At 46.8% G+C, this 72089-nt stretch overlaps 1 protein-coding gene and 1 pseudogene across 2 annotated transcripts; both read left to right on the top strand.

The window, feature by feature from the left end:
* The first annotated feature begins 18194 nt into the window (after positions 1-18194).
* Positions 18195-35251, top strand: LOC311231812 (intraflagellar transport protein 74 homolog; annotated as a pseudogene). Its single transcript has 3 exons — positions 18195-18651; positions 32585-33386; positions 34999-35251. The product of its transcript is annotated as an intraflagellar transport protein 74 homolog (transcript).
* Positions 35252-36914: 1663 nt separating this feature from the next.
* On the top strand, positions 36915-39437 carry LOC311231811 (coiled-coil domain-containing protein 39-like; the record flags this gene model as incomplete). Its single annotated transcript, XM_084318435.1, has 1 exon — positions 36915-39437. One exon carries the CDS (start codon positions 36915-36917, stop codon positions 39435-39437), a length of 2523 nt encoding a protein of 840 aa, XP_084174561.1.
* Positions 39438-72089: the final 32652 nt, after the last annotated feature.

The raw sequence follows: 72089 nt of genomic DNA, 5'->3' as shown, positions 1-72089 counted from the left end.
TTTTGAAGCCTGTTTACGGTGTGTTTTAACTGGGTTTTCGGCTGAAAGGCATATGAAATCTGGCACATCTTTGAACGCCGTTATAATAGAGTGCTGAGAATGAACGCACTTTTGAACGCCGTTATACAGCGCTGAGAATGAACACGTTCTCAATTACGTTCATTTAGCGGATATACAGTACGTTCAGTTCACGTTCGCCCAAAATACGAACGCGTTCATGATCGATCGTTCATTGAACGTGTTCAGGTACATCACTGCTTATGCACAATAGAGAAGCGGGCTGAAAAATCGCGTATCCGTGCCTTGCTCCGCGCCAACGGCAAGCACACTCACACACACGCTCCGATGGCGGTGAAAGGAACATCTGATTAACCCAAGACTGGTAACATAGAGTCCTTACCTCACATCAGATGTTCTGCAAAAAGATGAATCCAATTCCTGATCGTCATTCTAAATATTGATCGCGTTTATTGATCCAACGTTATAGTCCAAAACACATAATCCACGCTCCTCCCAGCCTCCCCAGTCAATGTGGTAATACGATACTGCTTGCCCGAGAAGGGAAACCCGGACCGGAGTTTTTTTTCTGATGCACATTCCCAGCCAATCCAATCCAATGATGTGCAATACCATGCAGGAGACGATAGGCGGCGGTATTTGCCCTTTTGCTAGCTCAGACCCATTCCCAACGATAACATCAGGTTGGATGGATGAAAATGAATGGATATCACTAATAAAAGAAATAACGATTAAAACCCGACTATACTCGTGATTGGCACTCAAGCGATGGCAAGTTAACCCGACTATACTCGTGGTTGGCACCGAATGGGTTAATGGTTCGGTACTTTATCGATACTCTTATCGTTTCTTTTTGATTATTTTGCAAGAAAAAAAGACAATTAATTAGGAACAGAATCGACATTGCTTTATTATTTATAACCTTATAAATAAATATTATAAATAAATATGATTTATTCAGCAACAGCAGCAGCAATGTTCTTTTATATAACGTTATAAATAAATATTATAGCTAGGGTGAAGGGACTTTGGGCTTGGCTGGGACCGGTGGTGGTAGAGGGAGGAGGGGTGGGCTGGGACATGGTGGCTGCAGCCTCAGCCTGACGATCTATAAAAAGTTGTCATCTTTCAAATATATTTGTAGCTAAACAAATCAAATCAAAATCAAATCAAATTTATTTATAAGGCCCGACAACACACGTTAATGTCCCCATGGGCCGTACAGGTCTTCTTTAAACAAGTCAAGAAGAAAACATAACAATAAGTCAAGAACAGAACAGCTAAGCAATTATATTTTATTTATACAATGGCATGCACATTTCTTGATTCTGATTGGCTGAAACAGTTGTAATTTCGTATAACACACTCCACGTGACCCCAGAACCCGCCCACAACCGAATTACTTTTTTTTTTCCGAATGAATCCGCCGTTCGTCTTTTCCGAATGAAAGCAAGATGGCGGACAATAATCTTTATGAATGGATGTATTGATTTCGTCATAACGACTCATTCAAAAAAGATACTCACCTGGAATATGTTAGTTGTTTACACAATGTTGGATTATGTAATTGGTTTGTCATGACCCATTGTAAAACAAAATACACATCGCGGGGGGGGGGGGGGGCTGAGTCCTCTCTGTGTCGGTGTCCGTCGCACAAAAGCTGGCTTGCAGTCTCATTGAATAATATAAGTCTGTAAACTTATACAACAGGAGAAGCCGGAGAAGGAAAAAAGTCATGCTGACATTGACGAAAACGAACTTGTCATTGTACATTTTGATCTATGTACATGTATGATGTTACCCCAAATATGTAAAGCCGCGGGCACCGACACGATTTACACCAATCATGGTTTAAGAAGCACAGTGAAGTTACCGGTTGTTATTTGATTGATTGAAAATGTTATTAACAGATTGCAGAATGGGTACAATACAGTACAGCTCAATACACACAATTGTTAAGGGGATGCAGACCAGAGAAAGACTTTCATCTTGTTTACATCAGGGTCCCCCATTTTCAATGCATCATAACCAGTGGTGCGTTATTGAAATCATCTGGGGTGACACGCACCACGTGCACGCGCGCTCCCGGCGCGTGCGCGCGCTCCCGCGAATGCGCATTTAATGTCCCCTCGCTTGGGCACAGACTAAAGACAGTGCCTAATTGCCTCTACGAATGGAATGTAACACGTCTTCACAACAAGGTTAGGTGTGAATGTGTCTGAGAACGTATTTAACACACCTGACGACCGGAGCTATTGATATGCAAATAGCGAGTGAGGTCCCACACCGTGCTACCCCGTCCCATGAACAACGCATGCCTGATCATAACATATATGACATACATGACATACAGATAGACAGTACTGCTGCCTACATCTATACATTTATGACATACCAGATGTACAAAGACAGTACTTGTGATACAAGAAGAGTCTAAAAAAGAGAGTATACATTTGACGAAGAAACTGTAGATTGGAGGAGGTTGGTAGGAAGGAGACTGGTAGGTGGGGTGTAGGGGGGGGGTATTTAGCACACTCCACGTTAGGGCTGCGCGATTAACCGTAAAAAGACCGCAATCTCGATTCATAGACCTATGCGATCTCATCTCTAAATGACGGCGATTCTGATGTATTTGAATTTGCGTCAAAATGGAGACCAATTGCATTAAAAACACTCGCTCTCTGCCTCACTCACTGCCGCTGCCCCTCCCCACAATGCCCCTCCCCCCTCATGCTACTCAGCTGAGTAAACAGCTGAGCTCATACACAACACGGCACGTGTCGAACGACAGCACATTTTCAAGATAAAGAAAAAATAAAGAAATGAGCGACAATTAAAGAAAATTCCCGGTGGTGAGGGAGCGAGTGATGTAGATGTATCCACTACTGTGCTGCTTATACCGAAAAAAGGAGCACATTCTATAGTATGGAACTTTTTCGGGTTTAAACCTGACGATGATAAACAAGGAGTCATACTCTGCAACTGCAAGCAGTGTTTTGGCATCGTCGCAGCTACACAAGGTAACACAACCAACCTCTACAACCACCTCAAACGTCACCATAAAATAGAATATGATTTAGCAATGAAGGACAAACAAACAAAATCACAAAATCCCAGCCGTCAGACCACCCAAACCTCAATAAGCCAAACGTTGTACAGTGCCCAGATAGCAAAAGATGTTAATTCAATGTTGATTTATGGTCAAAATGCTTCATTTTTGGTTAAGGTCGACGATTGATGGTGGATCACCTATTAACCGATGAACCAATTGACCAATGTTGAAAACATGTCATTGAATCAATATTGTTTTGTGGTTGCATTTTAATGATTGAAATGCAAATATCTAATAAATGTTGAATCAACGTATGCTGTTCAACGTATGTTGTTTGTCGTCATTAAGTTTGTCATGGAGTGGACCGATCCGAATGCCCCCCCCAATTTAAACAGATATGGTACGTCCCAGCCACATATCCTTCCACTATCGAATACAGCACTCTCTCATCGTGAACTGGCAACAGAACAGCAACGTCTGGATCCCCCGGATTTGATTCTACTGAGTGCTTTACAGTAAGTTTTGGCGATATTACTTTTATCTTAACTGTGTTCAGTGAAAAATAACGTTATTGTGTGCTTATGCTATGCTGCAGTTTGGTAGGTAAATATATACGTCAACTAAGATAAATATTCATGAATATTCGTTAGCGTGTACTTAATATAACTCTGGAGAGTGTGCAAGTGGAATCGTACGGTTGTTTAAGACCTATAACCAGTTATTTATTATTTTGATGTAATTATTCTAGCGCCAAACGAACAGAAATTGCGTGCTCCAATTGCGTGCTTTGGTACTGAATGACGTTGTGCGACTCAGCCAATCAAAAGCATGCCTATTGGGTGAACAGGAAGTAGTCAAGGAAGCATGCGGTAGCTGGCCTAGTAAACACGTGGATCCGTAAATGCAACGTTGCCTACCAGACAACGGGACCGCGTGGTTCTTTTTGTATTGCTCCTGGCTGTTCAAACGAATTTTACAGTTCTGCTAGCTACATGCAGCATTTAGCGAGCTGGGTTAGCCGGCTAGTTGGCTTTGAATCCCGGCTGCGGCTAGGTAGCCAGGTAGCTAAATGCCCCGCGACGGTGATGTCACCAAACAAAATGGCGGCGCCCATGTTGATAAATGCTTCACATAACAAATTGTTTTTTCTTAGAAACTGCTTATTTTTATAACGTGATTTTTTCTGTGGCTTATCTAAATACTAATTTGATGCTATGACTATGTTTATATCGCTATATGCTTCATCTCCCCTTTAAGCTTAGGCTGTCACGATCAGAGCTCGTGTCCGCCAGATGAGGAGCAATCAGCGCGGCTGCAAGAGATCACCTCATCAAGCGTTCCCTACTTCAACTGGCAGATCCCGTCATCCGACGTCGCAGTGTTAAACTGCCTACCGAGGTACGACGACGCTACCTGAAGACCAGCTGTAACTACCCCTGTTTATGCTTGCCCTAACCTTCTGTTTCTTGTGCCCCAGGACTTCGCTCCAGGGCCCTTCCACCCTGACGTCTCGAGCCCCAGCGTCCTTCCACCCTGACGTCTCGAGCCCCGCAAAGAGGACTCCTGCTCGCTCTCAAGAGCAAGACCTGTGTCCTCTCTCTCTTGCTGCCGACAGCTGCACTGAAGTGCACCTGCTCTCGTTCTTCTTCCCCCCCAAGAACATTATAACCTCCGTGTTGTTCACATTCCTTTTTCACATTCCTGTTGTACTCTGCTTGGTTGGGAAGAATAATTAAAGAACCCTAAACCGCTCCATTCTCTCCTCCTGTGTTTTGCTATTGTGCTCCGCAAGAACCCCCCATCCTCACAGAACACTGCGACCATGATGTCGGACTCAGCAGCACAGGAGGCCGGTGAATGGAGCACCAGCATCCAGGCCGCCGTCAACGGACACGCCAGTCTGGTAAATCAACACTCACAGATACTGGATGAGACTATTGCCCAACTCAGCGCTCTCACTCTTAGCGCCGCGGAGCGAGACAAACGATTTGAGCGTTTCGAAGCATATTTAACAGCCCAGTCAATTCCGCCTGCTGTCTCTCCACTCGTGGTATCCCCACCTATAGTATCCCAGTCCCGGGAACCTCACGTACCCTCGCCAGAGCGTTACGACGGAAACGTTGCCAAATGTCGTGCCTTCCTCTTCCAATGCTCTTTAGTGTTTGGGCAACAACCTCTAACATTCCAGAGCGACAAATCCAAAATATCCTACCTGTCTGGTTTGCTGACGGGGCCCGCGTTAGAATGGGCGACAGGCCTCCACTTCAGTAATTCCCCCCTCTGCAATTCGTACTCCGGGTACATCGCCGACATGCAAAAGGTCTTCGACCATCCTCCCGGTGGTTCGGATAGAACGGCCGCCTTGTTTACCATCCACCAAGGACACCGTAGTGTGAGCGAGTACGCTATCGAATTCCGTATTCTGGCAGCGGGTTCCCAGTGGAACGATGAACCATTACGCTGAGCCTTTCGCCAGGGCCTCAGCGAAGTTCTAAAGGACGAATTGGCGTCGAAAGAGAAGCCTACTTCCCTTGACAACTTGATTAACTTAGCCAGAGAGCTGGACACGCGTCTCCGGGAACGCCACCGTGAAAAGTCCAGCACCGTCAACAGTGTCCCGCTGCAGAGCCGCAGGGCCGCTGAGCAGGAGCGCCCTGTTAATAGTGTCGCACTGCAGCACCGCAAAACCGACGATTCGGAGCCCATGGACCTCGACCGCTCTCGCCTTCCTCTCCGCGAACGCCGTCACAGACTCAGGTCAGGGGCATGTCTGTACTGCGGGCAACTAGGCCACTCCATCGCCTCGTGTTCGGTTCGCCCAAACGACGGGGCTCGGCTGTGATGCTGGACACATGCACAAGCGTTAAATTTGTTCCCAGTTCCGGTCCGAATATGCAATTCAGTGCCACGCTTTACCACAACGGTCAATCCCTCCCTCTGTCCACGCTGGTCGACTCGGGCGCAGACGAAAACATCATCGACGCTGGGGTAGTGTTACCCATTCCCCGAGATGCCCAAGGCCTAAACGGGAAGTTGCTCTCGCAAATAACACGCCACACCACGCCTCTCCGCCTTCAACTCTCCGGGAATCATAGCGAGGAGATCCGTTTTCACGTCACTGATTCTCCCCATAACCCAATCATTCTAGGCATGCCTTGGCTAAAGCTACACAACCCTGTAATAAATTGGCCAACGGGCTCAGTCACGAGCTGGAGTGCTCACTGTCACGCCTCTTGTCTCCGGTCGGCGCGGTCACCACTGGGGGCCACTGGTTCTCCCGTTCCCAACGAATCTGTTGACCTTTCGACTGTTCCTCCAATTTACCACGACCTAGAGGTTGTGTTTAGCAAACAACAAGCTCTCTCCCTACCTCCTCATCGCCAGTACGACTGTGCTATAGACCTGCTCCCGGGAGCCCCGCTCCCCGCTAGCCGCCTGTTTAACCTCTCACGCCCAGAGAGAGAGTCTATGGAGAAGTACGTCCACGAGTCCCTGGCCTCTGGCATTATTACCCCCTCCTCCTCTCCTGTCGGCGCGGGCTTCTTTTTTGTGTCCAAGAAGGACCACTCCCTTCGCCCCTGTATTGACTACCGGGGTCTCAATAACATCACGGTTAAGAACAAGTACCCCCTGCCTTTGATTAACTCTGCTTTCGAACCCCTGCAAGGCGCCACCATTTTCTCAAAGTTGGATCTCAGAAATGCCTATCATCTGGTCCGCATCCGGGAGGGAGACGAATGGAAGACGGCCTTCAAGACCCCGCTCGGCCACTTTGAGTACAAGGTGATGCCTTTTGGGTTGACCAACGCCCCTGCTGTCTTCCAGGCCCTTGTCAATGACGTTCTCCGTGATGTCCTGAACCGCTCTGTCTTTGTCTACCTGGACGACATCCTGATTTTCTCCCGCTCCATGGAAGAGCACATCCAGCATGTCCGCCGGGTCCTCCAGCGCCTACTAGAGAACAAGCTGTTCGTCAAGGCGGAGAAATGTGAGTTCCACGTCTCCTCCATCGGGTTCCTCGGCTACATCATCGAGGGCGGCAAGATCCGGGCGGACCCCGAGAAGATCAAGGCGGTGACCGACTGGCCCCGTCCCACCAACGTCAAGCAGCTCCAACGCTTCCTGGGGTTTGCTAACTTCTACCGGCGTTTCGTCAGGGACTACAGCCGGGTCGCAGCACCCCTTACTCAACTCACCTCGCCTTCCGTGCCCTTCGTCTGGTCGGACAGAGTGGACTCCGCCTTCGCCGAGCTACGCCAGCGCTTCACCTCCGCGCCCATCCTCGTTCAGCCAGACACGTCCCGCCAGTTCGTGCCTCCAGTACCGGAGTGGGGGCGATCCTTTCCCAACGCTCCGCTCTCGACCAGAGACTGCACCCCTGTGCTTTCTTCTCTTGCCGCCTGACCCCGGCAGAGGTCAATTACGATATCGGGAACCTGGAGCTCCTGGCAGTCAAACTGGCACAAGAACCTCGCCTACGTCCAGACGGCCAAGCACCTGAACTCCCGCCAGGCACGCTGGGCACAGTTCTTCACCAGGTTCAATTTCACCCTGACCTACAGGCCTGGCTCCAAGAACACCAAGCCAGACGCCCTCTCCAGGCAGTTCGTCCCATAGGGAGATCCTTAAACAGAGACATAAAGCCATCCAACCACAACTGCAATCCATGGAGGCACAGAAGGGGATCTCTGGGTACAGTGACACCCAGGAGGAGCTGGAGAGGGTGTCGGCCATCAAGAGTGAGCTGGACGAGATGAAGGGCCGCACACTGGACGACATGTCTGAAATGGTTAAGAAATTGAACTCTATGATAGTAGAGAAGAAGTCTGCACTGGCCCCGATGATCAAGGAGCTGAGGCCTCTGAGACAGGAGTGTCAGGATCTAACTCCTGTCATCTCCTGGGGTACCTTTAGTTCACCAGAGACTTTTCAGTCATCTCACACCGTTATCCAAACTCAAATTTAGGAAAGCTGGATGTGCTACAGTGCAAGGCTCTGAGAATCTGTTGTGGAGCTTTTAAGACCACCCCAATTCCAGCATTATTAGTGGAAATGGGGGAATTGCCCTTAAGCCTGAGGAGAATAGTTAGGGCTACAGTACTGGGCAAAATTAAGTGGGACCAGTCTGTCCTTCCCAGCTAGGTGTTTACTTTCAGGGGCAGGAGATGGGGATAAGTATGAGCCTTTTTTGTCCAGTGTTGATCAGTGGGCCAGGAAGTTGAGGTTCATCAGGTAAGGGTTGCGGAGCACACTAGTTGGTTGTCATTTTGGCTAGTTCCTGATCGAGATATTGAATTTAGGTTCTTGATGGAGAATGACAAGGGCGAGATTGTGGGAGAAATAGAGAAATTCCTTTTAGCCTCAGGGTCTCTGGAGGTTTATACTGATGGCTCTGTGGATCCAGAGAGTGGGAAGGCAGGATTTGGGTGGTGTGTGCCTCAGTTAGGGATCGGTAAGGGACAGAGAATCTCTGACGGCAGCTCTGTATTTGTAACAGAGTTACTGGCCATTCTCTGGGCATTGTGGTAGGTGGAGGAAGTGGGACCAGGCCAGGTGATTATATGTTCTGACTCGGCTGCTGCACTGATCGCTGTGAGTGCAGGTAGGTCTAAAGCTCGCCCTGATCTCATTCAGGAAATAATATTAGTAGGGATGTCCGATATTATCGGCCGATATTGGCATTAAAATATGATATCGGAAAATATCGGTATCGGTTTTAAAAGAAATAAATAAAAACATTTTATTTTTACATTTCTATAACCTTTATTTACCCAGGCAAGCAAGTAAGAACAAATTCTGATTTTATTTATTGTCAAAAGTATGCATAATGTTGTGTTAATTCCACAACAAGAGATTGTTGTAATGTAATGTTAATTACCTGAAATTATGGGGGGGAGACCCTGCATATATCGATATCGGTTGATATCGGTATCGGAAATTAAGAGTTGTACAATATCGGTATATCGGTATCGGTAAAAAAGCCAATATCGAGCATCCCTAAATATTAGTTTTATATAGGATTGAGAAGGCAGGCTGTTCAGTGGAGTTTTGCTGGGTTCCGGGGCATGCTGGGATTGAGGAAAATGAGACAGCTGATTCCCTTGCCAAACAGAGCCTGGGAAGGGAAGAAGAGATAAGCATTTCAATGGGAAGAGTTGAACTCAGAGAGAAGATTAAGAAAGGAGTTGAGGCTGAGTGGGAAAAGGGGACCAAGGGGAGGCACTATTTCTCTCTGCAGCCTCGGGTCAAAATCCGTCCGTGAGGCTCTGAAAGTGCGCACCTCAGCCTACAACGCCGGGCTTGTGACAGGAAACATGAATGAACACGGCGAGATACAACGTCAGGAGAGCAGTAATAGAGGCAAAACGGACATGCTGACTCTAGAGGTATGTGGCAGAGCCTCAGAACGATGACAGATTACAAAGGCACCTCCCTCAAACTGAACAGTGACATCTCCTTAGCAAATTATCTCAATACCTTCTATGCGAGGTTTGAGGCTTTGAATAACAACACCAGCCTACAAACCACTGCAATGGAGGGGGGGGGGGGGCACTGCTGATGGAGAATCAGTGTTCAGAATAACAGAACATGAGGTGAGGAGGACCTTTAAGAAAGTGAATATCTGGCCGACCAACTGGCCACGGTATTCACTGACATATTTAACCTGTCCTTAGAACAGGCTGTCATCTCCACCTGTCTGAAGAAGTTCACCATCATCCTTGTACCCAAAAGATCTACGCCCGCTTGCCTCAACGACTACCGCCCTGTAGCTCTCACCTCCATAGCCATGAAGTGCTTTGAGAAGCTAGTGAAGGGCTACATCTGTTCCTCCCTCCCCATCAACCTGGACCCCCTGCAATTTGCATACCGCCCCAACAGGTCCACGGAGGACACCATAGCCCAGGGCTATTCAACTAAATTGTTCAGGGGGCCACATTGTCAAAAACCCAAGGGGCCAGGGGCCGGTCTGCCACGGCGCCTCCCCGTGCTATGAATATAATTATGTACACTTGACACAACACGCAACCACATTTTCACAACTTTTATTTAACTACATTGCAAAAGTAGTATACTTTTCAAAAAAAGTGCTTCATTTATGTGCCACATCTGCAACATCTCCTGCAAAAAGTGCTTCATTTATGACTGTGCAACAACTGCAACATCTCCTCTTCAACATTTCAATATAAAAATAAAATAAAAAACAAACAAGTGCATGATGTGCATCTGAACATTCTAACATCAACACTTGAACAAAAAAACACATTTATAGTGCAGCTTAGCTTATGAAAAAGTGCTTCATGTCTGTGCAACAACAGCAAATCACAGCATCTTATTAGCACTTATTGTCCACTCTCAAACATCAGGGGGGGTGGGGGGCAGACAGGCGTAGCCTACATACACACATCTAATGAGAGAGATTGCACTTCTTTGACTGGGCAATGGCAGAGAAAGAGGGTTCATAGGAAGTGAGGGCTACCCGCAAACAGTGATGCAAATGCTCATTTGTCAAGGAGGCACGGTTGCTTGTTTTAATGGCATTCATGTGAGAGAAACTGGATTCACAGGTGTATGTTGAAGCAAACATTGTTAGCACAGATATTGCCAGCGTTTTTATTTTGGGGAATGTGTTGACATGAATACACTTTATCCAAAATGTTGTGGTGGATTCATTCTCAAGTGCCTGCTTCAGAGCAGATGATGCTTGCATGTCAATTATTTCAAGTTGCAGGAGACCTTCATCAATGTGAAGTGATGCAAGGAACTCTTGTCCTTTTGTGGAAATAGCAGCTACATTGGCAAATGGGTTGCTCACAAAATGCATCAATTCTCTGGGCATGTCAAATTCATCAAATCGACTTGCAAAGTTTTCCCTCAATTTATCAATGAAATCTGTCATTAATTGAGTGACTTTTGGCTCAATTGTGCGTGTGAACGTTGACATGAATTTTTTTGATTTATGAATTTTTTTTTATCATCTAATCTTTTGCGGGCCGGTCAGAATCATCCGGCCCGCGGGCCGCCAGTTGAATAGCCCTGCCATAGCCCATGTGCTGCACACAGCAGCATCACACCTGGACAAGAGGCAGGGGAACTATATGAGAATGCTGTTCATCAACTACAGCTCAGCATTCAATACCATAGTCCCCTTCAAACTCATAGCATGCAAGCTCAGGGACCTGGGCTTGAACTATGACCTCTGCCAGTGGGTCTTGGACTTCCTGACGGGTAGACCCCAGGTGGTAAGAGCAGGCAACTGCACCTCCTCATCCATCACGCTCAACATAGGGCCCCCCCAGGGCTGTGTTCTGAGTCCCCTCCTCTACTCCCTGTACACACATGACTGTGTGGCACAGCGGAACAACAACACAATCATCAAATTTGCTGATGACACAGTAGTGGTGGGGCTGATCTCTGCCAACGACGAGAGGGCCTACCTGGAAGAGGTAGAGAATCTGTCGCAGTGGTGTCAGGAGAACTGCCTCTCCCTGAACGTCAGCAAAACAAAAGAGATGATTGTGGACTTCAGGAGGTCAGGGGTCAGGGACTACAGCCCCCTCAGCATCGACGGGGCACCGGTTGAGAGAGTGAACAGCTTTAAGTACCTCGGAGCCTACATATCCGAGGACTTGACATGGACCACACACATTGACAGTGTTGTGAAGAAGGCACGACAACGCCTCTACTTCCTCAGGCGCCTAAGGAAGTTCCAAGTCAGTCAGAAGATCCTTAAGAACTTCTACACATGTACAATAGAGAGCATCCTGACTGGCAACATCACCTCCTGGTTTGGGAATAGCACCGCACAAGACCGAAGCAGACTACAAAGAGTGACGCGTTCAGCCGAACGCACAATTGGAGGGGGGCTCCCCACCCTCCAGAACATTTACAACAAGGGCAAGGCTAAGAGAATCATTAAGGACTCCAGTCACCCGAACAACTGCCTCTTTGAACTGCTGCGGTCAGGCAAGCGATACCGGAGTCTCAAGGCGAGCACAGAAAGACTCAGAAGAAGCTTCTATCCCCAGGCCATCAGGCTGCTCAACGAACAATGAACACTACACAACAACCATCAAACGCACATAGCACACACATCCACACGCACACACTCACTTTAAACAAACACACTGTAGCACCCACTCCCCACACTTTATAGCACACACTCACTTTAAACAAACACACTGTAGCACCCACCACTCCCCACACTTTATATTTATTGATAAAGGATTGCACTACAACTCGTACACCTTACTGTAAATTGTACCTAAATTGTACCTCATCCCATTTCTGCTTTGCACTATATAGTATTGTATATTAGTACACTGCATAGTATTGTATATTATATGGTAACTCAGTTACGTCTATTCTGCATCGAACATTGTACATATGTCTATACTGAACACTGTGACCTCATTTTCTACTTCTAATTTACATGCTATACTATGTTATTTGATACTTATCTTGTCTAGCACAGTCTCTGGAGCATAACAGAGATATTTGGCTTAAAAAATCGGTCACCTGGCAAAAAAAATAAATAAAAAAAGCCTGACGATGTGCATTGGGCCGCGGCTCTCTGACGCCTTATTTTCTGGGTCCCGGCCTGTAAAGTTTGGGAACCCCTGGTCTAGAGCAAAGAGCGGATTTCTCGCCTGCGCCGGTCCGCTCACATGCACTGATTGTGGGCGTAGTATAGAACTGAGGAGGGCAGTAATACGCCATGTTGCGTTTTCACTGCCGGAAAAAATAAAGAAGAAGAAGAAGACCTTGGTTGCCGTGGCTACGTGCTGTTTCAGGAAGTGCTGTCTTGTTACAACAGAAGCATGGCTGTGCAATGCTGGACTGATCTGCTAAAATCATCAAGGAAAACAGCTTTGATAAATGACGGGAAAAGGAAGACCCACTATCTCTTTACAGATGGGAAAGAAATGGCAGAAGAATATGACTTGAAAACAGAAGAGGTCATCGTGCGGAAATGGCGTTCAAAAAGCGCTCTCGGAGGTGAGGATGAATGGCAGATCGAGGTTGGAGAACCATTTGCAGCCTCTGTTGCCTCATTGGATTCTGAGCAGATAAAGGAAAATTGTTCGAATTATAGAACTGAGGAGGGCAGTAATACGCCATGTTGCGTTTACACTGCCGGAAAAAATAAAGAAGAAGAAGAAGAAGAAGAAGAAGAAGAAGAAGAAGAAGAAGAAGAAGAAGAAGAAGAAGAAGAAGAAGAAGAAGCTACTAAGACCAGCCACTGTTTGTTTTTATTTATTCTTTCAGTCCAGTTGAACAGGGAGGTCATGGCGAGCCAGCGACCCCCCTCAGGTCTCGGGAGGCCGATGAGCCGCAGAAAACTACCAGCCACTGCTGTCCGGGTCGCGTGAATATTTTAGGTAACCAACTTGCGTCTAGCCACGCCCCCGCGGTAGGGCGGGCCATACTTCAATCGAGTGGGGTGTCTAAAATATGTGTTTTTTTGTGGGGAATTCAAATATGGGATTATTTTTCTAATCGGATAACTCCTACCTACATTGTTTTGGATTTCAAAATGGCCGATTTGACCATTTTTCACCCCTTGGCCATACATGGATGCCAACATGAATCTGAAGGAAATCCTAACATGCAAGGTGTCTAAATGATGTGTTTCTTAATGGGGAATTCAAATATGAGTTCATTTTTGGGATAGGATAACTCTAACCTACATCATTTTGGATTTCAAAATGGCCGATTTTACCATTTTTCACCGCTTGGCCATACATGGATGCCAACATGTATCTGAAGGAAATCCTAACATGCAAGGTGTCTAAATGATGTGTTTCTTAATGGGGAATTCAAATATGAGGTCATTTTTGGGATAGGATAAATATAACCTGCATAATTTTGGATTTCAAAATGGCTGATTTTACCATTTGAACCCATTGGTATTGTATTACAAAATTGCAAAGATAAAAAAGATATGGGAAATCATTTATAATGACAAAGCCATCAAATTTATTAACAAGTGAACTGTATATAACTGGATACAACTCCAAAGATCAATAATAATAATACTAACAATAATAAATTGTATTTGTAATGCACACAAACACCTAAGTGCTAAATCTCGATCTCCTGACTTCTTGAACTTTGCCAGGTTCCAATATCTTGATTGGACTCATTCTTGGATGGCAAGATCTCCTACTGTACTGCTTTAGCCACCAACCTACAAACACAAACTTAAAGTCAATGTCAGCCATAAATAGGTGAGCTCTTTCCAGAACTACTCAGCAGAAACCTCTGTAACCATTTTAACAAACGTCTCAATGTATTGAGAAAATCCATGGGGCTCCATCAATCCTCTATCGTCTTAAAACATTGGAAAGGCAGGGGATGGAAAAGAAGGCAGAGAAAAGGAGAAGGGGCAAAGAAGAAAGCTTTGCAGCAGCAGACAAGGTTGCCAGGAAGGATGTTCAGAGCTTCCTTACAGTCCCTGAAGTTGAGCTCATTCCTGAAACTGACCCTGCAGCTTCAGCAAAGCTACGGAAAAATTATGATGAGATTCCAAACATCGCCCTTGCTAGTGTAAGGTATGGCATAGGTCTAAGGCCAACTGCAGCTATAGCAACTGCAGCTCTGATTGATGCAGGACTCATCTTAGAAGATGACACAAGTAAAGTGATTGATAAGAACAAGGTTAAGAGAGCACAAGAATAGTTGATGCAAGAGCTGGGGGAAGAGTTTGAGGAGAAGTGCAGGGAGGAGGGGGGGATTTCCTGTATCCTCTTTGATGGGCGGATTGACATGACCAATGTGATGATGGAAGCTGAGTGCAGTGACCAATCTTTTCCTGCAAAGATCAAGGAAGAACACTATAGTGTTGCTAGTAGGGCTGTCAGTTTATCGCGTTAATTAGATTAATTAATTACACAGCAAATAATCGCGTTATGAAAATTAACTCAAAATTAATTACATTTTTTTTTTTTTTTTTTTTTTATAATAATATTTTTTTTGTATCTCATTCATTCCATAAGCATGTAGAATACACATTTACAGATTTTTTTTTAATATGGTCCATTTGCATGTTCTTGGTATCTGATTCTAGGGACATCTATGAATCTCAGGGAATGTATATTCCCAATTTCCCAGTGTCAGAAATACTGTGGGCTAGATCCACAAAGAATGGATTGCACGGTGCAAGTTGCACCCTTACTTACAATTCATTATGAATTGAAAATGGGGGACCCTGATGTAAACAAGACGAAAGTCTTACTCTGGTCTGCATTCCCTTAACAATTGTGTGTATTGAGCCGTACTGTATTGTACCCATTCTGCAATCTGTTAATAACATTTTCATTCAATCAATCAATCTGCGCGGTGATTGATTGAATGAACATTTTATTTTGAGTAAATTGTAATGAACCAAATGAGAATATCAATACATTTTTTTTTATCTTTGACTGTGAATAACACCATGCTCAAATTGACCAGACCTGAAAAATCTAAGCAAATTAATAGATGGAAGATGATTAAACGGAAGGTTTTGTAGATACAGTACTGAATTCTGCCATCCGGACACATGCAATTTGAAATATGATTATAGAATATAGAATATGAGGCATAAAATGGTAATGCGATTAAAATGCGATTAATTAGATTAATTAATTACAAATCCTGTAATTAATTAGATACATTTTTTTAATCGCCTGACAGCACTAGTTGCTAGTGAGCCTGGCAGCAACTATCTGTTCCACTTTACACCAGAGAAAGCAACTAAAGAGGAGTCCCATGCAGAGAAGATAGCTAAGGTCCTGTTTGCCTGGCTGAAAGAGAGAGGTTCTGATAAGACCTTGTGGGCCATTGGAGGAGACTTGACCAATAGGACAGCTCCTTGATTCTGTTACAGACTTGGAGATCAATCCTAACTTCACCAGGATCTTTCCTGGCCCTCCGCTGATCAAGCTGCCTGAGAAGATCATTCAAGATCTCTCAACTGATCAACACTATGGCTATAAGCTGGTCTGTGCAATCAGGGATGGAGTGCTTTCTGCAAGGCTGGCTCTGCTGGAGATTGGACCGGTAAACCACAGCCGCTGGCTCACCACAGCAAACAGACTCCTCAGGCTCTGGGTGTCAAAGCATCAACTTAAAAGAAAGAACCTGAATAATCTACAATGCATTGTGGAATTCATCATTGGAGTGTATTATCCATGTTGGTTCAACATGAAGGTCAAGCACTCCTGGATCGAAGGGCCTAGGCACATCCTGTTTCAGCTGGACTGCCTCAAGTCTCAGAGGAAGGAGGTGCTGGATGTTGTGATGCCAACTGTGAGAAGATCTGCTTGGTATGCCCACAGTGAAGCCATCCTCCAAACACTGCTGTGCTCTGAGGATCAAAAAGAGAGAATTGAGGGGGTGGAGAGAATCCTGGCCATCAGGGGAGAGGGGGATCCAGACACTCAGCTGGGAGACTCCTGTGTCAGGATCAGAAGAACACCTCACATCAATAGTGACGCTTCCAGCATTGGTGGCTTAATCAGCTGGTCAGAAGATTTGTCAATCAACACCCCCATGGAGGTTCTCGACTGGCCTTGCCACATACAAAGCATCGAGAGGGTTGTTAAAATGGTGACTGAGGCCTCTGCTAAGTACTTTTCACAAGAAAAAAGGGATGGAGGGATCAGGGCTCAGGAGACCAGCAGGAGGCTGATGTCCAAGAATGAATCCAAGCAGGACTTGTGCAACCTGATCAAATTTAAGAAGATAGAGGATTGATGGAGCCCCATGGATTTTCTCAATACATTGAGACGTTTGTTAAAATGGTTACAGAGGTTTCTGCTGAGTAGTTCTGGAAAGAGCTCACCTATTTATGGCTGACGTTGACTTTAAGTTTGTGTTTGTAGGTTGGTGGCTAAAGCAGTACAGTAGGAGATCTTGCCATCCAAGAATGAGTCCAATCAAGATATTGGAACCTGGCAAAGTTCAAGAAGTCAGGAGATCGAGATTTAGCACTTAGGTGTTTGTGTGCATTACAAATACAATTTATTATTGTTAGTATTATTATTATTATTGATCTTTGGAGTTGTATCCAGTTATATACAGTTCACTTGTTAATAAATTTGATGGCTTTGTCATTATAAATGATTTCCCATATATTTTTTATCTTTGCAATTTTGTAATACAATACCAATGGGTTCAAATGGTAAAATCAGCCATTTTGAAATCCAAAATTATGCAGGTTATATTTATCCTATCCCAAGAATGACCTCATATTTGAATTCCCCATTAAGAAACACATCATTTAGACACCTTGCATGTTAGGATTTCCTTCAGATTCATGTTGGCATCCATGTATGGCCAAGGGGTGAAAAATGGTAAAATCGGCCATTTTGAAATCCAAAATGATGTAGGTTAGAGTTATCCTATCCCAAAAATGAACTCATATTTGAATTCCCCATTAAGAAACACATCATTTAGACACCTTGCATGTTAGGATTTCCTTCAGATTCATGTTGGCATCCATGTATGGCCAAGGGGTGAAAAATTGTCAAATCTGCCATTTTGAAATCCAAAACAATGTAGGTAGGAGTTATCCGATTAGAAAAATAATCCCATATTTGAATTCCCCACAAAAAAACACATATTTTAGACACCCCACTCGATTGATTTTCCAAAAAAAAAAAGTATGGCCCGCCCTACCCCCGCGGCGACGTGGAGCTCTGCCGCGGCAGCATTATGCAGCCGTAATTCCCCCTCTTTTAACATCGACGGTTAGCTCAACTGGTTCGCTGCCTTGCAATGGATCCTGCGGTGCTTTGGTAACAAGTTTGAATCCCTTCAATCTCTTTTTTTTATTAAATTTTTTCGTGCATTCTTTCGCCGGTTAAGTTTAGGCATTGTTTCGGAGTTGGTTAAGGTTAGAAGGGTTAAGTTTAGGCGCTGTTTCGGAGTTGGTTAAGGTTAGAGTTTGTCTTAGAGCATGGCAATATTCTTTCGGAGTTGGTTAAGGTTATGGTTAAGTTTAGGCATTGTTTTGGAGTTGGTTAAGGTTAGGGTTAAGGTTAGGCATTGTTTCGGAGTTGGTTAAGGTTAGAAGGGTTAAGTTTAGGCGCTGTTTCGGAGTTGGTTAAGGTTAGAGTTTGTCGCAGAGAATGGCAATAGAATGCAGCCTATTTCCGCACGGGTCGGGACTGGGATGGTTCCAGGGACGGGGCGTCCAGGTACAAGGGGCGGGCCCGTCGCGTCCACTGGAGGCCTGTCAGCCCAGATCAAAATGACTGACAGGCCTGTCACCCAACAGGGGCTGAGCGGCATGAAAACTGGCATGAAGGGACCACAGAGACAGATCCTGGATAAGTCCTACTACCTAGGATTACTCAGGAGTAAGATCAACGAGCTGAACACAGAGTCCAGTAAACTGCAGAAGGAGATTGACACCTTCAACCAGGAGAACTCTGTCTACCTGTCCTATGAGAAGAGAGCTGAGGGACTGGCTGGTGAGATTAAAGACATGCAGGGTCACCTGGCCGACTACAACATGCTGGTTGACACGTTGAACACAAACACGGAGATGGAGGAACTTACGAACGATGTCAAGATGCTAAAAGCCAGGCGGCTAAGTGGCATTCATGATGAAACATAATACCTATTGTTGTGAAGGGCCAGATTAAACCGAATATATATATTTATTTATATATATATATTTAATTGTATTTGTATATTCTCTAATATTCCCTGATATCCCTTGTATATTCCTTGTACAATATGCATTGAATATCCATTCTAGCCTACTGAACATCCCATAATAGTCTCCATTCTACTATTGGTCGAGACCTTGGTGCCAGGCTGCCATACCCCCCAGACCCAGTTCAAACGTACCGCTCAACATGTACGAACAAGTCCTAGTTCCGCGTAGGAATCTGGCTACCGCACCACGAATGGTACTATTTGTTCATAGTGCGTATATATACTGCGCTACTAAAGTAGGACTTCCTTTTTAGTCCAGTTTCTTACCCTCCAATAGAGTGACAGACGTAAAGCCTCCCCGCGACGCCACGTGTGGGAGTAAGGCCAAGTTCGGCCTACCATCGGTATTGAGACATCGTGTATATTAATATTTGAATAGTCATATTTGGCACTATATCGTCGAGTTGGACGTAGTCTATTAAGCTAATAATAGTCTATTCATATGTAGTGCTTCGTGCGGTGAGAATACTATCGTAGTCAGTACCCCCATCGTTTCGGGTAGAACTGGCTGCTTATCCAGGGTGGCCGACCCCATGTGAGGCTGCACCCGAGGAGCCCCAGAGCCGACGAGCGAGTGGACCTGCATACCGGATTATTCTACCGACGACAGCCCGCCTTCCCAGGCACGGATTATGCTTTGTATACAGTGATTATTCTATGGATAAAGACCAACACTGCCGTGTGTTGGAAACCCCCCCCCCGGAGAGGACGACAGGTGAGGAGACGCTCTACACGACGAGGTCGCTTCACGTCTCTCCATCGTGGACCGGAGGAAGCCGGCCCACAGAGAGTCCAACTGCTTTCATCTGTGGATCGAGGATCGCTGAGGCACCGAGCCGCACAACCGTGGGTTCTCCCAGGATACCCTCGGCCAGACGGATACAGCCAGACTCTACCCCCCCCCCCCTTCTCCAGTTGTCTTACAAGCGACCGGAATTCCCCCCTAGTGTATCCAGTTCTATAATCATTAAAGTATCATTGCTATTATTCCTTAAATATTCCAGGTTGTATATTTACCGCCTGCGCCACCAGAGATTGGACGTTCTCTATTGATATACCAACGAATACTCATTTGCCATAAAAGTGCATCCTATTTCAAATCATAAATGTAATTAAGTGATTGCTCTACATACCTTTTGTTATGTAGTGCTGTCAGGCGATTAAAATGTTTAATCTAATTAATTACAGGTTTTGTAATTAATTAATCTAATTAATCGCATTTTAATCGCATATTTATATTTCATATTCATATAAATATTTAAAATTCAAGGACATTACATTATTGTAGCAGGTGACTGATCAATTAAATACACCAAGAAGAATGCTTTAGAAATCAATTTTATTAAATAAATAAAATAAATAAAATGAAAACATACCTCTCAATAAGGTAACATTTGTTGCTGATACAGCTAACAGTTTACACTAAGCTACAGTATCCTCAAATCAGGGTCTACTGCAGGGTCTACTGCAGGATCTAGTGCAGGGTCTACTACAGGGTCTACTGTATGCATGACATCTATTCCTCAGCTTGTTTACATTGTCTGAGTGTAAGGCTGCCCTCTTCTTTTGGACTATGTGACCTGCAAGTGAAGAATGCTTTAGAAATCAATTCTATTAAATTGAATAAATAAATAAATAAAATGAATGAAAACATACCTCTCAATAAGGTAACATTTGTTGCCGATACAGCCAATAACAGTTTACACTAAGCTACAGTATCCTCAAAAATCAGGGTCTAGTGCAGGGTTTACTACAGGGTCTACTGTATGCATGACATCTATTCCTTGAGCCAATTGCTAAGACAAACAAGCTTCAGCTTGTTTACATTGTCTGTGTGTAAGGCTGCCCTCTTCTTTTGGACTATGTGACCTGCAAGTGAAGAATGCTTTAGAAATCAATTTTATTAAATTGAATAAAATAAAATGAATGAAAACATACCTCTCAATAAGGTAACATTTGTTGCTGATACAGCCAATAACAGTTTACACTAAGCTACAGTATCCTCAAAAATCAAAACAGCCCACAGCAAGCTAGTGTCTGGGGGCATGACTACAGGGTCTAGTACAGTGTCTACTACAGTGTCTGGGGGCATGACTACAGGGTCTAGTACAGTGTCTACTACAGTGTCTGGGGGCATGACTACAGGGTCTAGTACAGTGTCTACTACAGTGTCGGGGGTCTTTATCCATGGAATAATCAAAGTATACAAAGCATAATCCGTGCCTGGGAAGGCGGGCTGTCGTCGGCAGAATAATCCGGTATACAGGTCCACTCGCTCGTCGGCTCTGGGGCTCCTCGGGTGCAGCTTCACGTGGGGTCAACCACCCTGGATAAGCAGCCAGTTCTCTGCCCGAAACGATGGGGTACTGACTACGGTAGTATTCTCACCGCACGAAGCACTATATATTAACAGACTATTATTAGCTTAATAGACTACGTCCAACTCGACGATATAGTGCCAAATATGACTATTCAAATATTAATATACTGACTACAGGGTCTAGTACAGTGTCTACTACAGTGTCTGGGGGCATGACTACAGGGTCTACTACAGTGTCTGGGGGCATGACTACAGGGTCTAGTACAGTGTCTGGGGGCATGACTACAGGGTCTAGTACAGTGTCTGGGGGCATGACTACAGGGTCTAGGGGCATGACTACAGGGTCTAGTACAGTGTCTACTACAGTGTCTGGGGGCATGACTACAGGGTCTAGTACAGTGTCTACTACAGTGTCTGGGGGCATGACTACAGGGTCTAGTACAGTGTCTACTACAGTGTCTGGGGGCATGACTACAGGGTCTAGTACAGTGTCTACTACAGTGTCTGGGGGCATGACTACAGGGTCTAGTACAGTGTCTGGGGGCATGACTACAGGGTCTACTACAGTGTCTGGGGGCATGACTACAGGGTCTAGTACAGTGTCTGGGGGCATGACTACAGGGTCTAGTACAGTGTCTGGGGGCATGACTACAGGGTCTAGTACAGTGTCTGGGGGCATGACTACAGGGTCTAGTACAGTGTCTGGGGGCATGACTACAGGGTCTAGTACAGTGTCTGGGGGCATGACTACAGGGTCTACTACAGTGTCTGGGGGCATGACTACAGTGTCTACTACAGTGTCTGGGGGCATGACTACAGTGTCTACTACAGTGTCTGGGGGCATGACTACAGTGTCTACTACAGTGTCTGGGGGCATGACTACAGGGTCTAGTACAGTGTCTGGGGGCATGGTCTACTACAGTGTCTGGGGGCATGACTACAGGGTCTGGGGGCATGACTACAGGGTCTAGTACAGTGTCTGGGGGCATGGTCTACTACAGTGTCTGGGGGCATGACTACAGGGTCTACTACAGTGTCTGGGGGCATGACTACAGGGTCTAGTACAGTGTCTGGGGGCATGGTCTACTACAGTGTCTGGGGGCATGACTACAGGGTCTGGGGGCATGACTACAGGGTCTAGTACAGTGTCTGGGGGCATGACTACAGGGTCTAGTACAGTGTCTGGGGGCATGGTCTACTACAGTGTCTGGGGGCATGACTACAGGGTCTACTACAGTGTCTGGGGGCATGACTACAGGGTCTACTACAGTGTCTGGGGGCATGACTACAGGGTCTACTACAGTTTCTGGGGGCATGACTACAGGGTCTACTACAGGGTCTGGGGCATGACTGCAGGGTCTAGTGCAGGGTCTAGTGCAGGGTCTACTGTATGCATGACAAATCTATTCCTTGAGCCAATTGCTAAGACAAACAAGCTTGTTTACATTGTCTGAGAGTAAGGCTGCCCTCTTCTTTTGGACTATGTGACCTGCAAGTGAAAATAGCCTCTCACATGGCACAGAGGTAGCAGGAGTAGCCAGATATTTGCGAGCAAGAGGAGACAGCTGTCCATAGGCTTTTGCGTGAGCTGCCCACCACTCCAGTGGACAGTCATTCATTCCGATGCTGGGCTCAGCTTTGTAGAGGTCTAATTGTCCTGACAGTACCCTGACTTCATCTGAATCAGAGTCTGAAGACAGCAGGAGGAGGGTCCTCTTCGCTGGTGGCTCGTCCTCTGTGGCTTGTGGAGCAGCTTTGTCTGCTTCTGGTCCTGGCAGCATCTCTTTAAGCCAGGTCCACACCTAATAAGAGGGACAATTAATTAGTTGCATAGGACTTTTCATGACAGCCTAAGGACTTAACACTGGTCTTCTCATTCACACACACACCTCATCCCTCTCGTCCTTTGGTACGCTCTTCAAGTCCTTGAATCGCGGGTCGAGGGCTGTAGCCAGCTTCAGCCATCTGTTGTTGAGGGTCGCTTTGCGTGCGTCCAGGTCCTTCGTGAAGCTGGCCTTGAACTTTACCATGTAGCCCGGATCCTCCTCGTTGAGGTCCATGATGCGGTTTAGGTGGCAGAGTGCGGGGAGCACCACAGAGCATGAGACGTAGGTTTCCCCTCCAAGGAGCTCAGTCACATACCTGCAGTGAAACAAGAGAGCGAGAGAGAAAGAGGTGAAGGTGTGTGTATGAGAGGGAGATAGGTGTGTGTATGGGGGAGAGAGGGGGGGTGAGGTGTGTGTATGGGAGAGAGATAGGTGTGTGTATGGGGGAGAGAGGGGGGGGGTGAGGTGTGTGTATGGGAGAGAGAGGGGTGAGGTGTGTGTATGGGGGAGAGAGGGGGGGGGTGAGGTGTGTGTATGGGAGAGAGATATGTGTGTGTATGGGGGAGAGAGGGGGGGGTGAGGTGTGTGTATGGGAGAGATAGGTGTGTGTATGGGGGAGAGAGGGGGGGGGTGAGGTGTGTGTATGGGAGAGAGATAGGTGTGTGTATGGGGGAGAGAGGGGGGGTGAGGTGTGTGTATGGGAGAGATAGGTGTGTGTATGGGGGAGAGAGGGGGGGGTGAGGTGTGTGTATGGGAGAGAGATAGGTGTGTGTATGGGGGAGATTGGGGGGTGAGGTGTGTGTATGGGAGAGAGAGAGTGGGGTGTGAGGTGTGTGTATGGGGGAGAGAGAGAGAGGAGGGGGGTGTATGGGGGGAGAGAGAGAGGGAGAGACACTTACCTGCAGGGCTCAAGTACAAGCTCCAGCTTCTTCAGTTTGTCACACTCTGTGGGGGTCAGCATGGACAGCTTGTGGTTCTGTTGGGCCAAAGTGGCAGTCACAGCCTCCTGGTTCCTCAGGTACCGTGAGATCATGGCCAGTGTCGAATTCCACCTTCCAATTCAATAAAATAACTATTAGTCCCACTGGGGGTTGTTAATGCAGCATGATGCAATTGTACAGAATACAAAGAAATAAACACACACACACACTAAATTTACCCTAAGCATACAACAGGTAGTTAAACAGTCTCACCTTGTGGATACATCTTGTATCATGGGCTCTTTTGCTTGTCCGAGGGCAGTCTGCTGCTGCTGCAGTTCTTCTGTACTGGCAGGGCTGTGCTTGAAGTGGCCTACAATCTTGCGGCACTTTGCCAGGGTGGTGTCAAGGCTTCTGTCCTCAAGGGAGACTGTGATGGTTCTTTGCAGCACGTGTGCAGCACATGGCATGTGCTGGAACGGCATATAGCGCGCTGCTGCTATCATATTACGGGCGGAATCAGTCCCAATAGATGTGACTTTATCTTTTATATTCCACTCCTCTATTACGGTGTTGAACTGTTCAGCACACGCATCGGCGAAATGGCGGCCCACAGTTTTGGTCACCGTTAATGCAAATGATTGCAGTTTCCACTCAGTATCGATCAAGTGCACTGTGACACCCAAATAATTATGATTGCCCACCGACGTCCAGTGATCACCCGTTAGGGCCATTGGGCCAGCCCGTGCCAACACTTCTTCCCTCGCCTCCCTCTCTGTGTCATACATGTTGTGGATCCTTTTCATCACTGTAGCTCTCGAGGGTAGCTTGTAATTTGGGTCAGACGACGCTATTCGAAATGACTCCGCTAAACCCTTATCTTCCACTATAGCTATTGGCCTACAATATTTTGCTATCCACTTCGCGACGCTGTTGGTTAGTTTGTCTGTGGTGGATTTACTCAACCGTTTGCCTAACGGTAAGAGTGGTTTGACGAAGCGTGCGAGTTGCTCTGGAGCTAACGTTAGCTACACTGGAGCTGCTCGAACAACTTGCCTGGACATGTTTAGCGTTCATGTGATACGTTAGACTAGAGCAGCTTCGGTGATACGCAAATTCTTTTTGACATAAGCTACATATTACAATGGTCTTGTTTACTGTCCCATCTATATTCTTTTTGAAATTGAACTTGCCGTTCATAGGTCCCAGGAGTATCGCCTCGGGTGATGCTGACATCTTGTTCCAGCTGAGCTAATTCCTTTGTGTGTTTGTTTTGTTTGATAGACGACGCATGTGTGAAGTGACAATCAAGTAGGCTACGGGTCATTCAATGGGCCAAGTTTAATACGCCCAACTCAAGCGTGGATTTCAAAATAAAAGCGCACCGATTTGCCACTTGTCTAAAGTAAATATAGGTCGGCTGTAATTAATTTTGCGTCAATTTTCATAACGCGATAATTTGCTGTGTAATTAATTAATCTAATTAACGCGATAAACTGACAGCCCTAGTATTAATTATTATTAAACGCAGACTTTCGACTTGGTACATTTGTGTTGGATCGTTTCATCTACGTGGGAGTGTTTACCATAATTATTTATGCCTAGTACTGGGTGGCCAGAGTCTAAAGTACAAGAGGTAGTGGTAGTAAGTATCATATCTAACAATACAGTCAGGGAATTGTACCCCTCAGTTACAATTGGTCCTTCGAGCCGGATGGTAATTAGTGTAATATTAATATAGTGTTATTAATATTGAAATGGCCTATGATGAACACTCCACGAAACGATCCTCCTAACCAACACCCGCAGCGCGAACGACGGCTCCCTCAGTACTTAGAGGCTTACGCTGTCAGTCAACAACCTAGTCTTCTACTAACAGTAAACGCGGTAAAACTAGAAAGTAAAAGTATGTCTAACCCCAACGCCCAGACTACCCCGACCATAGAGGCCCCTACGGGTTCTAATGTAACTGACCAAGCTCACGGTGGGGACCAGTGGGAACCAGACATGACTTCACACCCCGCCAGTACTGAAGAAGTAGTCCCCGATGAGTCCCGGGAGGAATACAACGCTACCGAGAGAGAACTCGGCACGGAAGAAGACGGGGAGAGCACCGTGGAGATAGAGCTCCAAGGCTCCGCAAGGAGTACCCCGAGGGAAGGCTCCCCTATACAACCGCCTTCTCCCAGCGAGGCAGAGAGGACCCTACAGCAGGCCTTCCTCATCAGCCTGAACGCCGCTGCTGAACGCGACCGACTGCAGATCCAGCAGCGGAGCGAAGAAGAGCATATACGTCTAGAAATAAGACGCATTCAGATGGAAGAGAATGTGGCCCGAGACCGAGCAGACAGCCAGCGAGCAGCTGCTGGTGCTCTACGGGACGCAGAGCGCGACAGACAGCAAGCGCAACTAATAGAACAGCTGATCAGACGGACAACACCCTCTCCCTCCGCCAGAGGCTCCAGGAACTCGTCTAGACACACCTCCAGGGCGGCATCCCCTAGCCGAGTAAACAACCCTGAACTTGACCAACAGACGAGGTCTATACCCCCCACAGACCACCTCCCCCCACCGGTCCAAGCGAGACCTAGCAACCGGGAAGGAGCAGCATATCCTGTGGAGAGGCTAAACCAGAGACTACAAGCACTGGATAACCTAACTGAAGACGAAGAGGAAGAGGAGGAGAACCGCGCCCGATGACAGCACAGTACTCTACCGGACCAGGAGGTCCGGTACAGCCCAGGCTATACTCCCGCGGAGCTGCGCTACAGACCCCCGACTCTATACACGGGTGAGCACGACGCACGACCCGCACCGAGGAACAGCACCTGGACAAGCGGGCCATGGTACACTGCCGGTACCAGCCCATACCAAGGAGCGGGAGGAGACTCGCCTAGGAGGCCTCTCCCCCAACGCTCGCCGATGTATCCACAGTCAGCGTCATACATTGGCACGCCTATGGTACCCGACTTCACCCAAGAGAACCGGGCCCAGTATACAGAACTCCGCATGTGTCTGGAGACCATGTTGGTGGATGTATTGGATGAACGCCATAAATACGCCATCCTACTGAAGCACTTAAAGGTACCCTGCGCACATAATATAGCGCTCGCCTACGCGACTTCCACCACCCCATACACAGCAGCGCTGGTAGCATTGGACCAGAGGTATGGGCGCATATGGGATTACGTGATCCAGGAGATCCGACACATCGACCGCTTACCCCCAGCAATAGACAATCGAGCACTGGACGACCTGTCCATCAGAGTGCAGTCCCTGGTAGGGATGTTGGGAGCGCAGAGAGAGAAGGGGAGGCATGAACTTTACGCCAACTCAAATGTGGAAAGGATCTTGGAGAAGCTGCCGCCCGCTCGACAGGAGCATTTTAGGCGGCAGAGAGACCACCGAGACCCGAATGGCCCCGAACCGAACCTCCTCGATCTAGCAGACTTCCTGGCGAGAGAAGTCAGCAGCCTACGGCTAGATACATTCGGACGGAGCACCCCTGGCTCCAGAGAAGGAACCAGACGACTAAATGATGGAAGAAGATCGGTGACTGTGATGCACCAATCGGAGTCAGTACCGAGCAGCAGGAGCCACAGTACCCCCTCCAGAACGGAGAAGTGGAAGATAGTGTGCCCCTACTGTGAGAAAGAACACTGGCTAGCGCAATGTGACTCCTTCCCCAAGCTGAACGCGGAGGAAGCAAGTCAATGGATAAAGTCCAACAAGCGCTGTTTTCGCTGTGCGCGCTCACACATGGCAGCCGAATGCCGCTTAAAGAAAAGGTGCACCAAGTGCGATGGAGCCCATCTGGACATACTTCACGACAGTAACAGACGGCGCCCTTCACTCGCACCATCCAGCAGCAAAGCGAGCGCCATGTACATCGATCCCGCCAGCAGCAGTGGAGCCCGAGTACTCCTAAAAGTAGTGCGTGTGACACTAAGCTACCAGAATAAAGTCCTGGACACTTACGCCGTCCTCGATGACGGGTCAGAGAAGACCCTTCTGCTCGCCTCCGCTGCGGCCCAGCTAGGGCTGCGGGGAAGCGAAACCCAAATGACAATTCGGACAATAAGACGAGATTTGAAGACGATAAAGGGCGAGAATGTCTCATTCTCTATCGCAGCAAGCGGCCAGCCTGAGCGACGGTACCAGATTACAGACGCTTTCACCAGCCAAGAAATAGGACTGTCGCGGTACACATACCCCGTCGCCAAGCTGATGGAGAAATATGCACATCTGCGCAAGTTACCGATCCCGCTCATAGACAATGCTATGCCGACCCTGTTGATAGGCTCCGACCATGCAGACCTCATTGTCCCGATAGACCGGGTTCATACCGGACCCCGAGGCTGTCCTGCAGCAGTCGAGACCCGTTTGGGATGGACTCTCCAAGGCCCGCTCGCCAAATCTCTCAACCGAAGTACAGCCACTAGATGTCTCCACTCCCGAGTCACAGAGGGAGAAACCGCACTCCTGCAACACGTAGAGCGGCTATGGACCTTGGAACAAATGCCCTTTAAGAACGGAAAGAAAGACATTCGCTTTAAAGATGACATTTACGCCATTCACCTCCTCGAGACAGGGACCAAGAGAGTCCCGGTCAACGGCGTGTTGAGATACGCCACGCCACTCCTGCGGCGAGAAGGAATGCCTACTTTCCACGCCAAGACAGACGCCACAGAACGGTACCTGCTGAACACGGAGCGGCGCTTAGCCAAGAACCCCGCCCAAGAGAGTGTATACCGCGCTGAGATTGAGAAGCTCATCACAGCGGGACACGTCACAAAGATGGACATTAAAGAGGCTGACCAGACCACTGAATCGTGGTACGTGCCTCACCACAAGGTCCATCACAACGGTAAAGACCGCATAGTATTTAACTGCAGTTACCAGATCGGATCCCAAAATCTGAATAAAGAGTTACTGCCCGGTCCCACACTCGGCCCCTCCCTACTCTGCGTTCTACTCCGCTTCCGCCAGGAAAGGGTGGCCATCAGCGGGGACATTAAAGGAATGTTCCTGCAGGTGAGATTAGTAGAGGAGGACAAGCCCCTGTTACGGTTCCTATGGAGAGAGAAGCCAGGAGATGAGCACCCAGCCATCTACCAATGGGAAGTCCTCCCCTTCGGAACGACGTGCAGCCCCTGCTGTGCTACATTTGCACTACAGAAACATGTAGCAGAGGACCCAGCAGCGGACGAAGAGGTCCGACACAGCGTAAAGAACAGCTTCTACGTAGACAACTGTCTACAAAGCCTTTCAACCCAGGAAGAAGCCGAGGCTCTCCTGATTAAACTCCGCGCCTCATTGATCAAAGGCGGCTTTGATCTCAGGCAGTGGGCCAGCAGCGATCCGCAAGTACTGCGCAGCCTCTCCTCCGAGGACAAGGCAGCCAGCAGCGAGACCTGGATGGCTACAATCCCGGGAGAAGCCCAGGAGATGACCCTGGGATTGGTGTGGCGATTCAAAACAGATTCGCTTCACTACAGACACAAGCCCCTGACTACGGAGCAGGGAAGGCCGGCGGCAGCGCCGACCACCAGACGGAGTGTGTACACAACACTCGCCCGACAATATGACCCGCTAGGATGTATTCTACCGTACACGACCAGGGCAAAAATGATTGTACGAGCATTGTGGGACAAGGACCAGGGCTGGGACGACCCCATTCCCGCACACCTTGTATCCACCTGGAGAGAGTGGGAGATGGAGCTCCACTCACTCCCAGGCGTTAATATGCGCCGAAGCTACTTCCCACCCACGGTGAGGCCAGAGACATGTAAAATGGACTTACACGTCTTCAGTGACGCCTCAGAGGTCGCATACGGATCAGTAACGTACTTGCGGGCCCAAGAAGAGGGGGGAGAGATCTACACAGCATTTGTCCTCGCCCGCTCGAGAATAGCCCCACGCAAGCAACAATCTATCCCACGTCTAGAGCTCTGCGCAGCCCTAGCCGGAGCGCACCTAGCCACGCTCATCCAACGTGAGCTCACCATACCGGTGTCTAGAACAATCCTGTGGTCAGATTCCACGACAGTACTCGCCTGGATCAAATCGGACTCATGCAAGTACAAAGTCTTCGTGGGAGTCAGAGTCACCGAGATTCAAGACTTAACCGAAGAGTTAACCGGAGAAACAGAGTGGCGCTACGTTGATACAAAACAGAACCCAGCTGACGTCATCACCCGGGGAATGCCCCTAGATGACCTCACCCGTCGCAATGTCTACAGTGACGGCCCAGCATTCCTAAAGCTCCCGGAAGGAGAGTGGCCCACGCCTATCCCGAGGGAAGCCAGTCAAGAGGAGGCTGAGAATAAGAAACCTATGTTCTGTGGATTGAGCACTGTTATCTCCGCAGACCCCAACATAGATGATTGCACTACCATAGAGAGTGCACAACAAAGGACATTCCTACTGCACTACCTACAGTCTCTACAGACCCGCCAGAAGTGGGTAAAGGAGAGAGACAATTTGACAGAAGGAACAGTCGTCATGATTATTGATCAATCACTGCCCAGAGCTATGTGGCCGGCCGACCGCGTAAGCAAAGTGATCACCGGTGCCGACGGCAAGGTCCGAGCAGCTGAAGTGCTTGTCCAGGGGCGTACTTACACCCGTCCCGTGGCGAGGCTCATAGAACTGCCCCGACTCCCAGACACAATCGATGATGACCATGACCCTATAACCCTATGACTTTGTGAAGTTGACTGACCCCTACAGCAAACCCTTATGTGTAAATAGACAACGCGATTAATCTGTCTCTGCTTAACTGATTAGGTCTGGGACCAATCAGGGGGTGGCTGTTGTGAAGGGCCAGATTAAACCGAATATATATATTTATTTATATATATATATTTAATTGTATTTGTATATTCTCTAATATTCCCTGATATCCCTTGTATATTCCTTGTACAATATGCATTGAATATCCATTCTAGCCTACTGAACATCCCATAATAGTCTCCATTCTACTATTGGTCGAGACCTTGGTGCCAGGCTGCCATACCCCCCAGACCCAGTTCAAACGTACCGCTCAACATGTACGAACAAGTCCTAGTTCCGCGTAGGAATCTGGCTACCGCACCACGAATGGTACTATTTGTTCATAGTGCGTATATATACTGCGCTACTAAAGTAGGACTTCCTTTTTAGTCCAGTTTCTTACCCTCCAATAGAGTGACAGACGTAAAGCCTCCCCGCGACGCCACGTGTGGGAGTAAGGCCAAGTTCGGCCTACCATCGGTATTGAGACATCGTGTATATTAATATTTGAATAGTCATATTTGGCACTATATCGTCGAGTTGGACGTAGTCTATTAAGCTAATAATAGTCTATTCATATGTAGTGCTTCGTGCGGTGAGAATACTATCGTAGTCAGTACCCCCATCGTTTCGGGTAGAACTGGCTGCTTATCCAGGGTGGCCGACCCCATGTGAGGCTGCACCCGAGGAGCCCCAGAGCCGACGAGCGAGTGGACCTGCATACCGGATTATTCTACCGACGACAGCCCGCCTTCCCAGGCACGGATTATGCTTTGTATACAGTGATTATTCTATGGATAAAGACCAACACTGCCGTGTGTTGGAAACCCCCCCCCCGGAGAGGACGACAGGTGAGGAGACGCTCTACACGACGAGGTCGCTTCACGTCTCTCCATCGTGGACCGGAGGAAGCCGGCCCACAGAGAGTCCAACTGCTTTCATCTGTGGATCGAGGATCGCTGAGGCACCGAGCCGCACAACCGTGGGTTCTCCCAGGATACCCTCGGCCAGACGGATACAGCCAGACTCTACCCCCCCCCCTTCTCCAGTTGTCTTACAAGCGACCGGAATTCCCCCCTAGTGTATCCAGTTCTATAATCATTAAAGTATCATTGCTATTATTCCTTAAATATTCCAGGTTGTATATTTACCGCCTGCGCCTGAGATTGGACGTTCTCTATTGATATACCAACGAATACTCATTTGCCATAAAAGTGCATCCTATTTCAAATCATAAATGTAATTAAGTGATTGCTCTACATACCTTTTGCTATGTATTAATTATTATTAAACGCAGACTTTCGACTTGGTACATTTGTGTTGGAGTGTTTACCATAATTATTTATGCCTAGTACTGGGTGGCCAGAGTCTAAAGTACAAGAGGTAGTGGTAGTAAGTATCATATCTAACAATACAGTCAGGGAATTGTACCCCTCAGTTACACCTATGATATAGATTTGATTTGAGAATAATAGCAGGTCAGGCAGCTGAGTGGCGCAGTGGGCAAGGCGCTCGCCACTAACGCAGGAGATGCTGGGTTCGAGCCCAGCTCTCGGCGTTGCTTCCGGCTTGGCTGGTCGTTCATACTAATACAATAGGCAGTATTAGGGGGTGGGAAAGCCGGTGGGTGGGGATCGGACGTTGTGGACAGCGACTCCTACAGGTCGGTTGGTGCGCCTGTACAGCAGAATCAGGAAGTATCGGGGGCAGCGTGAGCCACGTGTTACTCCTTGCCGCTGAGAGATTGCGCTGTACAGGTGAAAAGATGCGTCAGCTGCCTCCTCGTGTACCGGAGGGGACACGTGATGCAAGGCTTGGTCCTCACTGCAGCCGACCAGTGGGAGGCATAGTCTAGCGACGTTCGAGACAGGGGAGGGAAGAATTGGATACTACGAAATTGGGATAGGAGAAAAATAGAAAAAATGGGGAGAAAAAAGTAGATAAAAAAAATAAAAGATGCTAAAAGCCAAGAACGACAGAGAGGCACAGAGTATAGACACTATCTTCACAGAGAGACGAGAGAAGGAGGAGATGATCAGGGTGGTAGAGCAGGAGATCGAGAGGGAGAAGCAAGCCGCCGATGACATCATCAAGAAGATGTCGCCCGACAAGCAGGACAAGTACGCAGAGATGAAGCTTGTCAACGAGGAGCTGCTGCAGGAGCAGTTTGCCCTCCAGGAGGAGTTAGACGGCCTGTTGACGCGGAAGGAGACGTAGGAAGCGGAGCTGAGTCACTCCCAGGTGAAGCAGGAGGCCGTGAGGTTCTACGAGATGCTGTCGGAGCTGGAGCTGAAACGTGACGCCATGGAGGCTGAAGACAAGAGCCTGGGGTCTCCACAGGAGGAGAAGGAGAAGCTATTCAAACAGGTCAAAGATAACAATCAAGAAATTGCAAGCATGGAAAGACAACTGACGGAGATAAAGGAGAGGAAGAGTCAGATCAACGAGGAGATCAGACGGCTGGACAACGACTTAGAGGAGTCGCAAGGGGAGCGTAACCAGAAGTACAAGGAGCTGAAAAAGAAGGAGGAAGATATCAACAGCTTCCTGGAGGTGTTTGAGGAGACCAGAGCGCAGGAGGAGGAGTAGGCCAAGCTAACCCAGAGCAACATCACCGCCCTGCTGGAGCACTCGAGTAGGAACATGGCCCGTATGAGTCAGATCTCCTCTGTCACGGCCAGTGAGCTTAGGACCATGCAGGAGGACCTGAGCTTCAAGGAGACTGAGATGGTCATCTCTCAGAGCACCGCTAAAGGACTCACACACAGGCCCGGACTGGCCATCGGGAGCACCGGGAGTTTTCCCGGTGGCCTGGCCTGCACAGATAAAAAAAAAAAATTATATAAAAAAAAAAAAGTATATATTTTTTTATTATACTTTTTTCTTTTTTTTGCCAGGCCATTGTTTCTAGTTGTGGCGGCGGCGCGGCGCGATAGTTAGATAACCTAGGTGGGTGGGGAACAACCAGGATTTCACTGTCTGCGACAGAGTTGGAGAACTATCTGACTCTCTCTCTCACACACACAATGGAGCCGTGCTGCCGCTTGTGATTGGTGGAGGCGGGACCAGGCGATACAACTGATTGACAGCGGAGGCGGCGAATGGAATGGCAGATGGCACACCCACTTTTCCGAAAGGAGTTGTTGATTGATTGATTGAAAACTTTATTAACAGATTGCAGAATGGGTACAATACAGTACAGCTCAATACACACAATTGTTAAGGGGATGCAGACCAGAGAAAGACTTTCGTCTTGTTTACATCAGGGTCCCCCATTTTCAATTCATCAGGACATATATGACATACATGACATACAGATAGACAGTACTGCTACATCTATACATTTATGACATACCAGATTTGCAAATACAGTACTGTTTGTGATACAAAAAGAGTACAGAAAAGGGAGTATATACATTTGACGTGAAATCTGTACATTGGAGGAGGTTGGGTGGGGTTGTGTGGTGGGGGTTGGGTAGGGAGGGGTTGGGGGGGGGAAACACTGTACAACTGTTAAATCTGACATTACAAAAAACAATATGTGGTGGTTATGATTGGGGCTGAAGTTGAATAAACAATGTATGAAAGAGAAAGTCAAAATAATTCCAAGATAATTCAAAGATTACACACCTTTGCCACATTGGCTACAAACATAATCACTGCAAAGTTATCAAAAAAATAAGAATCTGATCAGACACAAGGGTTAAGTTGTTGTTCCCTTTCTAATTTCCTCAAAAACATCTAGTCTAGTTAATGTGATCAATATTATTTGACAATTGATGTTTTTTGTTGGAAATTTCAGTCAGTGAGCTCATACTTTGAGCTCATTTTATAGTTAAAATGATTGAGACAATGCAATCTTCTGTCTTCGTTGTGCATGCATGCGTGTGCTCACCACATGCGATACATGTGTCACTATTCTGGCAGTGGCTACTGTTATTATAGTATTGTAATGAAAGGTCTGTTATTTAATGTTTGTGTAAAGGGCTATTTTAACCGTTGATGGGTAGTGCATCAGTAAAGTGAATATGGTATTGTGCTCTTGCTCTGTTTGAATAGGTGGAGAGAGTGGTTAACTGTATTATAATAGTAAATAGAAAAATATGTTGTGCTCTTGCTTTTTTCTTTTTGAAGGTGGAGAGTGTAGCATTGCTAGTGCCACAACAGTTTTATTTGAGGTTCATAACAGTACATTGTACTAAGCAATTGTTGGCTCATTAGTTTGTGATTCACATGCACTAAAATTCACCAGAATGCAGGAAATTAAGTCTTTGTAACAAAACATTTCCGGGTGGGGGACCCCCAGACCCCCCGCTTAAAAGGTGGCCTGATTGGGGCTATATTTCGCGCTATATCTCCCGGTATGAATTATTTCCCCAGTCCGGCCCTGCTCACACATGAGTCTCAGCGGCTGCAGCTGGAGCTCCAGAAGATGGAGCAGCTGGAGAGTAAGATTGTCAGTGACCTGGAGACCCTGAAGGAGCTTGTCAGCACCATGACCACGGAGCTGGACACGTACCGGGACCTGGACGCCCTGAAGACGGCTGCGGATTACAAGAAACAGCGGCTGGAAGAGGACAGAGTGTCTCTAACTCAGCACAGAGACACATTAAAGAGCACAAGAGCCTCATAGACGCCCTGCAGAACCACAAGTACTGAGCTGTGGACCACTTCCTGTCCCTGGGAGCAGACCTCTCCCCCCTTTCCTAGTTTCTCTTCCTGTATGGTCTGATAGAAGTCATGTATGACTGCGTCCTGCTCACAGACACCCCGGAAAAACAATGTCAAACTGAAATATTTTTCGATTGTTCAGTTCATGTACTTAAACTAATCTTCAAACGTGTGTTCCTGTTGGCCTATCACTGTTTGGGGAAATTGAGTGCACTTGGCAACAAGTCAACAACAACAACATGCCGCAAAATCAATGTTCTCCTTAGAGATACTAGAAATTACACTGATTTGCTCTGCATCTGCCTTGTGTTCTGCTTTACAGTTTACACCTGGGTGGAAACACCGTACTGTATGGTCATCAAGTATAAATGATTTGTAAATTATATATTATATAATTAGTTAAAAAATGTGTAATAGAGTTGCGTTGTTAACAAGTTATCTGGTTGTTATAGTACTCTGCCTCCTTGTGTATGAGCTGTAGCCTCTTTGACTTCGTTGGGTATCATGTAAATATGGCTGTATTATCTTCTCTCTTGAAGCGTACTTTGACACTTTGAACTTTTGAATAAAAGGAAACAAAGATTCATCAACACTCCACAGGTCAGCGCTCAGTCATTCCAAATGAATTCATCACAAATGAATCATGCATCACTCATTCAAAGACGAAACGAAGTTCTTCCCATGCAGTATATTTGTCAGTAGATGTGTCCAGGCAGTGGATGAGTCAAACAGACACATTCCTGTTTGAGTCTGTCCATTTCAGTGAGTCCGTGGTTTTAATAAATTTAATAAATGTGAATATGCTGTTATATGTATTACTACCACATATCCATTAAAGGTGCACCAGGTCGTTTTTTTGGGGAGGGGAAATTAACCTCTGAAAAGTCCAAATGCTGTATGATATATCTTTAGTAAAACAATGTTTAAAGAGAGAAACTGGATCCTTGGAGCACTGTTTGAAACTAGAAATTATGTGTTTGGCTGTGGTGCACCTACCCTCCCACCACCGTTACCATACAAAGCACCCTCTAAGTTGGTTCACTTTTTCAAAGGATTATTTTTTGGATTTGTGTCAGCCTCAGGATTCTAAACAATATTCAATTACTGTAGAGGTGATTTTCTCAACAAATGTTCTAGAATGTTCTAATATGATATCATACGGTGACATCACAAATGTTCTAGAATGTACTATTATGACATCATACTGTGACATCACAAATGTTCTAGAATGTTCTATTATGACAGCATACTGTGACATCACAAATGTTCTGATGTAGAATGTTGTATGATGTCATAATAGAACATTCTAGAACATTTGTGATATATAATATATGCAGGAAAGAAGATGTTCATTTCTCTGCTGGCAGCGTTCTCGTCGTGACTTGTTGTTTGGATGCAGCAGCTGGCTTCGAATGTAATTTTGGACAGAGTTGGGGCAGTATATACGCAGGAAAGAGGATAATCAGTTTACTAGGTGATTGTACGAGGCCACTCAGAAGTTGACAAAAAATAAATAGCACTGGCTAACCATAGCATTATTTGGTCAAGTTCCTTTGTAAGGAGTTAGTTTACATACGGTGTTCGTTTTTATTGTTGTATTACGCGGTTATTAGCGTCTTGAGAAAATGCATAACGCAATTTTGGCTGAGATAGCCTCATCAGGCTTTGCCATCCCTCCTGCCAATGCTGAAAACAAAGCTTTGGAAGATGAGATTCTAAGGACAGAAAATGAGAAGCTGCAGCTGGAGAACAAACTTGGACAACACAAGGACAGGAAACAAGCCATGTCTGAACACATAAAAAATGTCAGACAGGCGCCGTCTCACACTCATGATTTGTGCAAGGCTAGGGATAGAGAGTTTGAGGCGGAGAGACTCTTCAAAGCCATCGCAGAGCGAGAGACGGGTCGCCTGCGGCAGGAGAGCAGACACCTGGAGAGCGAGCTTGAAAACCTGAAAGAAAAACAACCCGCTCAAGAGAACAACATCAGCAAGGCCACTCAGAAGCTGGATGAACTGCGGAGCCAGCTGAACTGGGACAAGCAGACCCAGGACGCCTGGCTGGAGGAGTCGGCATGTGAGGACGAGCAGACCATGGCCATAGAAAAGTACGCCCAGCAGGACGAAAGCAGGATCAAGGCACTCACTTTAGCAATAGAGAAGAAGACAGAAGATGCCAACCTAAAGCGCAAGGCCCTGGACCATGAATTCACTGAGACGACATCAGCACAGATTGCTTTAGACAAGACTGCAGAGAACCTCCCACAGGCCCACTTCGAGAGACAGGAACTCATCTGCCAGTGGGAGAACACCATAGAACAGATTAGGAAACGGGATTCTGAAAGGCAGCAATGTGCAACGCAAATCGGCCTAGTCAACCAGGAAACCAGGGTGTGGAACGCTATCCTCAGAGAGAAGAGAGACTTCCTGGAGAGTGAGATGACCAACAACAAGAACAAGAAGAAGAAGATAGCCAAGGCTAGCCGCCTGGCAGCCAAACTGAGACAGGACTTCCAGGATCAGGAAAGCAACCGCAACCGGCTGCAGGACGAGTTGACGAGTATGAATACCACAGTGGACAGAGCAGCCACAGACCTCAGCAAACTGGACCAGAAGACCCTCAAACAGCAGGACATCATCACCGACCAGGACTTTCAGATTCAGCTGCTGGAGAGGAAGATGGCTCGAATGCATGGCCAGATAGAAGAGGAAAAGAAGATAGTAGAGAAGAAGACAAGTGAGCTGTCCGGTGCACTGGAGGAGAAGAAGACGACACTGAACATGCTCACCACCCAAGTCAAGAAGCTCCAGGACGATATTCGCTGTGTGAGGAAAGAGATGGAGAAGACAGGATGGCAGAGGAGTGACCTGATCACAAAGATAGAGGAGTTGAACCTGTTCAATGACACCTCCCCGAAGGATCTGAAGAAGCTCAGGCTCATCAAACAGGACACTATGGCGGACGTTAACATCCAGAAGCTGGAGATCAAGCAGCGGAGGGACCTGCTGTACAACAAGGCGGACACTGTGCTGTCCCTGGAGACCAGGAGGCTGGAGCTGCAGAGGGACATGAGGAAGAGAGAGGAGGACATCAAGGTCAACATGGAGATGCTCGGCAAAGAGGTCAAGATCGCCGATCAGGACAGACGGGGACTCAGTACCATGTTGCACGAGCGACTGTCCAAGATCGACAAGATGAGGAACCGCTATGAGATCCGGACCATCTCAATGGCTGCTCCTGAGGGGGAGGAGGAGAAATCACAGGTTTATTACATCATCAAGGCTGCTGATGAGAAAGAGACGCTGCAGCGAGAGGGAGACGCTCGGAATCACATGGTCCGGCAGAAGGAGAAGGAACTTATAGCATTCGAGAACACCCTCCACCTGATCAACAACTGTAACACCACCTACCGGAAGTCCTTGAACAAGGCAGACGAGTCCAGTGAAGAGTACCATGATAAGCTGCAGCTGGAGGAGCAGCTTAGGACAGCTGAGGAGAAATACAGATATAAGAAAAGACAGCTCAGAGAGATACAGGAAGACATTAAGGACATGAACAGCACCATGGACAGTCTCCTGCAGGAGGAGAGAGAGCAGAATGCACAGACTGAGGAGACACAGACTCACATCATCAAGCTGAAGAACGAGGTGTCTTCTCAGAAGGAGAAGCTGGTCAGAGCTGTTAAACAGTGCTCCAAGCGGACCCAGGAGATCCGCTCGGCCAGCAAGACCAATGTGGCGACGTTTGAGGAGAGGGACATTGAGCTGCGGGAGTTAAGGGACTTCAACAAGACTGTCAACAGGATGCTGCTGGAGGCCATGGAGGAAAGCCCTGGCCTTGACTCAGTGCTGGAGACGTACTTTCTGCAGGCCAACCTGCCTCTTCCATCTCCTGCTTCCACTCCCGCCAGCGGGCTGAGCTCCATGACCAGCTTCAGGACCAGCAGTGCACGCAGTTCAGTCTCTCTAAGATCCGCTGCATCTTCAGCCAGAAGCAGTCCCAGGTCTTCTGCAGTGCAGTCTGTCACACCCAAGACCCTGGAGTTGGACCTGGGTCTCTCTGTGACCTTCCCCCCACGTCCACTCAGCACCGCTAGCAGCCGTAGCAGCCGTAGCAGCAGCAGCCGCAGCCAGGGCAAGAGTCCATAGCCCGGGGGCCATCACAGCGTCGCTGACCTTCCTGTTGCTCTTTTTTTTTGTGATCAAATATTTTTATTTTCTTTTTTCAAACATGAAACAAAGACATATTACAAATCAATATATATATAAGGTCGCTGACCTTCCTGTTGCTCTTTGTAGTTATGTATACATAACATATATATTATACCACAATAAAATTAATGCTGGAAGAAATGGTGTTTCACTAATTCATTATTCATGGTATCTTAAAACTTTATTTTTTTTATCTTCTTTTTCTCCCCATTTTTCTCCCATCCTAATTTTGTATTATCCAATTCTTCCCTCCCCTGTCTCGAACGTTGCTAGACCATGCCTCCCACTGGTCGGCTGCAATGTGGACCAAGCCTTGCATCACGTGTCCCCTCCGGTACACGAGGAGGCAGCTGTCGCATCTTTTCACCTGTACAGCGCGATCTCTCAGCGGCGAGGAGTAATGCGTGGGAGGCTCACGCTGCCCCGTTGCTTCCTGATTCTACAGGCGCACCAACCGACCTGTAGGAGTCGCTGTCCACAACGTCCGATCCCCACCCACCGGCTTTCCCACCCACCGGCTTTCCCACCCCCTAATACTGCCAATTGTATTAGTATGAACGACCAGCCAAGCCGGAAGCAACGCAGAGAGCTGGGCTCGAACCCAGCATCTCCTGCGTTAGTGGTGAGCGCCTTGCCCACTGCGCCACTTAGCCGCCCCCATTTTGTCTTCTTGAAGTATTCTGTAGATTTGTCCAGTTGTGTTTTTGAGGTTATGGCTTTGGTGAGTCTTTATCATGTATTTCAGAAGGGGGTGGAGATCTTCAAGAGTTTTTCTCTCAAGTAGCTTCTTACTTGCAGGTATCGGTGGAAGTGATTACTAGAACAGGCATATCTATTAGCTTACATACTTTAAGTGACTACATACTGGGCGACAGTGGCTCGGGAGGAAGAGCAGTCGTCTGGTAATACGGAGGTTCCTGGTTTGATTCCCGCTCCTCCCGGGCAGCGTGTCGAAGTGTCCTTGAGCAAGACACTTAATCCCCAATTGCTCCTGATGAGCAGGTTGGCACCTTGCATGGTTGCGTCCGCCGTCAGTGTGTGAATGTGTGAGTGAATGGATAAAATGTGGGGAACAAATTTTTAAGCACTTTGGATAAAAGCTGCTATATAAATGCAGCCATTTACCACTCGTGTAGTGAACCTCACAAGATGGTGACCAGCAACCGTCTAATAGTGATGTGACGTTCGTGAACGATCCTATTCTTTTGAACGGCTCTTTGGTAGAACGAAGGGAACCGAGTCACTTGGTGGGAGCCGTTATTTTTATTGTTCGTTGTGCCCATTTCACCGCCTGCCCTGAATCCATTCCCCTTTAAGTGAACACGTGTGGATGTTGTTTTTATTAATCTAAATGCCACATGCAGTTTATTGTTCAAGTCAAAAGTTGTTATGAATCTAGTAAATTCATAACCGGTACAATAACATGTCACGTGGGACCCCTTCTGCTTTCTATAACTCTTAACACATTGGGTGCCACGCCCCTTTGCCCAGATAACCCCTTGAGTGCCAGCGCTTTAGTCAATGGGAGGTCGGGGATATTTGCGAACGCTTAAACTATGGGTCTAAAACACCCCTCGCTTATCAATGACTTGCTTGCAGTCAACATGTACGAAACGGAAAGTTTTTTCATTGGTACATTTCCATTTATACCGTTTTGAATACGAGTATAGTTCTAGTCATTTCAGAGAAATTCCACGATAATAGCCCTTTAGTGGAATACACAAAACACGTCATTAGGGCTGTCAGTTTATCGCGTTGATTAGATTAATTAATTACACAGCAAATTATCGCGTTATGAAAATTAACTCAAAATTCATTAATTTAATTTTTATTTTTTATTTTTTAAATATCATTCCATAAGAACGTATAATACACATTTACAGACTTTTTTTTTATATGGTCCATTTGCATGTTCTTGGTATCTGATTCTAGGGACATCTATGGATCTCAGGGAATGTATTCCCAGCGTCAGAAATACTGTGTCTGTTACTAGGCTTGAGTAAATTGTAATGAACCAAATGAGAATATCAATTAAATTTTTTTTTATCTTTGACTGTAAATAACACTATGCTCAAATTGACCAAACCTGAAAAATCTAAGCAAATTAATAGATGGAAGATGATTAAACAGAAGGTTTTGTAAATACAGTACTGAATTTTGCCATCCGGACACATGCAATTTGAAATATGATTATAGAATATAGAATATCAGGCATAAAATGGTTATGCAATTAAAATGTGAATCCTGTAATTAATTAGATACATTTTTTTAATCACCTGACAGTACTAGTCATTTTTCGGCTGATTTATGAATAGTTTTCAAATAAACGCTCGATTATCGATAGTATATGTGTACTTATGCACGCTGGAGAAGCAGGCTGAAAAATTATCCATGCCGTGCTTAGCGTTAACGTTACGCACGCACACACACACACATGTTGTGATCGCTGTGAAAAAAACATCTGATTACCCCAAAACCTCAGATCAGATGTTCTGCAAAAAGATTAATCCAATTCCTGATCGCCATTCCAAATATCGATCGCGTTTATTGATCCAACGTTATAGTCCGAAACACAATCGAAAGCTGCTCCGAGCCTCCCAAGTGAATGTGGTAACAGACACTGCTTTCCAGAGATGGGGAAACCCTGGACCGGAGTTTTTCTCTGATGCACATAGCCACTCAATCCAATCCAATGATGTGCATTACCATCCGGGTGACAATAGGGGGCGGTATTTGCCCTTTTCGAGCTCAGACCCATTCCCAATGATAACGTCAGGCTGGATGGATGAAAAATGTATGGATATCGCTAATAAAAGAAATAACGATTAAATAACGAGAAAACTCGTCATTGGCACTCAACGCATGGCGAGTTAGGACGAGAAATATCATCGTTGGCACTCAAAGTGTTAAGGATTAAGGATATAATGTTTTTTCCCCCTGTAAGAACAAATCAGGGATGTTTTCGGGGACAGGATATGGTCAAGGAAAGATTATTTAATTCAGGGACTGTCCCCGAATAATATCATACTCATGTTGGATATCATACATACATTCTAACGATTTGAGGCTTTTCCAGTTGCTTTAAGTAACCAAGTTTGAATCTGATCCAAATCCTATCCTATCATCATCCTAGTGATTATTCCGTGGATAAACCAAAGATTTTGATACAAGATTTTGATTTTGACCGATAAACCAAGTAACCCCCACCTCCTAAATAAATTTAAGAATGGTGAGAATATTTGAAGGGCTCTTGGAAAGGAACGAAACCAAAAGAGCCGTAATTCCCATCACTACCATCTAACTTCACACTTCATTGGCTAAACGGATGGTGACAGATCTGCCTGTTCCAGGAAGGTTCAAGCTGCCTGAGCTTCCAGTTCATCTAATCCAATAGTATCTGGTGGAGAGACAGAGGCATCATCAGACCCGTTCCGTTAAACCCCTGAATGAAAGATAATGCAAAATAGACAGATGAAGAGACACAATGGATCGATATGACTGTCTTCTTTGCACAATTTAATTGTTACTCACTCATTTATTTCCATATCAAGGCCATATATCATGTCATATTACTGGGAGAGAGAGAGTGTGAGGGGGCTGGGGAGGCGTCTACTGCACTGTCTGTCAAAGTAGATAAAAAGGACATAATTGTGATGGATCATGGTTTATGTGGGTTTTATTTTAGTTTATTCTAAGGTACTTTGGCTTTATCTCATCTTTCTGTGAGGGACAGCTGTCAATCACTGGCCTCTGCAGTTAATTGCCATGCGGCATGGCAGGTGGGGGGGCTTGATTGCCACCTGATTGGTGTCAGGTGTGCAGTGCCTTGAAGTAGGCTTGGTTGACTTGAGAGGAGTGTCTTCTAGGGTTTTCTCTGTCTCTACAGTGCTGTTGGGTTTTCTTGTTTTGGATCATTTGGCGCGCGCTTCAACTTCAACTTCAAACCTCAAATTACTTTATTTTCCTTTCGGAACTTTATTTGTGCAGTGGTTGAAAGACAAACATACAGTCACAATACATAGACACTCACCGCTATATATAAAAATAATTGTTAAAACTACAATAAAAAGACCACTATATAAAAAAACACCAACTACATTAAAACTACAGTACTTAAAGCATGATATATTAAAAACCATGTGGAGCAGTTCTGTATGTATATAAATAATAAATAATAGTAGTACAGGTACATAATATGTCCATCAGGTGGAAGGGGGAGTCTATTTTAAGTAGTCCAAAGTCCTTGGGGGGGGGGGGCAGTCCGGCCTCCACCAGACCTAGGTGTTCAGCAGTCTGATGGAGGTTGGCACGAAGCTACTTAAGCCCCTTTTGTTCAGTGATGAGGCTCTGTATCGACGGCCTGAGGGCATTAGGCCGGCATTTCACTACACACATGAGTGCATGCTTACCAACTGTCCGTCTGCAACACTACTGTTACAAAGGGTCAGATTAAACCGAATATATGTATTTATTGATTGATATATATTGCATAATATTTGTATATCGTTTGATATCCCTTGTGTATTCTTTGTACATATACACGGAATATCCCTTTAGCCTGGTACAGACCATAATATTTCGTTCTCTTATTGGATGGCGTGCCACCAGCGCCAGTGTCTTGCCCCTAGAGTCGAGTTCAAAGCCACCGTCAAGACATGTCTGTACATGCCCGGCTCTGCCCAGGACTACGAGACAGAAATGAGGCTGGCACTAGTTTATTCCCCGTACATATAAATATGGCGCAGGTGAATACAGAAGTAGTTCAGTTCAGTTCAGTTCAGTTCAGTCTTAGTAACAAGTTGAAGCCTCACACTACGATACAACGTGCTGTGAAGTGCGCCCGTATTGCCCCAAAGATAGAGTCTTGCTTATCCTAATACGTTTGTTCAACGTATCGTTCGCTCCTTACTAGTAAGCCTTCATCACGAGTCAAAGACCAAGTGAAGTGAGCAACTGTGCGTCTAAATAGAGCACTTATAGCCGCGTGCGAATAGGATAGGAAAGTATCAGAGCTTGGTTGAATAACGTCAAGTTCAACTTAGTTAATGTGGAGTACCGCGCACCGGAGGATCTACACCGGTGAATGCAGAGCCCCTCTCCGGCTGGATTATTATTCTTATTGCTTTGAACCAGGCTGTTGGATCGGATAAGAGTCGTCTACACCCACTGCTGTGGGATCTACCACGAGGAACATCATTCGAGCCCGTCTCTATTGGAGAGGCTGACCGGCTTCCACCTGTGCTGCACGCATACTGGGATTACAGCGGCTGCCTTTCGTCCGCTGATCCAGGGAGTAATACCGCCTCCCCGAGCAGGAGCTTATTGAGTCTCCGTGGAACCAGACTTTGCATTAGAGCATTTGCTCCCCCGGCTGGCTTACAACCGGTAGGAACCCCCCTACCAGTGTACCATAGATATAATTCCTAATATTCAGGTTGTATTATTATCTCATGCGTAACCAGAGAATGGACATTCACTATTGATTTGCCTACGCACATTCCTTTGCCTTATAAGCGCATCTAGAGTGAAGTATATTATGTATTCTTGCTGCTAATAAATACTTAAAGACAACTTTGTGTAGAACCGATTCATTGTGGGGAAGTGTTCTCATCATATACTCGTGTACGGTATGGCCAGTATAATGTACATAAGACGGTAGTGGTTTAATGATACCATACTTGATTAATACAGTCAGGGAATTGTACCCCTCAGTTACAATTGGTCCTTCGAGCCCCGGATAAGAATTTGCGTAATATTAATATAATATTAATATTAACATGGCCGATGATGAACACTCCACAAACGGTTCTCCTAAGCTAGAACGCCCGCAGCGCAGACGGCAGCCACCTCCCTATCTAGAGGCATACACTGTCAGTCCAATACCTAGCTTTAAATGGAAGTTAAATACGGATAAAGTAACTAAAGCGGATAGTAAAATTATGTCCAACCCTACCGACCAGGCTACCCCGCCAGTAGAGACCCTAGTGGGTTCTAACGTAACTGACCAAGCTCACGGGGGGGACCAGGAGGGACATGACATGACTTTACCCCCCGACCCACCACAAGAAGAGACGCGCACCCAGGAGATGGATCTCCTCGGTACGCGACAGGAGAACGGATCTCCAACGAGTACTGCCGGGAGCCGATCGCCTCGACCGGCGTCTTCCCCCAGCGAGGCGGACAAGATGCTGGCGCAGGCACTCATCGCCACCCTGGCAGCCTCCACCGAACGCGATCGACTTCAAGCGCAACAGACGCGCGAGCGCGAACATTTTGCAGCCGAGCGAGAGCGCTTCCAGGCGCAACAAAGGAGTGAAGACGACCGCATAAGACTGGAGACCAGACGCCTCCAGACAGAAGAGAACATTGAGAGAAGCCGCGCCGATGCGCAGCACGCCGCAGCCAATGCGCAGCGCGATGCCGCCAATGCCCAGCGCGAAGCAGCGCGCGACGCCGCCCATGCCCAGCGCGAGACAGAGCGCGACCGGCTGCAGGCGCAGCTGATGGGACAAATTGATACCCGGCCCTTGGTACCCACCAAGTACCAGCCCAAGACAACACGTAAGAGGAGACTCGCCTAGGAGGCCTCTCCCCCAACGCTCACCGATGTGCCAGTCATCCATGGCATCGTACCTTGGCACACCGACGTTCCCGGACTTCACACACGAGAACAGAGCACAGTACACAGAGCTACGAATGTGCCTAGAGACTATGCTGTCCGACGTACCAGATGAACCGTACAAGTATGCTATCCTACTCAAGCACCTGAAGGTGCCCAGAGCGCACAATATAGCGCTGGCATATTCCAGCTCTACTACCCCATACACCGCGGCTCTAGTAGCCCTCGACCAACGTTATGGACGCATATGGGACTACGTGATACAGGAGATAAGAGACATTGACCGTCTCCCCCCAGCCAGAGACAACAGAGCATTAGATGACCTCGCTATCAAGGTACAGTCCCTGGTAGGGATGCTGGGGTCCCAAAAGGAAAAGGTGACCGTTATGCACCAAGCCGAATCAGTACCGCAGCACAAGAACCACAACACCCCCTCGACGAAAGAGGACCAGTGGAAGATTGAGTGCCAGTACTGTGAGGGAGAACATCGGCTGTACCAATGCGACACTTTCGGGAAGCTGACCACGGACGAGGTGAGTCAGTGGATCAAGGACCACCGCCGCTGCTTCCGCTGCGCGCGCAGCCACCTAGCAGCTGAGTGCCGCTTGAAGAAGAAGTGCAGCAGGTGCGGTGGCACCCACTTGGAGGTCCTGCATGACATCAACAGGCGTCAGCCAGGACAACAGAGTGGGCCCGTCGCGGTAATGTACCATGCCGAGGCGGTGGCACCAGCACCAAAGTTCCACCAGACCGCTCCCTGGTGTCCCGACTGCTACAGCAGACACTGGGAGTCACGGTGCGACTCGCACCATATAGATTCTGTGTCACCACAGACAGGTGACAACCCCCCCGAGACAGGAGTGCTCCACATAGACCCCAAGCAGAGCGGGACCCCCCGAGTGCTCCTCAAAGTGGTCAGAGTGCTCCTGAGCTACGAGGACAAGGTCCTGGACACTTACGCCGTCCTGGACGATGGGTCTGAAAAGACTCTCCTCCTCGCTTCCGCAGCAGCCCAGTTGGGCCTGCGGGGTGTCAAAGATACCATGACCATACGCACCATCAGAAGGGACCAGAAGACCATAAAAGGTGAAAGGGTCTCCTTCAAGATAGCAGCGGTGGACCAGCCCGAGAAGCAGTATAGTATAACCAACGTCTTCACCAGCCACGACATAGGCCTGTCTCAGTACACCTACCCCATCCCACAGCTGATGGCTAAGTATGTGCACCTACGTCAACTACCTATACCGCTTATCGACGGCGCCACACCGACCCTGCTCATCGGCTCCGACCACGCGGACCTCATTCTCCCAATTGAGGCGGCCCACATCGGACCCAAAGGATGCCCAGTCGCGGTTCAGACCCGACTGGGATGGACGCTCCAGGGCCCCCTCTACGGACTTGACAGTCAACCCACGTCTACACGCTGCCTACACACAAAGGCGAGCGACACCGGCCACTCCCTCGTACAGCAGAGGCTATTGACATTAAGCGAGAGGCCCGTGAGAGAACCGTGGGCACCAGAGGGAGTTCGGAACTCCACCCCCCTCAGCTGCGCTTCAGACGTAGCTGACCTCGAACCCAGCACCCCAAGCGACTCCTTGACGGGGCGGCCGGAACCGGCCCCTCCTCAGACGGGGTACAGAGCAAACAAGAGAAACAGACGGAGGAGGAGGAGGCACAGCCAAGCACAGATCAAAGCAGTCTCAGGCCCGCTTCCTCCTAAGCCCCCCTTCATCCCGTCCAGTCGTCATGACCATAGACCAGTCACTACCCCGAGCTGCGTGGCCGGCCGGCCGCGTAAGCAAAGTGACCACTGGTGCCGACGGAAAGGTCAGAGTGGCAGAAGTGCTCGGCCAAGGGCGGACATACAACCGACCCGTGGCGAGGCTGATAGAGTCGCCAAGGCTCCCCGACTCGCTTAATGACGACCATGACCCCTGACTTTGTGAACTGCCTACCCTCACAACGGACATTGAGTAGTGGACAGTGCGGTTAATCTGTCTCTGCTTAGCTAATTAGGTGGGACTAATTAGGAGGCGGCTGTTACAAAGGGTCAGATTAAACCGAATATATGTATTTATTGATTGATATATATTGCATAATATTTGTATATCGTTTGATATCCCTTGTGTATTCTTTGTACATATACACGGAATATCCCTTTAGCCTGGTACAGACCATAATATTTCGTTCTCTTATTGGATGGCGTGCCACCAGCGCCAGTGTCTTGCCCCTAGAGTCGAGTTCAAAGCCACCGTCAAGACATGTCTGTACATGCCCGGCTCTGCCCAGGACTACGAGACAGAAATGAGGCTGGCACTAGTTTATTCCCCGTACATATAAATATGGCGCAGGTGAATACAGAAGTAGTTCAGTTCAGTTCAGTTCAGTCTTAGTAACAAGTTGAAGCCTCACACTACGATACAACGTGCTGTGAAGTGGGCCCGTATTGCCCCAAAGATAGAGTCTTGCTTATCCTAATACGTTTGTTCAACGTATCGTTCGCTCCTTACTAGTAAGCCTTCATCACGAGTCAAAGACCAAGTGAAGTGAGCAACTGTGCGTCTAAATAGAGCACTTATAGCCGCGTGCGAATAGGATAGGAAAGTATCAGAGCTTGGTTGAATAACGTCAAGTTCAACTTAGTTAATGTGGAGTACCGCGCACCGGAGGATCTACACCGGTGAATGCAGAGCCCCTCTCCGGCTGGATTATTATTCTTATTGCTTTGAACCAGGCTGTTGGATCGGATAAGAGTCGTCTACACCCACTGCTGTGGGATCTACCGCGAGGAACATCATTCGAGCCCGTCTCTATTGGAGAGGCTGACCGGCTTCCACCTGTGCTGCACGCATACTGGGATTACAGCGGCTGCCTTTCGTCCGCTGATCCAGGGAGTAATACCGCCTCCCCGAGCAGGAGCTTATTGAGTCCCCGTGGAACCAGACTTTGCATTAGAGCATTTGCTCCCCCGGCTGGCTTACAACCGGTAGGAACCCCCCTACCAGTGTACCATAGATATAATTCCTAATATTCAGGTTGTATTATTATCTCATGCGTAACCAGAGAATGGACATTCACTATTGATTTGCCTACGCACATTCCTTTGCCTTATAAGCGCATCTAGAGTGAAGTATATTATGTATTCTTGCTGCTAATAAATACTTAAAGACAACTTTGTGTAGAACCGATTCATTGTGGGGAAGTGTTCTCATCATATACTCGTGTACGGTATGGCCAGTATAATGTACATAAGACGGTAGTGGTTTAATGATACCATACTTGATTAATACAGTCAGGGAATTGTACCCCTCAGTTACAACTACTATCACCAACATCTAAGAAGGGAGATCCCCCCTTGAATGGCCCTTCTAAGGTTTCTCTCCTCCACACTGCCTGTGGAGCTTTTTTCCCTATTGTTAGGTTTTAGTGAGTTTTTCCTTACCTTCGCGTGGGGTATGTCTGGGAGTGCTTGCATTCTTTAATTTTTAATTTTAATTTTTTGCATTCATCTAAAAATGTTTGGACCTTATGGTGTTCTTGTTCTGTTCTTGACTTATTGTTATGTTTTCTTCTTGACTTGTTTAAAGAAGACCTGTACGGCCCATGGGGACATTAACGTGTGTTGTCGGGCCTTATAAATAAATTTGATTTGATTTGATTAGTTTGTAATGGGTGTGAAGGGTGTGTGTGTTATCTACAACTATTTGGGAGGCCTTTTTAACTGTCCGTTTCTTGTGGATGCTGCTGAGTGGCTCCTGGTCCTTCCCAATTATCTTGCCGCTGATCTTAACAACCCTGTCGAGAGGTTTCCGGTTGATGGCACACATCACTCAAAACCATGATGTGATGTTAAAGGACATTATCGATTCCACAAAGGAGTTGTAGAAAGCCTGCATGATTGATGGTCACACCTGAAGCTTCCTCATCTTCCTGAGGAAGAACAGTCGCTGTTGGCACTTAGAGTGGATGTTATCTGTGTTGGTCTTGAAGGTGAGCTTATGGTCGATGGTGGTGCCAAGATATTTATACTATATTTTCTGGCCATTTATCTCCAGAGCTGGGGGAGTTGTGGGGTCACGCCTGAAGTCCACCAGCAGTTCCTTTGTTTTGCTGGGGTTTAGGTCCAGGAAATTGTTCTTACACCACTCTGCAAACCTGTTCATTTCTCCAATGATGCGGTCATTGGAGTTGATGGTGTCAACGATGACTGTGTCATCAGAGTATTTGATGAAGAGCATCTCAGGGTCTGAGCTGCTACAGTCGTCGGTGTACAGAGTGAACAGGACTGGTGAGATGACAGTTCCCTGGGGTGCCCCGGTGGATACCGTTCTGTTGGAGCTGTAGTTGCCGTTGAATCTAACAGTCTGGTGTCTATTTGTGAGGAAGGAGAGAATGAGCAGTATGAGGTGGGGGTTGACATTCATCCGGAGGAGTCTCTGTCCCATCAGATGAGGTTGCACAGTGTTGAATGAACTTGAGAAGTCCACGAATACCATCCTGACAAAGGACTTGGGCTTCTCCAGCTGTGTGTAGGTGTGATGCAGGAGGGTTATCATTGCATCATCCACACCTCTGCTGCTTGTATGCAAACTGGAGTGGGTCTGTGTGCCCACTAACCTCCCTCTGTAGCTGAGGTAGAATGAGCCTTTCAAAGCTCTTCATCACCAGAGATGTTAAAGCTACAGGGCGGTAGTCATTATTGCAGGTGGGGTTAGTTTTCTTAGGGACTGGGCAAATGATGGAGGACTTCCATATGGTTGGTATGGAGTGTTCAGACAAGGATTGGTTAAAGAGGTTACAGAAGACCTCAGCCAGCTGCTCATGACAGACCTTCAGCAAGCGCCCACTGATGTTGTCAGGACCTGGGGCCTTGTGAGGGTTTGTTCTCTTGAGCACCCTTTCCACCTCCCTAGGGTGAAACTCTAGGTTGGTGCTAGTCGCTGCTTTACACAGGAGATTGGTGGTCAGCTCCTCCCTCTCCTGAGTGAAGGTGTGTGTATCAAACCTGCAGTAGAAGCTGTTCAGGTTATCTGCAAACTCCACACATTCCTCTGTTCTTAAATGGGACGGGGGTCTGTTGTTTTGCAATTTTGTGAATAGGACTATTCGGATGACAGCTGTCAGATGAGATCGTATTCTTGTTTACATTTGTGGAACGGAGTGTCAAGTTAGCAGTGGTGCAGGAAAGATAAGTAAAGTTAGCAACAGATTTGATTTCTTTCTTTTCTTTTGTTTAGTTGTTTTGTATTAGTTGTCCTGACGGGTGGGCTGGTAGTGGAATTAGTTGAATGGCGGAAGTCCGCGGCCGCGGCGGAGGTTCGAGCTGTGGCAGGGGAAATGTCACACGAGTGGCGCCGTCGGGCAATAGTATGAACAGAGATTTCGCCGAGCATATGAGCGGTATTGGGAGGCGGGGGTCAGGCAATGAGGTTGGATGGGAGGAAGAGCTGCAGATGGAGATAGGTAGGGAAACTCGATTGAGTAAGAAGAGGACCGAATCGAGCCAAAGAGAGGAGGAGGAAGGGTCTGGTTTGAAGAGAGCTAAAGTTCAGGTTAGCGGTGTTAGCGAAGAGGGGAGTGGAGCAGGCAGAGCAGGGGGAGGTGAAGGGAGGAGGGAGACGAAAATTATTGTGGTAGTTCGGTTTGGGGAGACGGAGCAGAAAATTATGAAAGGGTTGACCCTGATGGTGCTAACCGATGATTTGAGAGTGCAGTTGGGGAATATAGATTATGCGAGGGTTCTTCCTGATGGGAACCTGTTGGTTTCATGTATGGATGAGGGGCAGGCTGAGAAGGCTAAAGAAATGGAGAGGGTAGTAAATTTGTCGGTGGTGCAGGTGGGGGAGCGGAGAGGGGCAGGCAGTAAGGGGGTGATAGCCGGGGTGCCGAAGGGCTTGAGTGAGGAAGAAATAAGTGAATCTTAACACATTGGGGACGAAGCACAGATATATCCGGCTTTCGAATCCATGCGTTGTGGACAGAATCACGGAGATATCCGTGGGAAGTTGTTATTGCTTTTATTCCATTTTAATAACCTATTCAAGGTCACCGAGCGGCACTACAGATTTTCAATACTCTATGAATTCGACAATGTGCAATACCGGCCAGATCCTCTTAGGGGCGCCATCGTGCCACTGCAGTGTGCCCTGTGGCTGAAGGGATCAGTTTCTTTTTTCTTCTTTCAACGGAGTTTCCAGTAGCAGGATTCTGGATGTGTAGCATAGTAGCTTGGATTACGTTTCGGATCGCAGATTTCACCATGCAATAAGGGGATTTATCATCAGCCAATGGACATATCGATCTACCAGATGGCGATCGATAACGGGGAAATGCTTGTGGGGATCAGCCCCGACCACGGTAAGATCCTCTTCACGTAAATTACAGCCCGATCGGACACCGTTCTGATAGCCATCCATGTGAATGGCCTATGTGGCTAGTTAGACGAACACGGTTATTGGTAATCAATAATAAACAACGTCCCCCGCCCCCCCTTTCATGCATACATGCTTTGGGACAGTCCCAATCATATGCAGTTTGAGTTATTTATGTAGCATCTGTAAAACGGAAATGCCATTGGATATAACGTTAGCAGCTATTAGCCCTGTATCTCGGCTTCCAGGAAATATACTAGACCAAATCCGCTATAAAGCTTATATTCACGGCGCTAGAAAATGAGAACCTATTGATGCATTTTCTTTTTCTTTAAGCCGTTTTTTTTTTTTTTTTTTTTTTTTTTTTTATTATTGCAAAACAAAACTTATTAAAAGTCAGTACTCAACACACAATGTATAATGAAACTTTCAGTAAAGGTGGTTAAAATATATGCAAGTACAGAAACAGGATAAAACAAAAATAGTCAATAATAACATTTTAACCGTATACAGTGTATATCCAGCGAAGTTACAATTATATAAATGTTAGTATATAATATACCCCTAATACCTATTTTCTAAAACCCTACACACATATGCTCCAGCTCAAACCCCCCCCTCCCGGACCCCCTCTTGGATAGTACCTCCATTATCCCTCACTCCTAACCAGACACCACCATTATAGGCTAGCTTTTATTCTCTCCACCACTTCTAACCACATTGACATTTTGGATTCATTGAGCCCCAGAATTCTTGCTGTAGATATTTCTTGATATATCACATCGAGATATGTAAGAAACCACACTTTCCGGCACATTTTTTCCGGTTGAAACCAACGTGATGCGATCAGTTTTTTAGCTACTGTGATACCCGATAAAACCAATCTTTTTAGTTGTGGATTCACTGCAAACTCAAAAACATCATTCAATAGCAATACCGCGGGGTGTACAGGTATATTCCAAAATACGAGTATTGATAATTGTTGGGACACATCTTTCCAGAATGCCTTAACTGGTGGGCAGTCCCAATACATGTGCATAAATGTTCCTTCGTCCCCATTTGTACATTGGGAGCATTTGGAGTCTTGTATAAGCCCCATTTTGCACAGCCTTATAGGAGTCAAGTATGTCCTGTGAATATAGTTCAGATTGATTTGTTGATGATCCGGGTTCCTTGATGTAAGTCGGACATTTGCCCAGGCTCCTTGCCAATCAAAGTCATTTTCCAGGTCTGGTATATCCCTCCTCCAGACATTGTCTAGTTGAAGGGTTTCATACGAGGACGTTAGTAATTGATAATAAAAACCTGATACAAAACCTCCCAATGTATCTCTTTCATAGAAAAATTTGTGGTATCTGTGGTGTTCAATTGGTATGTGTAATGGAACACCGTGAGATCTCATACAAAGTCGTAACTGTATGTAAAAAAGCCATGTGGACTCGGTGAGGTTAAACTTTATGCATATTTCGACATAACTACAGAGGCCCTTGTTATTAAAAATATCCCCTAATGAGTGTATGCCTCTTTCTTCCCATATAGGGAATCTTATAGGTCGTTTTCCCATTAAGAGAGCATTGTTATTGAATATGGGAGTGTGATTATGCCATACTTGAGGGTTAGGAAATTTCCTTTGTGTTTCCCGCCATGTCCTGATTGCATGGGTTATTATTGGGCCAAATTCTCGCTCACAATGCTTGATTGAAAGTTTAGTGTATGCTATGTCTTTCAATCTCTGTGGGGCTACTATGTTTTCTTCTAATTTTCTCCAAGATACCAAAGCCTCGGGGTCAAACCATATCTTCTTCAATGGTCTTAATGTGAAGGCATTAAAATATTGTATATTCTTTAAGCCGTTTTATGAACTCAATTGACAATGAGAATGGACAGATAGCAATACTATAAAGTATAGATTTAGCTGTACAAAAAGCCACACGTTTGTTTACATTCCCCGGTCATCTTGCCATTAATTAGACTAAGCCCAATGGCCCCGAATGTGTTAAGGGAGGTACGCTAGTTAGTGTAAGTAGGATGCAAATGAATAGAAATGGGAAGAAGGAGCCTAGTGAGGCAGTATTGCTGGAGTTTGAAGGGGAGGGGCTGCCTGGAAGAGTGAATTTGGGGTTTGTGAGCTACTCTGTAAGGGCGTATGTACCGAGGGCGATGCAGTGCTTTAACTGCCAGCGGTTTGGCCATATGGCCCGGGGATGTAGGGAAAGTAGGAGGTGTGCGAGGTGTGGGGGGGACCATGAGTATGGGGAATGCGGAACAGGGGTGAAAGCTTGGTGTTGCAGCTGTGGTGGGGAGCATAATGTGGCTTCTGGGAACTGTGAGGTCATGAGGAGGGAGACGAATGTCCAGAGGGTGAGAGTGGAATGTTGGCTCTCATATGCTCAGGCAGCGAGGGCGGAGGAGGTGGAGAGGCCAGCGGGCGGGAGGCAAGGGAGGCAGTGGTTGGTGAGGTGGATAGGCAGATGGCATGTAGGATATACGTGGAGAAGAAGGCGCTGGTGACTTTTATAGCTGGGGTGATCAATAGCACATACGGGATCACATCTAAGACTACAAAGATTCAGCTGGTAGTGAAGGCAGCAATGGGAGTAGAGGGGCTGGCGTGGGAGGAGGTGCAGGGGGAGCTTCAGGCGGTCGGGGACTCACAGAAGGCTTGAGGGATGAATGGTTGTTCTGCTACAATGGAACGCTCAAAGCCTGTTGGCCAATGGCCAGGAGTTATTTTGTTTTTGTTTTTTTGTATCTCTCTTTCTCCAATTTTTCTCTGTTTTCTCCCCGTCCCAATTTAGTCATTGTGCCAATTCCCCCCCTCCCCTACCTGGTTGTTCTCCTACTGGTCGGTACAAGGGAACCCTGAAGTATCCGCACGCTTCCTCCGACACATGCGGCGACAGTCAGTGGCTCTCTTCTCACCTGGCAGCGAGGGCTCTCATTGGTGAAGTGTAACACGTGGGAGGTCACGCTGCCTTCCTCAAGTCCTGCCTCCGCTGAGCAAGCGCCCAGACCTGACCTGTAGGCATCGCTGTCCACAACGCCAGTTTCCCACCGACGGCTTCCCTCCCCCTAACCCAGCCAAACGAGTTAGTATAGCGATCAGCCCAAGCCAAGGCAATGCTGACTCCGGGAGTCGAGACCGCAGCCTCTTGCATTGGTGACGAGCGCAATCTCTGCTACGCCACCTGACCGCTCCCAATGGCCAGGAGTTTAAGTATTTTGAGGGAGATGGAAAGCAAGCCAGATGTTATCTGTATCCAGGAGACCTGGCTGAAGCCGTGTCTGGATTTTGTGCTATGTGGGTATTCAGGGGTTAGGAGAGATAGGGAGGGTAGTGGTAGGGGTGGGGGGTGTGCTACGTTTGTTAGGCAAGGTGTTCCTTTTAGGGTGATGGAGGTGGGGGAGGAGCTAGAGTATATTGTTGTGGAGCTGTGGGAAGAGAGAGTGGGAGTAGTGGTGGTTAATTTTTATAATCCATGTAAGAGGCTGGGGTCCTAGTGGGGGTCGGGGGGCAGGACAGGAGGAGGGAGATCTGATGCAGGGATTTTAATGCCCACAGTACAATATGGGGGGGGGTCCCATACGGACGCTAATGGAGAAGCGGTTGAAGAACTGATGGATGAGAGGGGTTTGGTGTGTGTTAATGATGGGAGGGGAACCAGGGGGAATTTGGCGGCAGGAACTGAGTCAGTGCTAGACCTGACGCTGGTCTCAGCCCATTTGGCTGCGAGGTGTGAGTGGGAGGTGTGGTCAGAGTCAACAGTGGGCAGTGACCACCACCCTGTGAGGTGCGTGCTGGGAGGAAGGGTGGGGCGGGGTGCAAGAGGTGGGAGTCTGCGATGGGTGATGGGAAAGGCAGACTGGGATATATTTCAGAAAGATAGTGAAGAGAAGATGGCGAGAGCTGATCTGAGGGGGGGAGTTGATGAAATTAATGAACGGGTCACTGCGGTGGTTATAGAGGCAGCGGAGGGAGCTATTCCCCAGAGTAGGGGAGTGAGGGAGAGGAAGATGGTCCCGTGGTGGTCAGAGGAGTGTCAGGAGGCGGTGAGGGAAAGGAATAGGGCGTTCAAGGCAGTAAAGAGGAACCTTACCATGGAGTATTTGAACCAGTATAGGAGAGCACAGGCGATAGTGAGGAGGACGGTGAAGGGGGCGAAGAGGGCAGCGTGGAGGGGATTCTGCAGCAGGATAGGGTGGACGACACCGTTTGGGGAAGTGTGGGGGATGATAAGGAAGATTTGATTTTGATTTGAAATCTTTATTTCGAACATGCAATGAATACAAACAAACAATAACAAAAAGCAAAACACTCAATCTACATGTTCGAAAAGGAGTAGGAAGAAGTATATACACTTATTTAATCCTACCCCTTTTCCACTACTCAAATGAGTGTACTAAAGATCGGAGGAGATAGAAGAGAGTGGGGGCTCCCGGTATTAGTTAGTGGGGAAGAGAGAGCAGTATTGGATGGGGAGAAGGCGGAGATGCTAGTCAGGGCATTTGCTGAAGTACATGGGCTTGATAATCTATCAGAAGAGGGGATAAGGAGGTGGGAGGGAACTTGGAGTCTCCACCCGGGGGTGGTGTGTAGGAAGGAGGGGGGGAACGGTGAGTTAGACGAGCCGTTCTCCTTGGGGGAGATGGTGAGAGCTATTAAAAGGTCTAAGCCCACCACTCCAGGTAAGGATAGGGTGTGCTATAGGATGCTGCAGACTTTGGGGTGTGGGGCTAAGGGGGAGCTGTTGAGCCTTTACAATAGGGTATGGGAGGGCGGCTAAGTGGCGCAGTGGGCAAGGCGCTCGCCACTAACGCAGGATATGCTGGGTTCGAGCCCAGCTCTCATACTAACACAATTGGCAGTGTTAGGGGTGGGAAAGCTGGTGGGTGGGGATTGGACGTTGTGGACAGCGACTCCTACAGGTCGGTTGGTGCGCCTGTACAGCAGAATCAGGAAGTAACGGGGGCAGCGTGAGCCTCCCACGCGTTACTCCTCGCCACTGAGAGATCGCGCTGTACAGGTGAAAAGATGCGACAGCTGCCTCCTCGTGTACCGGAGGGGACACGTGATGCAAGGCTTGGTCCTCACTGCAGCCGACCAGTGGGAGTTCGAGACAGGGGAGGGGAGAGTTGAAGGGAGAATTGGCGAGGCGAAAATTGGGATGGGAGAAAAATAGAAAAAATAAGGAAAAAAAGTGGATAAAAAACAATAGGGTATGGGAGGAGGGGGAGCTGCCGGGGGCATGGAAGGAGGCTGTGGTGGTGCCAGTTAGGAAGCCAGGGAAGGACCCGACGCAGCCGACGAGTTATAGGCCTATTGTCTTGACATCTAATATATGCAAGGAGAGGCTGGTGGCGGATAGGCTGACGCATGTGCTTGAGAGGAGAGGGGTGCTGGAGGGATAGAGTGGGTTTAGGAGAGGGAGAAATACAATGGATGCAGTGCTGAGGTTGGAAGATGAGGTTAAGAGGGCTCAGAGTAATAGGGAGTCAGTGGTAGCTGTGTTCTTTGAGAGAAAGCATATGACATGATGTGGAGGGAGGGCTTATTAATAAAACTGCATTATTTGGGGATAGGAGGGAGGGTTTTTAACTGGGTGAGGAGTTTTCTTACGGATAGGAAGATTCAGGTTAAAGTGAGGGGGGGGGGGGTGCTGTCCAGTCAGGTCCAGGTGAGTAATGGAACCCCGCAGGGGAGTGTGATTAGCCCACTCCTATACGTAATAATGATAAATGATGTATTTGGAGGGGTAGTGGGGGGGATAGGAAGATCCCTGTTTGCGGATGATGGCGCTTTGTGGAAGAGGGGGAGGAGTGTAGAGTATGGGGTATGCAAGGTTCAGGAAGCAATAGATAGTGTAGAGCAGTGGGGGTTAGATTGGGGGTGTAGGTTTTCAGTGGAAAAGACGAAGACCATGTTCTTTACAAGGAAGAGGGTACAGGAATGGCTCAAGCTTAGGCTGTATGGGCAGGAGCTGGAGAGGGTTGTAACATTAAAATACCTAGGGGTGGTCTTTGACTCCCATCTCACTTGGGAGGGTCATGTGAAGAGGATAGGGGAAAGGGGGAAAAAGGTGTTGAGTGTAATGAAGTGCTTGGCTGGTAGGGACTGGGGAAGTAGTAGTGAGGCGTTGAGGACAGTATATGTAGCGTTAGTGAGGTCTATGATAGACTATGGGTGCATGGCGTATGGGTCGGCGACCCAGTCGCATTTGAGAAAGGTGGATGTGCTTCAGGCACGGGCGTTGAGGATTTGTAGTGGGGCTTTCAAGTCCACTCCAGTTCAGGCACTTCAGGTGGCGATGGGGGAGATGCCCTTGGAGATAAGGAGAGGGCAGTTAACACATTGTGCGCCATAAACGGCGTAAGTCATTATTTCCCGGCATGTGTTGAACGCCAACAACGGCGTAAATCGTTTTTGGGATCAATATTAAATTTTTTCGCCATGGCATTCATAATTCATCCAGCCTCCCTCCGGACTGCAGCGGCACCCTGTCTGAGATTGCAACGCATCAATACCGCCGCCTGGTGGATGGTCAGGCAAGTTACACTCATGCTAAACCGGAAGTGGCGATCGGTGCATCAAGGAAATTCCTCCGGCAGTAATATCTTGTTACGTGGGTCCAGACAAACACTCGAGTGCATTTGGATCGCTTTCGAAACGCAATAATCGATATGATTTCGGCGTTTATTGCGCCATACAAACCGGAAATGGATATAGGAGATCGACGTCAAATAATTGGGATATTTTTTCTCCAGTCTCATCGGCGAACGTTAAGAGGACACTAACGTTATTTTCAGCCCGATTGTCCATCTCTTTGTTTGCAATCAGTCTGATCAATATATCAACCCATACTAAATAAAGCCGTTACTGATGATCAAGGAATTATAAATGACCCCCCCCCCCTTTCCTTCATGCATGATGAAGCATAATGTATACCGATCATATACATTTGAATTTTTTAATATAGCGTGTATAGGAAAGAAACGCCAATCGATAATCTATCATATGCGTCAGGGCCTATAACTAGCGTTTTGGGAATTACAGCAGAAAAGCTTTAAAACATACTTATATTCTAGACGGTATTAACACAACAATGTATGAATAAGGGCGGCTAGGTGGCGCAGTGGGCAAGGCGCTCGCCACCAATGCAGGAGATGCTGGGTTCGAGCCCAGCTCTCGGCGTTGCTACCAGCTTGGCTGGTCGTTCATACTAATACAATTGGCAGTATTAGGGGGTGGGAAGCTGGTGGGTGGGGATCGGACGTTGTGGACAGCGACTCCTACAGGTCGGTTGGTGCGCCTGCGCAGTAGAATCAGGAAGCGACGGGGGCGCCGTGTCCCTCCCACGCAGACCCTCGCCGCTGAGAGATCGCGCTGTGCAGGTGAAAAGATGCGACGGCTGCCTCCTCGAGTACCGGAGGGGACTTGTGATGCAAGGCTTCGTCCACATTGCAGCCGGCCTGTGGGAGGCATGGCCTAACAGCGTTCGAGACAGGGGAGGGTAGAATTGGATAATACGAAATTGGGATGGGAGAAAAATAGAAAATGGGGAGAAAAAGTAGATAAAAATACATTATTGGAATGGCGATCAGGAATTGGATACATCTTTTTGCAGAACATCTGATGTGAGGTAAGGACTCTCTGTTACCAGTCTTGGGTTAATCAGATGTTCCTTTCACCGCCATCGGAGCATGTGTGTGTGCGTCAGGCCACGTGAGCGGATCGGCGCGGGCGAGAAATCCGCTCTTCGCTCTTTAAAGCTTGGTCCGCTCCACTAATCGCTCATGTTGACCCCGCCCCCAAGTCGCTCACCGCTCACCTTGAATCGAGCGCTCCCCGCGCCACATCGCTCAGCAGATTTTTTTTCTTTTTTTGGAGCATGGTGTAAATTAGCTCAAACTACAACAGTCTACACCCCCTGGGCCCCTTAACAATTGTTTGTATTGAGCCGCATTGTAATTGTACCCATTCTGCAATGTTAAATAACGTTGTTTATCCATTCACTAGCCCTATTAAGCGATGATAGCTAGCCTAGCCACAATGCTATGGTCGCTGCCATTAACGTTAGCATGTAAGTTAACGACAACAACAATGGTGTCAAAACTTTTTCTAACAGGATGTGAGTGACAAAGCCTGAACAGGATATCACAGGTTCACCCTTCTCATTGGTTGAAAATGGCCTTAATGTTTGTACATCGCCATCTGTTGCTTTGGCATTGTACTACATGTATATTACATCAGTGTTAAACCACTGTGAGCGGCCTGGAGTGGATTGGAGCGGAGGAGAACTCTCGCTCCGGACGTCGCGCCGACCCATTTTAAAACCCACTCCTCGCTCACGTCAAAACCGCCCGCTCCGCTCACGTGCACTGGTGTGCGTGCCGTTGGCGCGGAGCAAGGCACGGATATGCGATTGTTCAGCCCGCTTCTCTAGCGTGCATATCGATAATCTAGCATTTATTTGAAAACTATTCATAAATCAGCCGAAAAATTACAACGTGTTTTGTGTATTCCACTAAAGGGCTATTATCGCGTATTTCTCTGGAATTACTCAAAATCTCCAGAAAAGAAAAAAATTTAAAATGGGGAGAAAAGGTAGATAAAAAAAATAAAAAATGTATGAATGAAAAAATATAATGTTCCCACATCCGGAACGATAGATAATCGATGTTGAATGGGCCATAGTAATGCAGTTATAGCCCTGCAAAGAAGGTAAACATCTCCATAGGCTCACAGCGCTGGCAGACTGGGTATAATGATGGGCACAATGCCCGGCGCCCAATGTGTTAATGGAAAATTATTGGGAGAGTCTGCAGGGACATGGGGACTCTCACCCGACAAAGGGGGTTCTGAGGGATTGCTGGGAGAATGGGAAGGGTAAGAAGAACAATTTTGGCCGGGTGGGGCAGGAAGTGGCGGTGGAGTTTGGAGTGGGGGGTCTTAATATAAGCCCCTCGGTGGTATATCCAGCCGTGGCTCTGTGGATGTTAGAGTGGATTGGAGGATGATGGAAGTGAAGAGGTCAGGGGAGAGGGTGGAGTTGGTTAGTGCCTGTGAGGGATTGATGAGTGAGTCGTATGGGGACTATACAGCAGTATATACAGATGGTTCGAAGGATCCAGAGACTGGGGTGACCGGGTTTGGAGTGGTGATCCCAGGGAGGGGCGTGGCGGTAAGCAGGAGGACTACGAACGGTCTGGGTGTGTACACGGTTGAGATGGTGGCTGTGCTGGTGGCGCTGAGGTGGGTGGAGCTTGCTCTGGTGGGGAGGGTGGTGATATGTAGTGACTCATCGTCAGTGTTGGCTAGCCTGAGGTCTTTTCGCTCCAGTAGCCGGCAGGATTTGCTATATGAGGTCCTGATGAGTGTGACTAGGTGTGTGAGCCAAGGGAAAGAGGTGATGTTTTTGTGGGTCCCGGCGCATGTAGGAGTGAGGGGAAATGAGGCTGCGGATGATTTGGCTAAGGGGGCCTTGAGGAAGGGGTCGGTGGAAATGCAGGTCAGGATCAGTAAGGCCGAGGCGAAGGGGTTGATTTGGGAGAGGGCAGTTCAGGTGTGGCAGGAGAAGTGGGAGGGGGGGTGAAAGGGCGTCACTTCTTCTAGGTCCAGCGTAGTGTTAGGGGTCGGGAGGGGGGTAATATGAGAGGTGGGATGGAGGAAATAGTGTGGAGGAGGTTGAGACTAGGGCACTGTGGGTTTAATAAAAACCTGAAGCCGGTGGGGAAGCATCAGAGTGGGCTCTGTGAGGGGTGTGAGGAGGAGGAATCAGTGGGGCATGTACTGATGGAGTGTAGGGCTTATGCTGTGCAGAGGAGGGAGATGGAGGGAAGGTTGAGGGAGATGAGAGTCAGGGGGTTGGGGATGACGGAAATACTGAGTGGGGGAGGGGGAGATAAGGCGAAGGCGGAGATAAGGCGAAGGTGGTGATGGGGTTTTTGAGAAGTGTGGGTGTATGATAGGGTGTGAGGGACAGGGTTAGAGTTGGAATTTAGATCGAAAAGTTGAAATACACGTGATTCATAGAGTGTGGGGTGTAGATGGAGGTTGACGGGGATGGGGAATAGTGTGGTTGTAGGAAGTTGTTTTGTAGGTTAGGTAGTTAGCTTCAGGGTTAGAGAGGGGAGCCTGGGCCGTCATTTATCAACAATTCTTAGAAAGTGTTCTATTTTTGTTTTTGTTTTTGTTTTGTTTGCACAGAATTTAGAATGTGTGTACGTACAGAAAAATCTGGATTTATCACACGTGCGTAGACGTGTCCCACGCACACCTGCAAGTACTCTGTGTTGATAAATATCACTTGATCTACGCTCCACGCTCGTGCACAGTTTTACGTATTTGCATATAGAACCACCCGTAATTAACCATATACGGTAATGAAACACCCCCATGAAATGTGGAAAAGTGGACTAAGCCGAGCGAACGCCTGGGAGAAATACGCGACAGGCTGACACAGACATGTACACTGTGATGTCGGAAACAGTCGGATATGATATCTATTAACTTCCTAAAGACCATTGCTGCCTTGGCAGCGCAAACACTAATAAAGACGTTAACCACTGTTTGCCGTTGGTGTCATTAATAATAACCGTACTGGAATATGAATGCCCTTTTTCGCTTAGTTCTTTTAAAGTTCGATTACCCAGGGATTAAAGTTCTCCGTAAATTTTCCGTCATTTTTCTACCTGCATGGTTTAATATGATTTGTAGAGGCATACAATCTATTTTGATGTCGGTATTAGGTATAGCCTATATAAATTATATATGCATAGCCTACATTATGCAACAGTAATTTGCGCATAACGCAGCATGACACAGACATGTCACACGAAGCCCCGCGCCTGCATACAGTAAACTAACTTGATCGTTAATATAACTGTTGTCCTTGTATCTTTACGCTTATGAAAACATTAAATAATATGTATAGGCTATAGGCTGTTGTTTTGCCTTAACCCTTTCAGTGCCACGGACGACATATCTCGTTTTATCAGCCCCCCCCGTTGAGTGCCCACGACGACAAATATCGTTTTATTGTTTTATTAGCGATCTGAAATCATATTTCATCAACCGAGTCTCCCGTTGGTACACCAGCCCCTACAGGAGCTCAGAATGGAAAAAAGCGCCCCCTATCGTCTATCCCTGTGTAACTGCAGGTCAGTCGCTTAGACTGACCTGGGATCTGTAGATATGTAGAGGCGGAGCCAGCTGGCTCCTTGTGCTGGCAAGAAGTCTGATCAACATGGACGTCATCGCGGGACGGGAATCAGCCTGGAATATATATTCACAGCAGCCAATAATCAATCAATAAGCGTGATCGATATTTGGAATGGCGATCAGGAATTGGAATAATCTTTTTGGAGAACATCTGATCTGAGGTAAGGAATCTATTTTACCAGTCTTGGGATAATCAGAGTTTTATTCGCTGAGATCTCAGCGTTTGCCCTATGTGTGATGTGTCTGTGTGTGTGCGATCGCTGATGAGGAAATAAGAGAATCGATTTTTCAGCTTGCGTCTATAGCGTGCATACGTACACATATACTATCGATAATCTAGCATTTATTTGAAAACTATTCATAAATAGGCCGAAAAATGACAACGTTTTTGTGTATTCTAGAATATTCCAGTAAATGTCTTTTATCATGGAATCTTTATATTTTCCTTGAAAACGAGGGCTTTTCAAAATGCTATAAAACGAAAATGAACCGATAAAAAAACAATCCACTTCGACAATGTTGACTGCAAACGAGTCATTGATAAAGCGACGGGCAGATTATAGCCATAATTTAAAACATAGATTAGGCGTTTTTAACGCTAACATTGAAGTGGATGGTGGCATTCAACGGGTAAATCAAGGTTAAGCAAGGGCTCTGAAAGTGTTAATAGCCTATATTCTCAAATGGCATTTAATGGCTATCCGCTGTGGGCTATCTCCTCGCTGACGGACCAGTATACCTTTATATCATATCATATTCCTATGTCTCCAAGGAATCGTGGGGCTCTGGGGAATAAAGGTTGGGAACCCCTGCTATAGTCTATCCTAGGCTATTTTATTTACAGTAGTCTATTTATGATTTGTTTCCATAGCCGGTCTCAGTTATGCTGTGGCTGAGATGGGTCAGGATTAATGAAGCTGATCAATAAAAACGCGAACTTGAATTCCATCATCATATTTATATGTTGTGTCTGTCCACTATGTTTGTTACTTTGTTATTTTTTTCCCCTATGTAAAGCGACCTTGGGTCTCTTGAAAGGCGCTATATAAAATGAAGCAATTATTATTATCACGTCTGTGCGGAAGCTCACAAATAGACTGTCTTAGTCTCAGTGAAGTTTCAACGGAGGTCATCTATTCTAACCAACAAATTGAAGTAGAAAGCATTTCGTTGTGACCAATCTTATTTGGAAACATGACACACAAAATAATAGTATTTCGCTTTTTATTTTAAACAATATTTAATCGCGTTTGGAGGTGGGTGTTCTGCGTCTGCCCCCCCCCCCCCCGTGCCAAACAAGCAGGCCAACCTCTTGTTCGCGCGTGAGCCCGTTATAATTACACTAATGTCGCTATTTTACAATTAACTATAATGAATTACGGGTCATACAGAACACTCCAGTGTTGAAACGAATGCACAGAAGCTTATTTCCGCGTTGCAATATTAGTATTCTACCGGCCAGGTACGCATGCCCTGAGCTGTGCGTAAATATACGCACAAAGTCAAGCACACGTTCAAATTGATAAGTCACACACTTTGCTTAGAAATGATCGTACGCACGGGTTACGCACATATCTGTGCGTACGCACCATTGATAAATGAGGGCCCTGACCTTTAGTGGATATTCCTTACAATCATGTCCATTATGGAAAAACCCTTTGTTCTCTTAAAAATAATGTATGGCAACAGCATAATATAACACAACTCTCTCTCGCTCTCCCCCCCTCTCTCTCTCTCCCCCCCCCCCCCCCCCCCCCCCTCCCTGGCCCGATCCCCGGGTCGGTAGGTGGCGGTAATGCCACAATCAGATGGTGGCCGACCGCCGTAAAACCCCAAGAAGAAGAAGAAGAAGAAGGTGTGTGGGCTTGATTGCCACCTGATTGGTGTCAGGTGTGCAGTGCCTTGAAGTAGGTTTGGTTGACTGTGTTTGGATGCTTGTCCATTTTCCCTCAATAGTAAAGGAGTGTCCTAAGCTGATGCTTCTAGGGTTTTCTCTGTCTCTACAGTGCTGATGGTGTTTTTACTGTTGGTGTGTATATCTAGATACATAGTGTCTGTTGGTGTGTAGATCTAGATACAAAGTGTCTGTTGGTGTGTAGATCTAGATACATAGTGTCTGTTGGTGTGTAGATCCAGATACATAGTGTCTGTTGGTGTGTATTATCTAGATACAAAGTGTCTGTTGGTGTGTAGATCTAGATACATGGTATGGTGTCTGTTGGTGTGTAGATCTAGATACATATTGTCAGTGTGTAGATCTAGATACAAAGTGTCTGTTGGTGTGTAGATCTAGATACATATATGTCTGTTGGTGTGTATATCTAGATACATATTGTCAGTGTGTATATCTAGATACAAAGTGTCTGTTGGTGTGTAGATCTAGATACATATATGTCTGTTGGTGTGTATATCTAGATACATATTGTCAGTGTGTATATCTAGATACAAAGTGTCTGTTGGTGTGTAGATCCACCATTGCTTGAACCCACCTTTGCCCTGGCACACAGAGAATACCGTTTACCCTGATGAAGCCTAAGATGGCGAAACGTCGGACATTGCTTTTTAAAAACGTATTTCTGTAATTGTATTCTTCAAAGATCTTGATTGTTTTAACTTATTTTTTTACCTTTTTTACCCCCCCCCCCCCCCCCCACAAAGGAATATACCAATATAAAGGACCAAATCCAGGGGTCCATGAACTTGTGAGTATTGAACCTTAACCACAAGAGTGTGCACACGGAAGAGGATCCTCCAAACAGGGAACTATTTGGACTACCAAACGAACTCACACTGAATGTATTCCTAAGGGAGTTAAGAGACTGACAACAAACTATCGACAGCCTTAACAGACCCAGTTTGGAAGCTATAAACTCTTACTGTAGCCCAAAACTGATTTTTTTTAACATCACCAGAGCCCCCTTTTAAGTAAGTTGAATTTTTGTTTTAACCTCTCCCTATTTCCTTTTCCATTTTCTCATACTTGTTTTAAAAAAGACCTAGAGTAGCACTTGTTTTTTGTATTCAGCACTTTTTATTATTGTTTGTTCATTTTTATTGTGTTTTTGCATACTTGTTTTTAGAACTTAGAGTAGCACCTTTTATTGTGTTCAGCACTTTTTATTGTATTTATTATGTTAATCTTTATTAGGTTTATTATGCTATGAGTTCACATTAGCTGTGTTTTTGAGGTTTTATGTAGTTTTTATATAGTGACCCTGTGCTGATTGTTTTACTGTCTCTTAGGAAATGCAATGTTGGTATAAGAACCTGTTCTACCCCTCCAACATGACAGCTCACCTCCACCATAAGAGTAGAAGAGGAGCTAGGGGGACGAGGTTTGGAGAGTGGTTACACAGAACGGATGAACATCAACAAGGCCAACGGGTCACTCTTACTAACAGAGTCCCCACTGACTTGGCAATAACCAAAAAATATTTTAAACTCTTACAGGCCCTCCACCACTCTGACATTTTAGAGGAGGCCCAGAACAAACAATCTGCCCCCCCCCCGCGGCATGTTGAGACAGGTACACAAACTGACTGATTTTATCAAACCCTCCTCTCCTGATACAATCACTATAGAGAGAGTGAAGGAGAACACCAACTGCTGGTTGAAGCAGAACATGCTAATACTTAGAGAGCACTATGATAGAGTCATAGCAGAGGGCCTGGGAGACACAAAACAGTATGATGAGGAGGCCCTCAACAGAGCAGCAACTTGGAGCAAGATTAGATACAAACACAAATTCACCACTAGCTCGGTTGAGACCCTCCGAACCATGCTGAGAGATAGAGAACGTACCACAGTAGAATCCCCTGGTAGACTATCTGTAGGGAATTTCCCATACCTGATCCAGACCCCTCTGGTCAACAACCTGGCCCCTAGTGAGCAGACACCCCACCCTGGACCTAACCATAACCCCAACCCATCCCCCACACCTAATCCTCACCCCAACCCTAACCTTAACCCTCACCCCAACCCTAACCGATCCCCCACACCTAACCCTAACTCCAACCCTAATCCCCACCCCTATACCTGTCCTTTACCCTAACCCACTTCCTAACCCTGACCTTAACCAATCTCCTATCCTCATACCACACCCTAACCCCAACCCCACCCTAAGGGAGAACTGCTGGCCTAGGAAGATGGTAGTGGAGGCTCTAGTGGAGCCTGAACCACTCTCATGGAGTCACATTTCCTTCAACCTACAGGAGAGCTCCCCAGAGGAGGAAAGTCTTCCGGTCACCACCCCTCAGGTTAAACACGCCTCAGCTGAAGGGAGGGAGAGGTTGGAGTCAGAAAGTGAGGAAGAGAACCCTACTGATCGTAGGGGGGAACCTAGAAAAGAGAAACGTTCTGCCTCAAGGAGAGGGGAGAGGAGAACGAGGTATTCCAACATAATAGTGCCTAACAGTAACACCATCTCTTCTTTGTCTCCCCCAGTGGCACCGACACAGAGGGCGGGCAAAGAACAGACTCCAGAACAAAACAAAACAGGTGGTGACACTGACATGATGATGGAAAAGGCTCAAAAGGACACAATAGAGGTCCAGAGCGATTCCCAATCTGAGTCCTGCCCTCCGAGCCACCGTAAGAACATTTCACAACATCTGGAGTCTTTGTTCCAATCCCGCCCGGAGCCCACCAGACACCCCACTACAAGGTATACAATTGGGGACTGGACTGTGACGCTCGTTAAACCCACTCTGTTCCTGGGAGACTACAACCTCTCACGTATCCCCAGGTGTATAAACCCTCAAGTGCAGGTAGACAGCTATCCAGGTGCTACATTCAATCACATTAGAGAGAGACTGCAAAAAGTGGAGACTCCCTTCAGGGAAGTAAAAAAAAAAAACTGAACAAAGGTCTGAACAACTCTCTACAAAGACAATCCACCACCACCATGTGGAAACAACTCCAACAGCTGCTCAAACATGCAGTACAGTCTTTCCCTCAGCAGAAGTTTATATTCCTCTAATTAACTTCTCAGACAGATTGGACCCAGACCAACAGCGCCTGCTACAACAACTTAACTCATAAGTAATAAGTGTAATTTTTTAAATGATCTGAATAGACTCAGATTCACAACGGAACTGAGAGACCACGTTCACTGGACCCCAGCAACAGCACAGGACACTTTTAATTCATGGATGGATCAGTTAAACTGGTGAGGGGGGAAACAGTGCCAACACGACCCCCCAACAATCCAACGTTACAAATCTATCCACCTCCTATGTCCTCTCAGCAGAGGAAAGAAGCGTTCTAGAAAAGGGCCTGACCTTCATTCCTACCCCGACAGGATTAGACCACTCAGAACTAAAAAGAGACCTATATACCTACCATAGGAGACTGAAACTTTTAGACTTTTTTTAACTATGAAACCGATATCCCCCATTTACCAAACCCTCTACCTGGGTCCCTGCGATGGACGGTGTCTCGCAAAATATACAGACACTCATAAAGAGCGACCTGGAGGCCTTCTCCAACCTAAAGGTGAAAAAGACAAAGAGACTCAACCTCACTGTCCAGGAAAAAAGAGCGCTCAAGGCTCTAAGCTCAAATGAGAATATAGTAATAAAGCCAGCAGACAAAGGTTCACAAATTGTTATAATGGACAAAATCCATCAGAAGCCCACAGAAAACTGTCAAATGCTCAACATTATGATCCCCTCTCTCACTCCATCCAGATGGAAACACAGAGCATGACGAGGAAGATAGTGGGTGACCTGTACGAGGAGAAGTATATTTGCAAGAAACAACTTGATTACCTCCTGGGCCCAGATGAGCCACGGGCAAGACGCCTGTATTTACCCCCCAAAATACACAAAGCCCCAGAGGGCTGGACAGTCCCTTTTTAAAATTCCGAGTGGTCGGCCTATAATCAGTGACTGCAACTCTGAATCCTACAGAATAGCAGAGTACATTGACTCCTACAGTATATTAATCCTCTTTCCCAAAAACACTAGTTATGTTAGAGACACCTATGACTTTGTCTCCAAACTAAAGGAAATGCAGGTCCCTAATCATGCTTTCCTATTTTCTATGGATATCAATTCCCTGTACACTAACATAGACACACAATTGGGACTTCAGGCAGTGGAACGGGCATTCCTTGAGACTGGACGTCCAGACCGAACTTTGCTCCAACTTTTAGAATTGAGCCTCCTGAGAAATGATTTTGAGTTTAACGGGAAGTTCTATTTACAAATACATGGAACAGCCATGGGGAAGAAATTTAGACACCCATCTTTCCCACCAATCAGCAAGTGCATTGTCACATAACCCGCCTATTCACCTCACAGCCACGCATTATGACCATGTGGTGAGCCATTTTGGCAGTGATGTCTTCGAAGTTGCGTTCATTTGTTTCCAGCATATAATATATTTCTTCACTGTGCAATTTGAAATCCATGATGACCCATCGTCAAGGGTAAGTATATTTTGCCCTACCAAAGTTAACAGACATGTGTTACTTTGGAAATAGCTACTTCTATAAATTGAAAAGAAGTTACTTAAGCTATTTCATATATAGTGAATCCAATTGTTTGGCTATGTTATTTCAGATTTTATGTGTTATATATAGAAATTGATTTGGCCCATATCATATTATAAGACGTGAAAAGGTTAGTTTTGGCATGATATATATAGAATCATAGATACCGTGTTAGCGATTTGACGTTAATCTGTGTGTCTGCCATTGGAGAGCTCAATTTCTGTTATTGAAGAAATCCAGAGATGCAGACTTATCTACTAAGTCGACTGTAACTCGCTTAATTATAAACCTATTTTCATGACATTCGGTTATAAACGTGAAAAACTGAACAAATAACCGAATGTCATGAAAATAGATTTCTTCAATAACTGAAATTGAGCTCTCCAATGGCGGACACGCATTGGACACGCAATCATTGATATAAATGGTGAAGAGGACAGGACATGCACTCGCTTAACACATTCCCGCCCGACCACGGATAAATCCGTGTTTCGAATCCAACGGTTGAGGACCAACCAGGTTGTTTTGGCTTTTATTCCATTTTAATAACCTACTCGATGTCACCGAGCGGCACTGCAGAAGTACCCTACTCTTTGAATTCGAAAAAGCGCATTACTGGCCAGATCCTCTTAGGGGCGCTATCTCGATAATGCAGTGTTCCCTGTGGCAGAAGTTGTCTTGTTTTTTCTGGACCTCCAATGTAGTTTTTTGCTAACCTGAAGCGATGCCTATAGCCTGTTACACGGAATATGTTTTGGGACGCGGATTTCAGTGTGCAGTAAAGGAATATATCAGCCAATGGACATATCGATCTACCAGATGGCGATTGATAACGGGAAAATCCTTTTGGGGATTCAACCGGCCCACGGTAAGATCTTTTTCACGTAAATTACATGCTGATCAGACCTTGTTATGATAGCCATCCACCCGATCAGCGTATGTGGCTACTGAGGCTAACACGGTTATTGGTAATCAATAGGGATGTCCCGATCAGGTTTTTTTGCTCCCGATCCGATTCCGATCATGTGATTTTGAGTATCTACCGATACCGATCTTTCCCGATCCGATAAAAAAAAATAAAAAATAAAAAAAAATATTATTCAACAAACATGACCATGTTCACGTCTTAAACTCATACTGAGGCCTTAGTTTTGGTTTTAAATTGCATATCATTCATTTATTTAATGTCACACAGAGCAGAAGAATTTTGCCAAAACAAACCAATAGTATCCAGCTGCAGAACGGCAGACCAGCCACACTCTCAGACCCAAACGCATTTCCTTTGATTTATGTCAAGGATTGCAATGCCTCGCTTGAATGAAGTTAACTTTTCACCTGGATAACGTCAACATTCAGGGTGAATGTAATGTGAGAAATTGGGATAATTTTTTTTGCCGATCCCGATCTTCGGAAAATATCACGTGATCGGATCGGGACATCCCTAGTAATCAATAATCAGAAACGAGGTCCCCCGCCCTCCCCCCCCCCCCCCCCCCCCCCCCCTTTCATGCATTCATGGTGGACCATCATACCGATCATATGCAGTTTGAGTTTTAACTGTAGCTTCTGTATAGCCAAAATGCCATTGGATATAACGTTAGTAGCTTAGCGGCCTGTATCTCGCCTTCCAGGAAATATCCCAGCCGAAATCCCTTATAACGCTTATATTCAAGATGCTATAAAATGAGAACGTATTGATGAACAAATTATTTCTTTAAGCCATTTTGAAGGGACCGTTTATGGTGTCAATTGACAATGAGAATGGACAGATAGCAATACTATAAAGTATAGATTTAGCTCTACAAACAACCCCACAGACTATGCAAGTCTGTTTAGAAATGCTGGCCGTCTAGAGTGATTTTAGACGGATCCAAGTGGCCTCGAA

The sequence above is a fragment of the Notolepis coatsorum genome (genome assembly GCF_963971535.1).
Source record: "Notolepis coatsorum genome assembly, chromosome: 7".
In the NCBI taxonomy this organism is placed as follows: Eukaryota; Metazoa; Chordata; class Actinopteri; order Aulopiformes; family Paralepididae; genus Notolepis; species Notolepis coatsorum.
Note: the sequence above shows the minus strand (reverse complement) of the source record. Positions and strands in the feature narration are given on the sequence as shown.